At 40.3% G+C, this 60,948-nt stretch overlaps 3 protein-coding genes across 4 annotated transcripts in view; 1 reads left to right on the top strand and 2 right to left on the bottom strand.

Annotated features, from left to right (window-relative positions):
- Positions 1-11,715: 11,715 nt before the first annotated feature.
- CLS (cardiolipin synthase) lies at positions 11,716-21,090 on the bottom strand. The gene is made up of 7 exons (XM_053790948.2): positions 20,697-21,090; positions 18,932-19,057; positions 17,854-17,991; positions 15,427-15,556; positions 14,249-14,334; positions 13,521-13,681; positions 11,716-12,108 (listed from the first exon to the last, which is right to left on the bottom strand). The coding sequence occupies exons 1-7, from the start codon at positions 21,060-21,062 to the stop codon at positions 12,006-12,008; spliced, it is 1,110 nt and encodes a 369-aa protein (XP_053646923.2). The 5' UTR covers positions 21,063-21,090; the 3' UTR covers positions 11,716-12,005.
- A 546-nt stretch (positions 21,091-21,636) lies between these two features.
- Gnpnat (glucosamine 6-phosphate N-acetyltransferase) lies at positions 21,637-51,656 on the top strand. 2 transcript variants are annotated; one of them, XM_053790946.2, is made up of 6 exons: positions 21,637-21,800; positions 24,649-24,811; positions 29,848-29,910; positions 38,989-39,119; positions 46,876-46,937; positions 49,070-51,656. In XM_053790946.2, the coding sequence occupies exons 1-6, from the start codon at positions 21,777-21,779 to the stop codon at positions 49,215-49,217; spliced, it is 591 nt and encodes a 196-aa protein (XP_053646921.1). In that variant the 5' UTR covers positions 21,637-21,776; the 3' UTR covers positions 49,218-51,656. The 2 variants fall into 2 exon arrangements, with proteins under 2 accessions (XP_053646921.1, XP_053646922.1); XM_053790947.2 differs by lacking the exon at positions 21,637-21,800 and adding an exon at positions 23,400-23,528.
- Positions 51,657-53,455: 1,799 nt separating this feature from the next.
- LOC128698610 (zinc finger protein 76) overlaps positions 53,456-60,948 on the bottom strand; it is a 21,732-nt gene continuing 14,239 nt past the window's right edge. Inside the window, exons 9-11 of the mRNA XM_070104019.1 lie at positions 60,830-60,948; positions 60,451-60,669; positions 53,456-58,670 (exon numbers count right to left, since the gene is read on the bottom strand). The exon at positions 60,830-60,948 is cut by the window's right edge and continues 82 nt beyond it. Coding sequence (XP_069960120.1) covers positions 58,476-58,670; positions 60,451-60,669; positions 60,830-60,948 — 533 coding nt within the window. The 3' untranslated portion in view covers positions 53,456-58,475. The remainder of the gene's footprint in view (positions 58,671-60,450; positions 60,670-60,829) is intronic.

The following is a 60,948-nucleotide window of genomic DNA, read 5'->3' as shown; positions in this document are numbered from 1 at the left end:
ACAAGAACTGTGTCCTCAGACAAGAACTGTGTCTTCAGACAAGAACTGTCTTCAGATAAGAACTGCGTCTTCAGACAAGAACTGTGTCTTCAGACAAGAACTGTGTCTTCAGACAAGAATTGTGTCTTCAGACAGGAACTGAGTGGCCCGGTAGCCTGGTGGCTAAAGCTCCCGCTTCACACGCGAAGGGCCCGGGTTCGATTCCCTGCGGGTGGAAACATTAAGACACGTTTCAGTCCTCGATGACGCACTGACTTTCTTGGGTTATCCTGGGTGGCTAACCCTCCGGGGTTAAAAATCCGAACGAAATCTTATCTTATCTTACCTAACTGTGTCTTCAGACAAGAACTGTGTCCTCAGACGAGAACTGTCTTCAGACAAGAACTGCGTCGTCAGACAAGAACTGTGTCTTCAGACAAGAACTGTCTTCAGACGCAGTTCTTGTCAGATTTTCGCCCATTCACTGATTAGGCCTTATGCAAAATACTAAGTCTCCTTATTTAATTATTAAGGGTATAGTTACTATTGTTCATTCCACATCTCCAAAATGCTGCACTAAAATGCTTAATTTTTCAAATGGAGCCCCTTGATTTTTTATCTGGAGTTCTTGGTGTTTCAACTAGCGCTCATTAGTGTTTCAGCTAGTGTTGTTGGTGTGTAAACTGGAGCCCTTGGTGTGCAAACTGGGGCTCTTGGTGTGTAAACTGGAGCCATTGGTGTGTAAACTGGAGCCCTTGATGTGTAAAATGGAGCCCTTAGTGTGTAAACTGGAGCCCTTGGTGTTCCTCTTACCCAGGGAAACTCCGTGACAAGGGACTGCCCTGGGTTACATACTCAGACACGCACGTTCCGTCTCCTACACAGTCGTGTCTGTTAAATCAACAGAGCAATTCAGCTCCAGCGTCTCAATGTATAATTTGGAATTACTTCACCATTTCGAAATGTTATATGTTGGGTGAAGTATAGTGGGTGTGAGGTGATGGTAGGGAGACAGTGTAGTGGTGTAAATTGTTTTACGAGAGGCAATATGGAGATTTGGCCTTGAAATTCTATATTTTGATGATTTACACCATGAAGTATCACTGAAAGAAATAGCGAGGTAATGAAAAAAAATTATTTTCAATCTGTTTATCGTTCCAGTTGACTTTTTCTACCTTACGAGAAATGAGATACTAACCAATAGGCTTTAAAATATATAATGACAAGAACCCCAGCATAATGAAAATTGTTTCGGATACTTGTAAGGCCAAGAAAGGCGTCATTATATTGGAACACCCTACTACTGTATGTAGCGATCCTTTGTGTTTCGAATAGGATGGCCCCTCAGTGGAGGTTCCTTGACGCTGGTGAGGGGCTCTTGATCTAGGGAATTGGACCTGTACTCCAGTTCCCTGAATTAAGCCTGAATACCTTCCATCCCCCCCCCACAGACGCTGTATAATCCTACGGGTTTAGCGCTTCCCATGATTACAATATATATAATAATCAAATGGGGTGAAAAGCCTAGCCTGGGGTAGAATAGTAACTGAGTAATCATTTGTCCAAGACTTTATCAGGAGACAATTTTTAGGTCAGATTTGGTACGATTTGTCAGTAAACAGGACAGGTGTTTCCTAATGCGGGTCTTAGTCATATGATAACCCGCACTGGAGCTATTGGTCATCTGACCGAGGCCTTCTACTGGCTTACCCCTCCATCCCTTTAAAAATTAAGGTTAAAATTTGTTTATGGTGAACACAATACCATCATATGTCAACAGTCGGTGCATGACCCTGGCTGGTCAATATGCTTTAGATTATTATTTTAACCATGGAAGGAGGCGCCAAACACGAAGGGGCCATACAGATCCTGGGAAATGGAAGGAAATCCTGTTTGGTCCAAGAAAGGTGATGGTAGCTTCAATTCCTTGAATTAAGAGCCAGGATCAAGGAACACCGTTTTGGAGGGAATATGGGTTGGTGAGGCTATATGACCCTTATGGGTCATACAGAAGATATCTGAGAGACTTCTACGAATAAGTGGACCTTGATGCCTGCAAAGGGCGCTTGATCCAAGAAACTGGAGCTACCCTCTCCTTCCTCAAATCAAACATGATTACTACCAGTAAATATAAATAGTATTTGACAAGATTGAGGGACCCCAATAGAAATACGACAGACAGTTCTCGATGACGCAGTTACTTTCCTGGGTAGCAAACCCTCCGAGCTTAAAAATCCCAACAAAATTTGATCCAATCTGGGATCGAACCCGAGACACTTCGGTTGCGAACAATCTCACCACTGAGCTACGTCTGACGTCACACCTTAAGAGGAATAATGACAGCTAAAGCTGCACTTTAGCTGGAACATTTTCCTTAGTGTCGCCACATTGTCTGTGTCAGCTTGAGAATGTTTATCAATAATTTAATGTTTACCCGGACGCTTAGCGCAGCGCTGCCACTTGTGCGCCATTATCCAAGTTCCAACAACACTTTTCTCGTATTATTAACCCCGGAGGATTATTAACCCTGAGGATTGTTAACCCTGAGGAATATTAACCCTGATTATTATTAACCCCGGAGGATTATTAACCCTGAGGATTGTTAACCCTGAGGATTATTAACCCTGAGGATTGTTAACCCTGAGGATTGTTAACCCTGAGGAATATTAATCCTGATTATTATTAACCCCAGAGGATTATTAACCCTGAGGATTGTTAACCCTGAGGATTGTTAACCCTGAGGATTGTTAACCCTGAGGATTGTTAACCCTGAGGATTATTAACCCTGAGGATTGTTAACCCTGAGGATTGTTAACCCTGAGGATTGTTAACCCTGAGGATTGTTAACCCTGAGGATTATTAACCCGGAGGATTATTAACCCTGAGGATTGTTAACCCTGAGGAATATTAACCCGGAGGATTATTAACCCCAGAGGATTATTAACCCTGAGGATTATTAACCCCGAAGATTATTAACCCTGAGGATTATTAACCCCGAGGATTATTAACCCTGATTATTATTAACCCCGCAGCGCTGTATAGCCCTTGTGGCTTAGCGCTTCTTTTTGATTATAATAATAATAATATTATTATTAACCCCAGAGGATTATTAACCCGAGGATTATTAACCCTGAAGATTATTAACCCTGAGGATTATTAACCCCAGAGGATTATTAACCCCGAGGATTATTAACCCCGAGGATTATTAACCCTGAGGATTATTATCCCCGAGGATTATTAACCCGAGGATTATTAACCCCGAGGATTATTAACCCTGAGGATTATTAACCCCGAGGATTATTAACCCCCGAGGATTAACCCTGAGGGTTATTAACCCCAGAGGGTTATTAACCCCGAGGATTATTAACCCTGAGAATGATTTACCCTGAGAATTATTAACCTCGAGGATTATTAACCCTGAGGGTTATTAACCCTGAGGGTTATTAACCCCAGAGGGTTATTAACCCCGAGGATTATTAACCCTGAGAATGATTTACCCTGAGAATTATTAACCTCGAGGATTATTAACCCTGAGGGTTATTAACCCTGAGGGTTATTAACCCCAGAGGGTTATTAACCCCGAGGATTATTAACCCTGAGAATTATTAACCCTGAGGATTATTAACCCTGAGGATTAACCCCAGAGGATTATTAACCCCAAGGATTATTAACCCAGATGATTTTCTAGCATTTTTAATAATATTTAATTTACACAAAATTGATCTTTTCATAGGTAATATAACTATCAGAAGAATTTTGAATTTGTAGACCAAGGTATTGGTAACTTTCGTGTGTTGGAATAAACCAGAGGTCTATATTAGTCCCTTCTAGAGTATTTAATGATATTCTTGCTTTATCTAGATAATTGTAGTGATATGTAAGTCGCACGCGCGCACGCACTCAAAATATGTCGCGTCTATCGACAAGTGCCTTTGACACTGATACTGATCAAGGTGGTCTGGGAAGCGGGGTCAAGAGCTAAGTATCAACCCCCTCACGCACGCATGCGTGTGCAGTAATACGAATGTATCTGCAGATGATGCAAAACCCTATCCATAGTAACTAATGTAAATGACGGTAAATCCCTTCCTTAAACCAAGTAAATGGAACGAGAAAGATGGAATCCAGAGGTGATAAGTGACACGCAATGGAAATGAGAGAGATCAGCCAGGGAACAGTTGGGAGTCGAACCTGTATGTCAAGCAGAGCTAGAGATCAGCCAGGGAACAGTTGGGAGTCGAACCTGTATGTCAAGCAGAACTAGAGATCAGCCAGGGAACAGTTGGGAGTCGAACCTGTATGCCAAGCAGAGCTAGAGATCAGCCAGGGAACAGTTGGGAGTCGAACCTGTATGTCAAGTAGAGATAGATATCAGCCAGGGAACAGTTGGGAGTCGAACCTGTATGTCAAGCAGAGATAGAGATCAGCCAGGGAACAGTTGGGAGTCGAACCTGTATGTCAAGCAGAGATAGAGATCAGCCAGGGAACAGTTGGGAGTCGAACCTGTATGCCAAGCAGAGCTAGAGATCAGCCAGGGAACAGTTGGGAGTCGAACCTGTATGTCAAGCAGAGATAGAGATCAGCCAGGGAACAGTTGGGAGTCGAACCTGTATGTCAAGCAGAGCTACCTGGAGGTTACCTGGAGGTTATTCCGGGGATCAACGCCCCCGCGGCCCGGTCCATGACCAGGCCTCCCGATGGATCAGGGCCTGATCAACTAGGCTGTTACTGCTGGCCGCACGCAGTCCGACGTACGAGCAACAGCCCGGCTGATCCGGCACTGACTTTAGGTATCTGTCCAGCTCTCTCTTGAAGGCAGCCAGGGGTTTATTGGCAATTCCCCTAATGCTTGATGGGAGGCTGTTGAACAGTTTTGGGCCCCGGACACTTATGGTGTTTTCTCTTAGTGTACCAATGGCGCCCCTACTTTTTATTGGCGGCATTTTGCATCGCCTGCCCAGTCTTTTACTTTCGTAGGGAGTGATTTCTGTGTGCAGATTTGGGACCATTCCTTCCAAGAATTTCCAAGTGTAGATTATGATATATCTCTCCCTCCTGCGTTCCAACGAGTACAAGTCAAGTGCTTCCAAGCGTTCCCAGTAGTTAAGGTGCTTGACAGAACTTATACGTGCAGTAAAGGATCTCTGTACACTCTCTAGATCTGCGATTTCACCTGCTTTGAATGGAGATAAGCTAGAGATAAGCCAGAGAGTCGAACTTGTATGCCAACCAGAGATAGAGAGATAAGACGTCACATGAAGATTATAGTCTAGAGAATAATCTAGAGATAATTATAGATTAAAGTGTCACCGAATGATTATTATTATTATTATACTATTCCTGGGAAGCACTAAACCTGTACGGATCATACACTTCCTAGGGCAAACGTATTAATGAGTGATTCTCACACTCTCGATCCGAGGAAGGGGAAGATAGCTCAGATTCCTTGGATCAAGAAACCTTCAGACAGCCTAAAAATAAAAATATTCTACTAATAATGGTAGAATTACCCACAAAATGTAAGGTAAATGTACACAGATGCAACTAATGCGACATTTTATTGTGACAACGTTTCGCTCTTCAGGAATTTTGTCAAGCCGTTACCAAGCCGGCTTGAAAAAAAAATTCCGTAATGAATGGTTGGCCAAATTATATTTAGCAGCACAATTCGTGGCTTCTCTCAGTATTACATTGTAGAAACCAAAGCCAACACTCACAATCCATCATGACACAGGGTCCAGGAGCATGGACTCGACCCTTGCAACCTCAACTAGTTGAGTACACAGGATGGTTTGCATAGATGAGGTAATGAAAATAAGCCACTTTGACTCTTTTGGGGCTCTCCTGGGTTCTGTGCACTTATGCTGCTATGTATGATAATCCGTGTAAACCTGTAAACTGTAAACTTGTGTCAATCTGAGCTGGATGACTTTAGTAGAGCAATGAGGATGGTGAACCAGTTAGCTGGTCCAGTGTGATGCTGGAGGGATGGTGAGCCAGTTAGCTGGTCCAGTGTGATGCTGGAGGGATGGTGAACCAGTTAGCTGGTCCAGTGTGATGCTGGAGGGATGGTGAACCAGTTAGCTGGTCCAGTGTGATGCTGGAGGGATGGTGAACCAGTTAGCTGCTCCAGTGTGATGCTGGAGGGATGGTGAACCAGTTAGCTGGTCCAGTGTGTGATGCTGGAGGGATGGTGAACCAGTTAGCTGGTCCAGTGTGATGCTGGAGGGATGGTGAACCAGTTAGCTGGTCCAGTGTGTGATGCTGGAAGGATGTTGAACCAGTTAGCTGGTCCAGTGTGATGCTGGAGGGATGGTGAACCAGTTAGCTGGTCCAGTGTGTGATGCTGGAAGGATGTTGAACCAGTTAGCTGGTCCAGTGTGTGATGCTGGAGGGATGGTGAACCAGTTAGCTGGTCCAGTGTATGATGACTGTGAGCTACCAGGTATGATGCTGGAGGGATGATGAATATGGAGCAGCTGGCTGGTTCATTGTATGATGAGGACTGAGTGGTACCGGGTATGATGCTGGAGGGATGAATGTGAAACAGCTGGCTGGTTCACAGTATAATGAACACTTGAATACCAGGTATGATGCTGGAGGGATGATGAATGTGGAGCAACTGGCTGGTTCACAGTATGATGAAGACTGAGTCAGTGGGAACTTAACTCTTGGTGTTATGTCTACCAATATGCAGTGGCACGCTTACCTGCTCTCTCACTTGCTCTCTTTTCTCTATCTTTCTCGATGCTCTCCACTAGTGCACACCTCAACAAAATACTGATACTCATAATTGGTCTCAGGCCATCTACGAGAAGTCCAAATTTGGCAGCGATAATGTTAAAGATACTTCGCAGATGCCAAGAGATGATACAAAGGTAGAAGACGATATTTTGATTATTTAACCCGAAGAATAGGTAACCTAGCATAATCCAAAGCCACAATGGCTTACTTCCATTGGGTTCCTTTGATTCTCTTCCCCATAATGCTAACTACAAGTCAGTTAATGCCCAGGTACCTACTTAATTCTAGGTGAACAGAGGCAACAGGTGTAATAATTATAATAATAATCTTTATTTCTACAAGTACATGATACAACTTATACAGACCATATCTTACATCAATGACATACTACTCTAGAAAGCCCCTTGTGCACAGCATTTCCGGCAAATTAGTTTAATTTTGTCCTCAGGATGCGACCAACACCAGTCGGCTAACACCCAGGTACCTGTTTTACTGCTAGGTGAACATGGACAACAGATGTCTTAAGGAAACACGGACCTCTGTGTGTGAGCTGAATGCACTACCAACCCAGCTACGGGTCACCTTAAGTAACTAAGTTTACTTAGGTACAGCTAATCATAAATACAGTTACACAAATTATCATTCATAGTACATATGTGTAAATTGCCTATCATAACCAATAAAAAAGTCAGACAGTGACTTATTTCCATTAGCGAACATGTTAGGCATCTCAACCCACCCCAGGATCAAACCCGTGTTGTTCTGTTATGAGCCGATGGAGCTGCCACTAAGCCATGAGACACAGATAACAAGAAATGTTCCTGATATTAATTATTATAATGTTGGTGGGGGAGCACTGATACCGATAATCAAGGGGAAGCGCTAAACCCGTAGGATTATACAGCGCCTGGGGGAGGGATGTGGAAGACATTCAGGCTTAATTCGGGGAAATGGAGCACAGATCCAATCCCCTAAATCAAGAGCCCCTCACCAACATCAAGGAACCTTCCTGAGAGGGGAGCGCTAAACCAGTATGGCAGCAGAAGCTCCAGAAATTCTATATAGGGAGTTTAGGGAGCTTACAGAGTTTAGGGGGCTTCACCCCCCTTTTGTGCTGTCACTGTCCATTGGGTTCATTAAGTGCCTGAGGAATGGAAGGTAATCAGGTTCGATCCAAGGAGAGGTCTAGTTCAGTTCCTTGGATCAAGAGCCCCTCACTGGCATCAAGAAACCTCCCTTGAGAGGTCTTGGCTTGATATTGTATTATTATTTTATTATTATTATTATTGCTATCATCAAAACTAAGTACTAAACCCACAAGGGTCATACATCATATTATTTTGGAGGTTGATGGAGGTGATGGGGTTTGATGAAGATAATGGGGATTGATGGAGATGATGGGGGTTGATGGCAATGATGGAGGTTGGAGATAATGGGGGGTATCAGCCCCCCCTGGCTTACTCTTTCATCATTGCAGTACATGGCATACATCAAAATTTCATGCATGCCTTTTTTCACTCCTGGTAAAACAAACTGGAGGATGTGCTGAAGTGCACTGTCCAGGGCAAGCTACAGCTCCAGGGTCAGGGATAAAAAGAAAAACAAGTCTCTCTTTTTAATTTTAGTAAATTTTTTTTTTCAACAAGTCGGCCATCTCCCACCAAGGCAGGGTGACCCAAAAAGAAAGAAAATCCCCAAGAAGAAAGTACTTTCATCATTCAACACTTTCACCACACTCACACATAATCACTGTTTTTGCAGAGGCGCCCAGAATACAACAGTTTAGAAGCATATATAAAGATATACTAACATATTCCTCCAAACTGCCAATATCCCAAACTCCTCCTTTAAAGTGCAGGCATTGTACTTCCCATTTCCAGTACTCAAGTCCAGCTATGTAAAAATAACTGGTCTCCCTGAATCCCTTCACTAAATATTACCCTGCTCACACTCCAACAGCTCCTCAGGTCCCAAAAACCATTTGTTTCCATTCACCCCTATCTAACACACTCACGCACGCTTGTTGGAAGTACGTATATGTGGTAAATAAAACAAAAATTATTACAGTATGCTTTTATTATAAAATATGTCAAATCCCCTAGGAACAGTATCACAAATTTTCCCCTATTTACAAACTTACAATATACTGTATATACACTATGTATATATTTTTTTCCAACACACTGGCCATCTCCACTGAGGCAGGGTGACCTAAAAAGAAAAACAAAAGTTTTTCCTTTTACATTTAGTAATTTATACAGGAGAAAAGGTTACTAGCCCCTTGCTCCCACAATATTTTTCATTAGAAAAATTCACACATATCAACCAGTAATAGTAATGCCGGAGAGCTTGCCTACAAAACAGCTCATCGTACTCAAGGCACACAAACCCAGCTGGCATTTACTTATAATGAAAACTTTCAGAGCTTATTAAAAAATAACAGGATTGTGTTTCTATTTTTGCACATATTTTAAAATATTTATCAACACAAAACTGATGGACAACTTATGGTATGCACTGTCTATCAGTTTATTTCTAGTATACAGTGGACCCCGGTTATCGCGATTAGTCCGTTCCAGAGTGTGTGACTAAAGCCGAATTTGATGGTATCCAAATTCATTTTCCCCATAAGAAATGCTGTAAATCCAATTAATCAGTTCCAGGCACCCAAAAGTATTAAAAAAAATAATTTTTTTACATGAAATATACATTTACCTACACAGAAAACAATGAGACATGAAGCATAAAACAATAATAACATGACACTCTCCTTTATTGAAGACTTGTTGATGTATGGAAGACGGAAGGAGGGGAGAGGATGGAGGCGTTACTATTGTTTGGAAGGGGAATCCCCTTCCATAAAGACTTCAGGTACCAAGTCCTTTTCTGGGGTTACTTCCCTTCTTTATTTTTTAATGCTACTAGTACCAGCTTGAGGGTCACTGGACCCTTGTCACTCAAAAAATTGTTAGAGAGAGCTCTGTTTCTGGCGTTTCTTTAAAATTTCCCTAAAATGGGACATGACATTGTCATTGTACATGTTGCCAACACGGCCTATAACAGCTCTCTCCACTTTGTACAAATGTCCTTAATCTTTGAAGAAGGCACCTTCTTCCTGTCTTTCATAGGCTTGTGTCCTGGAAGTGCCTTTTCCTCCTGCGTGGTGTAGGTCCTCTTTGGCATTTTCTTCCAAAAGAGGCCTGTTTTGTCACAACTGAATACTTGCTGGGGTTTGAATTGTTCAGCCTCTATGTATCCCTTGAATTCCTGAATGTATTTTTCAGCCAAATATTTGTCAGAACTTGCAGCCTCGCCATGCCTTACCACACTGTGTATGCCACCAGGCTTCTTAAATCTCTCAAACCAGCCTTTGCTGGCCTTAAATTCACTAACATTAGCACTAGTTCCAGGCATTTTCTTTACGAGATCATGCAACTGCCTTGCCTTTTCTCAAATGATCGACTGCATAACACTATCTGCTACTAACTGTGTTTGGTTGAACCACGCCAACAACAAAGTCTCCACATCTTCGAGTATTTGTGATCTCTTTTGTGAGCATATTTGTACCTTTCGCAACAACAGCTTCCTTGATTTCCTTTTTCTTGGCCACACGATGGTTGTATGGGATTTCTTATACAACCTGGCAAGCTCTGCCACACGTACTCCACTTTCATATTTTGCAATGATGTCTTTCTTGAATTCTATAGTGTTTCTCACCTTTTTTACCAAAGGGCTGGCACTAGAAGCTTTCTTTGGGCCCATGGTGGCTTATTTACCAGTTGCAAGGACAAAAAAAGAATGGAATATTACAAAATGTATTGTATGAACAAGTGGGGTGACAGTCACTTGCTGATAAACAAAGGCAGACTGACTGTGAATGGTGTGGGATGGTGTGTGGGGCCACTCGTACGTGTTTGGGATGAAAGACTATTACCGAGGTAAATGATGATCACTGAGCCAATATTTTCACAAAAAAAATTTACGATTGCCAATTACGAAATCTGATGACTACGATATCCAGGGGGGTCCACTGTATATATAAAATTTCCCAGGGCTATTTGGTATACAGTAGAACCCCCGTATCCACGGATTCAGTTTCCAAGGTTTACCATGGCCCAAAAATAACCCTTAATTTTCTTTAATAATGGCCTCAGAGCACAACAGTAGTGATGTGGCAGTTCTTTAAAGCTTAAGAGAAGACAAGAAGTGCTTCCCATCAGTAAAAAGTGCTTATTGTGAAAATTTATCAATTAATCTTTATCATAGGTATGTATGTAAATGAAAAAGGACTTACACGTAGGGTTCGCTACTATCTGCAGTAGGTCTTGGAACATTATCCCTCGCGGATACAGCGGGACTATTGCACATAAGCTGTTGTTTAACTACCAATATACACTACTGCCCTATACAATACGTATTGTATTGACAAAGCATAAGCAAGAGTTAAATGAATTTCAAAAATATAATTGAGCTTAAGCTCATCTTACAATGATACATTGTAACATTATTGCATTCATGGGGAGGAACGCTAAACCCTTAGGGGTCAGACAGCGTTTAGAACAGAAGATAATCAGATGTGATCCAAGAAAAGGGATAACTGGTCTTATTCTTTGGATCAAGATATGTTACAATGTACTCCTTTCCCTTGAGGGGAACACATTGTAACATATCAACTACAGTGGACCCCCGGTTTACGATATTTTTTCACTCCAGAAGTATGTTCAGGTGCCAGTACTGACCGAATTTATTCCCATAAGGAATATTGTGAATTAGATTAATCCATTTCAGACCCCCAAACATACACGTACAAACGCACTTACATAAATACACTTACATAATTGGTCGCATTGGGAGGTGATCGTAAAGCGGGGGTCCACTGTATTTAGAGAATTCTACATTACAGTGTAGTAGTAAACAATAATAATTTGGAATTAATAAATTTACTCATTAATTAAACAGGTAATATACACCAGCAGTCCAGCAGTGTGATGATGACATAACGAGTAGGTTATGGATTTTTACTAGAAGAGGCTTCGTCCGTAAGGACTTTATAAATTGATAACACCTATGGAAATAAGTCACTTTTGACTTTTTTGGGTTATCCTAGGTCATTTACACATATGTTACCATGTATGATAATTTGTGTAACTGTGTTTATGTGTATCTGTACCTAAATAATCTTACTAATATCCCTGATGGACAAAACTTCCCAAAATACCTTAACCTGAAAAATGAACACAGCTTAATAGACAACATCAATATTGATAAATAAGCTTTCAAACTTATTTTTCAGTTGTTTTGCTCATGTTGCTGAGGATTTTGTATGTGTCTTTTGAGAAAATGTAACTGATACCAGAACTCAGTGTAGTTGCAGCTGTCAGCCACCTGTAAAATAGAAAAATAATTACAAGGAAATCCTCAGAAATATTTTTTTTATATTCGGCTATTCCAGGAGTTTGATAAAGCTCCTGGAGAGCGAAACGTTGCCACAATAAAATATCACATCAGTTGCACTTGTGTCCTTTTACCTAACTTACCAAACATATTCGAGGCCTGGTCATGGCCCAGGCTGTGAGGGCGTTGACCCCATAGCACCCTCCAGGTATAAAGATATATAATTCCCCTCAAGAGAGGTGTTCCAAGGAATTTGTGCTACTCTCTCCTTCCTTTGAAAAAACTTAATTACCACCCATTCCCCAGGCAGTGCATGAGCCCTATGGATTTAGTGCTTCCTTAACAATATAATAAGATTACTAATCCATGCTTGTTATAGACCTTTGGTTACTCAGAGACCTCTTTCCCTTGGGAAATATATTTGTTAATATAATTTTCATAAATTTGGAAAAATAAAAACACAATTCCAGTTGTAATAAAGTTGGTAGAATTACCGACAATATGTAAAGTAAAAGGACACAAATGCAACTAATGTGACATTTTATTGTGGTAACGTTTTGCTCTCCAGGAGCTATTGCACCTCACTCTGAGCCTATATATACCCTCTGTGCCCATGTACTGTTTGTAATGGCTTGATAAAGCTCCTGGAGAGCGAAACATTGCCACAATAAAATGTCACATTAGTTGCACTTGTGTCCTTTTACTTTACAATTCCAGTTATTTACATCATTACAAGACTACCAGTGACTAACTTGTAACTTCCCTCAACTATATTATATAGATATACATATTTTAATTGTCATAGGAGGCGACTAAACTGCCCTTTTCCTATGTACATTACTAAATTTAAAAAGAGAAACTTTCATTTTTGTTTTTAAGTCACCCAGCCTCAGTGGGATACTGCCAGTTTGTTGGAAAAAAAAACATAGTTATAATGGCACGATAAAACATTTCAGTGATTTACAGTAAGGCTTTTCCTCTAAATTCATGAAGGGGTCATGATCCGAGAGATTTGGTGAATCTTCAAGCCACAAGCAATACAAACTTATGACTACGTAATAAATTCTCCTTCAGATTAACGTTATCAGTTACCAAAAGTATCAATCAGAGGGCTGAGGAGGGGCTGTTGAGGTGGTTTGGGCATTAAGAAAGGCTGGAGAAAAATAGGATGACTAGGGCATATAAATCTGAGGTGAAGGGAAGCTTTAAAAAATACACAAATCTAGTTTATTCAAGGGTTATCCATCATTAAAAGTCCTAGATAACTAAATTCCATGAACTAGGGACAAAGTGAATTTTAGAAGCTTCCCTCACAAAAGATTGTCAGTGTGGGCAACCACAAATTTTTAATTATAGACCTGCATACTACATATCTATATTTCATTTATATATTATAGACTTACCAGAGGCCTTTAAGCAGATAATGATCAGAGAAGCATAAGACTGGTGCAGCCAGAGAAGCTGTGATGAGGCTCAATTGTACAGCAGTGTTGAATTTACTCAATGTCGTGGGAGCTAACTTGGCTGTAGCGTGTGTGGCATCAAAGTAACGTGTGATAGTTCTCTGCCAAAATAATACAGTGCATTTAGTTGAAGAATGATACACGTGCAATATTTAGGGACCTTTATTAAGGAAATATTTCACCAGCCAGTGGCTTCTTCAGTCCAATACAGAGAAGAATGGTGGAAGATGAGAAGGAGCTTGAGTTAATCAGTCCCTCAGCCTGGACTGAATGTATTGACTCCATCTCAAACTCTTCCTCATCTTCCACCATTCTTCTCTGTATAAGACTGAAAAAATCACTGGCTGGTGAAAAGTTTCCTTAATAAAGATTCCCAAACATTCCCAAGTGTCTCATTCCTTAACTTGTCAGTGTTTTCTCAACCATTTACATCACACAGTACATACAGAATTTCAGTACCAGATGGATACATTTACATTACATTTAATACCTCTATACAGTACTGTACTCCACAAACTTGCTTTAAAATCTAATATAATAAACACTGAACTCTCTTCAACAGCTAAAAATTATTAAATGCAGTACAGTACTGTATAACTATATACTTTATGTCAGTTATACATTATGCATTCATATGCAGTTTACATGAGCATAAAACAGATACTAACTGGAGGGGGAAGGCTCTTGTAGCGTATGTATGAGGCGGCTCCAATAATTAGAACATCACGATAGATGATGAGCCCTGTCAACGGCACTTCAAACACAAAAGATTAAATTGTGATCAAAATGTTACTTCAAAATAGTCATCTATTAATTACAATGTTTGTATTTTCAAATTCAATTTTTTATGAATAGTATACAATGTGTGATTTACATGTTATACTGTTAAGCACAAAGAAAGTCACTAACATGCCTGAGCATTGCAAGCAGACTAATCCTAATGCTTACACACTACTTAAAACTAGACATAGGTGATGGAGTGGTCAATTCTAATTATTCATTTTTTACATTACAAAAGAGAGGTAGCCAAAAAATTTATATTAAAAAGATTTGCAGTAGAGGTAGCAAAAAACTAATAAAAGTATTTTCATTTATTAGAGATTTCTTCAGTGGCATTATTCAAAAACTGTGCATAATGAATGAATTCTTCATTTCATAGTACTATTACCAAAAAAGACCTTTCATATTAAACTTATATATCAATGATGCCTAATTTTCCTCATAACCATTGTAAGGTTTCCAGCCATGATAATCAAGCCACTAACTCACTGTGGTCTTGTGCTCACAAGTACCACACTGACACTACTGGACCGTGCTATGATAAATCTACATAATGTACCATTGTGCAAATTTATACTAATGTTTGTAAAATTATTTGTAGATTTAATGAATAAAGCTTTTATCATGCATATATAGTCCTTCACTTTCATCTTCCAAGATTTTATATCACAACAATATCAATACAGTGGACCCCCGGTTTACGATATTATTTCATTCCAGAAGTATGTTCAGGTGCCAGTACTGAACAAATTTGTTCCCATAAGGAATATTGTGAATTAGATTAGTCCATTTCAGACCCCCAAACATACACATACAAACGCACTTACATAAATACACTTACATAATTGGTCCCATTGGGAGCTGATCGTAAACCGGGAGTCCACTGTATTCTAAAAATGGTTATTAAACACTATGTACAGCTTACAGTTTAAACTTGAAGTGCTATATTATTTTAATATAAATATTTCACATGTGATAATGTTACAAGTGTATGTGTGAAATGTTCTATACACACATACTGCCAATAGCAGTATATAACGAACAGGAATATATTTTACAAACTTACGTGGTATGAGTCCAACATATGTAAGAGAAAGAAACAAGAGAGCTACCAAGACTTTATCTGCCAAAGGGTCAAGGAAGCTTCCAATGTTAGAGGCTTGCCCAGGGAAAGTGCGTGCAATCCATCCATCAAGCTGTGGACAAAAACTGTAGAATCAAATTTGTTGCTTAATCTCATCAGGAAACTCCATATATCAAGCATAGAAAATATTTTAATTTGTTAAAATCTGTGAATAAAGATACACAAGTAACCCACACATAGGAGAATGAAATTATCTGGGGGTTATTTGCATACTGTTCCAGTCATGGTTTTGTGCCTTTCTGACCTAAATATATCTGGAAACAAAGCAGTGATGTGTTACAACCCCAAATTTTAGAATATCAACCAGCAAAAACTTGAGCTAGTAATTTGGGATACACTAAAACTTGACAGAATATAAACCGGTATTTGAAAATGGGGAAGTGGAAAAGAATTCTTCCTCCATAAGCCATGTATGTCTTATGAGGTGATAAAGGGGCTAGTAACCCCTTCTCCTGTATGACTTCATAAATTTAAAAAGAAAAACTTTGGTTTTTCTTTTTAGGTCACCCTGACTCAGTGGGATACAGCTGGTATTGTGAAAAAAAAAATAAATATGTGACCAAATACTAAATTTGGTGCATCCCAATTAGTCTTGGTCACATTCTACTAAGATTTAAAAATCTAGTGAAAATGTATCTTGGTTAACAGTGAAATACATTTAATAGAATGCTAAACTTTACAACTATACACATGCATTTAAGGTGTTAGGGCAATTCTCAAAATAATACACAAAGAGACACACAATACGATAAAATGGACTCTGGTACAGCGGATGTCGCTTTAAAAAAAAAAAAATCTATTCAGACAAAGGCTCAAGCTTATTATCAAAATTTTCACATTTTTAGGGAAATTGTCATAAGAGAGCAGCATCAGCATGACAAACAAATTAAGCTGGATTCATTCTTTAAACCTGTTCCTTGTTCTGTCTCCCAAACCATCTACCAGTATGCCTGAACCATCTATGTCTCCTCAGCCATCTACATCCGCTGAACTGTCTAAATCTGCTGAACCATCTACATCTGCCTAACCATGGAAATACTGTACTGTATTGCACATCTGTTAACTCGTCTATCCACCAGAAAAATGTACCGTACTCTATTCTGTAATCTATTGAATTATACTGTGCTGTACTTTTAACTCGTTTTCTTTTCAGGTTCATTTATAGGTAATACAGTACTGTATTGTACTCTAGTTTATTAGTATGTCTGGTAGTCTATCACAACAGTGGACTAAGTCTGTTTTACTGGGCATGTGTCCATGTCTGGTAGTTGCTCAATTAAATGGACTACATCCACTTAATTGTAACATTCTAATTAGCAGAAAATTCGGTAAATTAGTCACTTCCTCCCTCTATTAGTCTATTTTTTCAGACCGTAACTGTATTCTATGGTACAATAGCTTACTTAAATGACCTTAATATTTATATGTACCCTCAAAATAATAAACAAATAGAATGAATGCAATAATACACAGGCACAACACCAATTTACCAACAATGAATTGTCCAGTACCTCCTTTAGTCCAAGCAAACTACTTTTTCCCTAAAATAATTTGCTTGGTGACCACAGATGACACTGCATGTAGTGTGTGCCCACTTATAGTGTTCACACTGCAGCTGTTGGTGGTGATCCCTTGAGTGTGCCATTCTTAGCATATTTTGCTAACAATTAACCCTAGCTATGGCTGGTCATTACGTCTGTAACTTTTGTAAAATTTTAAAATACCACTTTTGGAATGGTCATACTGCAATGTTCTTTGTAAGTACAGTAATAAAGATGCCTGTTTCATTGTAGGTAATATTTAAGTTTCCAGTAAACCATGATAGGTCAGAGGTGTCTTGTTTGCTCATTATTGTATGACCTCTGTTGGTCCGGCAAAAATCAATATTCCAGCAAAGACTATTAACCAAGGGTGCTGGAAAATAGGTGTTGTACTTGTGTACTAATACAGTGGTACCTCGAGTTTCGTACATAATAAATTCCAGAAGGCTGTTCAAGTGCCGTTACCAAACGAATTTATTCCCATAAGGAATAATGTAAATTAGATTAGTCTGTTTCAGACTCCCAAAAATACACTTACAAAAGTACTTACAATAATACACTTACATAATTGTTCGAGTTGGGAGCTGTTCGAAACTCGGGGTACCACTGTATACAGCAAGTATCTAGCATACTAGTATAAATGGTGTATCTGGTATATACAGATGTCTAGAATACCAGTATACAGAGTGTATAAAGGGTGTGCCTAGTATAGAGGGTATGTCTATAATACAGGGTGTCTAATATGCTAAATAAACTTTACCAACTTCACCCAACTGGTTCCTTGTTATAACAATTGAAAGTTTCTTACCAAGTCGGTGAAGCCAGCAAACATGAAGAGTCCTAGGGCCCAGCTGTAGTTTGAAGAAATGACCAAGTGAACAAGAAGAGGCGAGAACGCAATACGACTCATGCACAGAAAGTTGGGTATCGTCCAGATGTTCTCACGCTGAAATTCACTAATAATTAATATTATTTATACTTTTTTCAATGCACCGGTCATCTCCCACTGAGGCAGGGTGACCTAAAAAGAAAAATGAAAGATTTTCTTTTTACATACTATTGGTATTATTATTATATACAAGGGAAGCACTAAACCCATAGGGGTTATACAGCACCTGGGGGAATGGAGGCATACAGATTTGATTCAAGGAACTGGAGTACAGGTCCAATTCCTTATATCAAGAGCCCCTCACCAGCTTCAAGGTACCTCCCTTCAGGGGAATATATTTATTGGGAAGCACACCTGGGAAATGGGTTGTAATTAGCTTTGATCCAATTCTTTGTATCAAGAGCTCTTCATCAGCATCAAGGCACCACACAAAGGATATACTGTGGCTAAAATATTATCGCAGGAACTAGTCTTGCGGTAAATAATAACATCTTTATTTCTACAGGTACATGTACAAGGTATACAGTCCTAGTTAATATATAAACTATCACAGCACTAAGGAAATGTTGAGTCATACTATTAGGCTCAAAAAGTATATCATTTTAATGTACTGTACTCTGTAACGAGTAACCAAGCTCAATAGTAATTTTACCAAAACACCTTGGGAGTATCCTTTGATCTATGCAAGTCAGGTGAATTAATGGTGAATATACAAAGCTTATATAATAAATGCCAGGTTAAAATTCCTCTACAGACAGGCAGTGCTACCTGCTCATTCATGCAAGACTATGTCTAGCTCTTATGCGTTGACATATAAACTATTCTCTTTCTTCGGAAAACTGAAAAATGGTCTACAATTAATCCAAAAGGAGACGAGATTCATTCATTCATTCTACTGTATATAAAACTCATGAAAATTTTTAAATGATACAAATTTGCTTAATAAATATAGTGATCCTTTAGCAAACTGCAGTAACATAACCTCTCTCTTACAAACCTCAATGATTTCATCCACTTTTTCTCTAACTTTAGCTTTCTTCTCTTTAAAATCCTCAAGAAATTCCTGCCCTGCCTCTCTGATATTCTTCTCCTTTTTTTTCACCACCTCCCATGATGTCACACACTGAAAAAAAAAAAACTTTAACTACTGTTTTATGGATAATTTGATTTACACAAAGTATTGGTAGCAATATATGAAAAGTGAATCAAAATTCTGCAAGAATTGATTGATCAGGCTCTGATCCACCAGGAGGCCTGGTCACAGACCGGGCCGCGGGGGCGTTGACCCCCAGAACTCTCTCCAGGTAAACTCCAGGTCTCCAGAAAACTAAGTTACTGTATATGTATATATTTAAATTTTAGCTCTCAAGGATTGGTTTATTTTAATTCTTATCAGATACACAGCATTGCATGATATTTTTTACCAAACTAATACTTTCTTCCAATATCAGTTTTGCTCAGGATATGTCTCACATCCGCACTGCAAAGAACAAAAAGGCACAATACCGTGACTGGAACAATACACAAATAATCCACACATAGGAGAAACTTCTTACTCTATATGCTCAAATAAATACGAACGATATCAAAGAAGAACAGTATTTGTGTCTAGTATGATTACTCTGTATTCTGTTACACATTTCCAGGAAATGTCCTGGATCAGCATCAACAGTGCAATGCAAAGTCCTGAAGATGTGAAGTGAACAGCATTACAATACACGTATATATTTTATTTTATTTAGATTATTAGCCTCAAAGGGTTAGCGACTTATTTGAAATGGGGTCCTTTTTATGTCCTCTCCAGGATGCAACCCTAAAAAGTCGACTAGCTGCAAAATACCTATTTACTGCTAGGTAACAGAGGCAGCAGGTATCAGGGGGACTTACCCATACATGTATTATCTTACGTCTCATCTCATAGTGAGGATTGACCCTATGTTCTCTCTGGCATGAGAAAAAATGCTAACCGCTAAAGTGTACATGGCATTTATATTTAGTAGGTTTAGCGATTTAAAGGTACAGAGTGATGAATAAAAAGTCTGCAATTATTCTGACTGCTGCCTTTCACAGAGTGACAGTTTGCAGTGGGTCGCCAAGGTGTATACCAAGATAAATCCCACATGTGAGGTATGGGTAAATAAGGGAGAAGTGAAATATCAGCAGCGTAATATTGAATTTTAGAGCGTATTCCTACAGTCTTTTGATACTTATATTGAAATGTGTTGGATCTGAGCATTAAATTTCAACATAGTGTTTACAGTTACACCTTGGAATTTCCCTTCACCTACTAGCAAGCAAGTAGGTACCTGGGTGTTAGTCGACTGGTGTGGGTGGCATCCTGGGGGACAAGACTCCCTCGAGAACACACTGACTTTCTTGGGTTATCCTGGGTGACTAACCCTCCGGGGTTAAAAATCCCAACAAAATCTTATATATCAAGGTCTATTATAATCACAGGGGAGCGCTAAACTCGTAGGATGATAAAACGCATTGGAGGGGGGGAATGGAAGGTATTCAGGCTCAATTCAAGGAACCAGAGCACAGATCCAATTCCCTAGATCAAGAGCCCCTCATCAAGGAACCTCCTTTAAGGGAAATATCAAGGTAAATACAATCCATAACTGTCAATATAGGAATTAGTATTAGTCTGGCATACCTAGGCCTAGTATAAGCCTCCACAATATTTCATAATACACAATAATATTTAATATATAAAACCAAACATTATAATATCAAGAGAGAAATAAATAATAAATTTTAACCTGGGAGTGTGGAGAGTCAGACTTGTGATGGTGTCCTGAGGTACACACATCACCCACAGTAATACCTCGAGCTGTGACACACCTAAATAAACATACATAAGACTTGTCCAGCCATCTGGGAGAACCTGTCAAGCCATTACAAGTATATCTGGCTGTTACACACAAAATGGCTGGTGAAATAAGGCAGCCATGTGAGCTCAGAGGTGACCCCATACGGGTAATATTCCCACAGGAAGATATATGGGGGTTAAAACTGTGGGGAAATATGGTGGTGTGGGGGTGGACACACACTCCTCTATTATATCTCAATAATTGTGCTGTAAACCTGTGGTTTTGTATTATTTTAGTGAGAACAGACGACGCCATTACTCCCACCAACACAAAAACTAATTTATCATATCAATTATTTTTCCACCTATTTTACATAAATATTTACATAAATGATTGTATAAATAAACTACAAACAAATTATATTAACAAGTCTCACTGAAATATATTTCTCATATCAGTACAGGCAAGAGAAGGAGAATTTAATATTTATACGTATATTACATTATTACTAATTTTATTTCATTAATACTTATAAATAAAGTAATTTAGTACATAAATAATTATATTAAAGGCAGTTTGTTATTACTAGTAAATATATGGCAGTAATGGAGTAGTAGTGTAGTTGCCTTTAACCTCATTTTTCAAGCCTTTTAACCCTGCCATTTATATTATAACACATATATTACTTAAAAAAAAGGTAAAATATCCTTTAAATTTGCTTCCTGAGAGTCAGTCTTGGCGGAAATCTTAAACTAACGGAATTTCATGGTCACTTCTGTTAACAGCTGCTTATTGCTACCACATATTTTTTTTTGAGTTAAAATAATATTTATTTTGAGTGTTGTTAATGGCAGCTGTGATGTGAATAATGAAGGAAGATATAGTGTGATAGCTGGCATGATGAGTGATGTATGTAGTGTATGGTAGGGTGAGACCTGAAGCCTACGTGGCACCTATTTAAGGTAGTTAGGTGCCTTCTTGTGCCTGCTGGAACACTGGAGTTTAGTCTACCAGCTGATATAAACCAGTATGGGCGCCCCTGATCTCCTCCTGGTGAGTCCTCTAATATACTCGTAATTTAAGCTATATTCAACACTTGTTTGACTCGTCAAGGGAGGTTCCTTGATGCTGGTGAGGGGCTCTTGATCTTGGGAACTGGAGCTGTGCTCCAGGTTCCTGAATTTAGCCAGAATACCTTCCACATCCCCCACACAGAAGCTGTATAATCCTACGGGTTTAGCGCTCCCCTTTTATTGTAATAACAATGTTTAATAAGATATTACAAGGACCACAATGGAAACAAGTCACTTTTGACTTGTTTTTTGGGTTATCCTGGGTAATTTACACATTTGTTAAACTATATATAATAATTTGTGTAGCTATATATGTGTACTTGTACCTAAATAAACTTATTAAACAGTTTATTTGCCAAATATTGTGGGTTGTTTCCAGGGGGGGGGAAACTACTGTTCCTGTTGTGTAAGGAACTCCAGAGCTGCTCCTCTTCCTTGGATCAAACCTTAATGCTGGTAGCAGTTAAGTGTGGATTACAAGGTATCAGCTCAATGCCATATATAATATATTAATTAAAAAAAAACAATAAATTGGTCATGGAACTTTCACCTGGACCGTCAGGGCTGTTATATAACGTGTGTGTGTATATATATATATATATATATATATATATATATATATATATATATATATATATATATATATATATATATATATATATATATATATATAGTACAATTATTATCATGCATAGATTACCTATGATGACCCAAAAAAAAAAAGTCAGGGACTTATTTCCATTGTGTCCATATAAAATTTTATTTAGGCTTTTGTGGACGACCTTTTACAATAATTTTGGTGGAACAGATGTTATGGAGACATAAAGCATACATTATATTATATATATATAGTAATGTAGGATAGGGTTGTCCTGGTATCTCCTTAGTAGGATTTAAATACCCTACTCGTAGGATTATACACAGCGCATATTATACAGCGCATATGGGGGGGAGGATGGAAGGTATTCAGGGTCAATTCAGGGAACTGGAGCACTGATCCAATTCCCTAGATCAAGAGCCCCTCACCAGCATCAAGGAACCCCTCTTGAGGTTCCCATATAGTTTTTAAGAAGTAAAATTAGATAACCACATGACATTTTAAAAGCTAAGACCAAGGACTGTTTGTCTAACACTCAACATACACCAGAATGTGACGTAATCTTAATGACCTCGACTGTCTGATGAATGGTTTGAAAATCGATAAGTTGAGGACTGAGACATGCAACATATGGGAATCTTTATTGAGGAAACGTTTCGCCACACAGTGGCTTCATCAGTCCAATATAAAGCAGAAAAGTGTAAGGAGAGAAGTTGTGGTAATCAGTCCCGCAGCCTGGAGTTGATATGTTCAGTCCATCAGTCAACTCCAGGCTGAGGGACTGATTACCTCAACTCCTCTCCTTACACCTTTCTACTTTGTATTGGACTGATGAAGACACTGTGTGGCGAAACGTTTCCTCAATAAAGATTCCCATATGTTGCATAAGTGTCTCAATCTTCGACTGTAACAGTATGCCATTTCAGCAGTTTGTGCTCATTTCATCTCTTACCTGGAGTTTACCTGGAGAGAGTTCCGGGGGTCAACGCCCCCGCGGCCCGGTCTGTGACCAGGCCTCCTGGTGGATCAGAGCCTGATCAACCAGGCTGTTACTGCTAGCTGCACGCAAACCAACGTACGAGCCACAGCCCGGCTGGTCATTAATAACAGGTTAATTTTATTATCTCAACGTAATATGTTTTAATAAAATTGTTCAGTCAAACGAGACTGACATAATGGGTCCAGTTCCTGGACCCATTATGTACCTCTGTAATATTTTGACTACCACCCACAGGATGGGTATGGGACGGGGGTCAACGCCCCCGCGGCCATGTCTGTGACCAGGCCTCATGGTGGATCAGGGCCTGATCAGCTAGGCTGTTACTGCTGGCCGCATGGGGTGCATAATAAACATATTAAACTAAACTTAGGAATCTATATCCATTCACATTTATATTTTATTTAAATTATCAATATACGGCAGTGCTTGGCCACTTTTTTTTTTAAGCCATTAGTTAAGTACTGGACTTTTGTTGCACTCTGGCATTTTGCAAGAATGTGACTTTTTTGCAAGTTTTTCTTTGCGTTTGCATTGCAGTTTTTACCTGGCTGTCCCACACCTGTTTGTACACATTTACCTAGTTTTGTTAACTTGATCTTACTGCGTGCGGCGAGCAGTAACAGTCTGGTTGTTCAGTTCCTGATCCACCGCGAGGCCTGGTCATGGACCCGGCCGCAGGGGCGCTGACCCCCCGAAACACCATCCAGATATACTGGGAAGGGAGTGTCATGATTCTGCCGTAGGGCTCTTCATCCAAGGAATTGAGGCTACTTCCTTTCCTTGGATGAAACCTGACTACCCCTCATTCCCCAGCCGCTGTATGGCCCCTGTGGGTTTATCTCTTCCCCTTGAATATAATAAGATTGATAACGTTGGTATACGTTTAATTTACAGGTACATTTTTTTTAATTTATAATTTTTTTTTATATATTCTGTGCATTATTATCTAATATATACATATTTCTACATTCCGTGGTAGTCTTGAGGCTGATAAAGGGCTCTTGATCTGAGGACTTGAAGCTTTACCCTTCATTGAATCAATATTGATTCCCTCCCTCACCTATGTGGTTGCAGGGGTCGAGTCACAGCTCCTGGCCCCGGTATATAAGCCTCGGTAAACCTACTTAAGGTTATCTTAAGACCTTAGCGATGTAATTAGGCTGTTTTATTTTTTTTTTTGCGATTCCTGTGGTTTCTAACGTCGATTTGTGTTGTGCTCTATCTCTGCAGCCTAGTGTGGGTCCCGAGGATGCCGAGAAGCCGCTATATGATCCAGAGATCTTAACCAGACTGGACTGGTCAGAGGTCACTCACATGAAGGGAGACGTGACCTCGGCCAGACCAGGAGATGGACTCTGTGTTCGTCCACTCTGTAAGGCTGATTATGATAAAGGTAAGTTATCCTGCTTATACTGCAGGTTATTTAGGAAGGTGGCTTATTATAGGTGACCTTATATATGCTTTCGTGTTTACCTGGAGAGAGTTCCGGGGGTCAACGCCCCCGCGGCCCGGTCTGTGACCAGGCCTCCTGGTGGATCAGAGCCTGATCAACCAGGCTGTTGCTGCTGGCTGCACGCAAACCAACGTACGAGCCACAGCCCGGCTGATCAGGAACTGACTTTAGGTGCTTGTCCAGTGCCAGCTTGAAGACTGCCAGGGGTCTGTTGGTAATCCCCCTTATGTGTGCTGGGAGGCAGTTGAACAGTCTCGGGCCCCTGACACTTATTGTATGGTCTCTTAACGTGCTAGTGACACCCCTGCTTTTCATTGGGGGGATGGTGCATCGTCTGCCAAGTCTTTTGCTTTCGTAGTGAGTGATTTTCGTGTGCAAGTTCGGTACTAGTCCCTCTAGGATTTTCCAGGTGTATATAATCATGTATCTCTCCCTCCTGCGTTCCAGGGAATACAGGTTTAGGAACCTCAAGCGCTCCCAGTAATTGAGGTGTTTTATCTCTGTTATGCGCGCCGTGAAAGTTCTCTGTACATTTTCTAGGTCGGCAATTTCACCTGCCTTGAAAGGTGCTGTTAGTATGCAGCAATATTCCAGCCTAGATAGAACAAGTGACCTGAAGTGTGTCATCATGGGCTTGGCCTCCCTAGTTTTGAAGGTTCTCATTATCCATCCTGTCATTTTTCTAGCAGATGCGATTGATACAATGTTATGGTCCTTGAAGGTGAGATCCTCCGACATGATCACTCCCAGGTCCTTGACGTTGGTGTTTCGCTCTATTTTGTGGCCAGAATTTGTTTTGTACTCTGATGAAGATTTAATTTCCTCATGTTTACCATATCTGAGTAATTGAAATTTCTCATCGTTGAACTTCATATTGTTTTCTGCAGCCCACTGAAAGATTTGGTTGATGTCCGCCTGGAGCTTTGCAGTGTCTGCAATGGAAGACACTGTCATGCAGATTCGGGTGTCATCTGCAAAGGAAGACACGGTGCTGTGGCTGACATCCTTGTCTATGTCGGATATGAGGATGAGGAACAAGATGGGAGCGAGTACTGTGCCTTGTGGAACAGAGCTTTTCACCGTAGCTGCCTCGGACTTTACTCTGTTGACGACTACTCTCTGTGTTCTGTTAGTGAGGAAATTATAGATCCATCGACCGACTTTTCCTGTTATTCCTTTAGCACGCATTTTGTGCGCTATTACGCCATGGTCACACTTGTCGAAGGCTTTTGCAAAGTCTGTATATATTACATCTGCATTCTTTTTGTCTTCTAGTGCATTTAGGACCTTGTCGTAGTGATCCAGTAGTTGAGACAGACAGGAGCGACCTGTTCTAAACCCATGTTGCCCTGGGTTGTGTAACTGATGGGTTTCTAGATGGGTGGTGATCTTGCTTCTTAGGACCCTTTCAAAGATTTTTATGATATGGGATGTTAGTGCTATTGGTCTGTAGTTCTTTGCTGTTGCTTTACTGCCCCCTTTGTGGAGTGGGGCTATGTCTGTTGTTTTTAGTAACTGAGGGACGACCCCCGTGTCCACGCTCCCTCTCCATAGGATGGAAAAGGCTCGTGATAGGGGCTTCTTGCAGTTCTTGATGAACACAGAGTTCCATGAGTCTGGCCCTGGGGCAGAGTGCATGGGCATGTCATTTATCGCCTGTTCGAAGTCATTTGGCGTCAGGATAACATCGGATAGGCTTGTGTTAATCAAATTTTGTGGCTCTCTCATAAAAAATTCATTTTGATCTTCGACTCTCAGTCTGGTTAGCGGCTTGCTAAAAACTGAGTCATATTGGGACTTGAGTAGCTCACTCATTTCCTTGCTGTCATCTGTGTAGGACCCATCTTGTTTAAGTAGGGGCCCAATACTGGACGTTGTTCTCGATTTTGATTTGGCATAGGAGAAGAAATACTTTGGGTTTCTTTCGATTTCATTTATGGCTTTTAGTTCTTCCCACGATTCCTGACTCCTAAAGGATTCTTTAAGCTTAAGTTCGATGCTTGCTATTTCTCTGACCAGTGTCTCCCTACGCATTTCAGATATATTGACCTCTTTTAGCCGCTCTGTTATTCTTTTTCGTCGCCTGTAAAGGGAGCGCCTGTCTTTCTATTTTACATCTACTCCTCCTTTTTCTTAGAGGAATAAGCCTTGTGCATACATCGAGTGCCACCGAGTTAATCTGTTCTAGGCATAAGTTGGGGTCTGTGTTGCTTAGTGTATCTTCCCAGCTTATATCGGTTAGGACTTGGTTTACTTTGTCCCACTTTATGTTTTTGTTATTGAAGTTGAATTTGGTGAATGCTCCCTCGTGACTAATCTCATCATGTCGGTCTGGGGCTCCGCGCATACATGTCTGAACCTCAATCATGTTGTGATCTGAGTATAATGTTTTTGATATGGTGACATTTCTTATCAGATCAACATTGTTAGTGAAGATGAGGTCTAGTGTATTCTCCAGTCTAGTAGGCTCTATTATTTGCTGGTTTAAATTGAATTTTGTGCAGAGATTTAAAAGCTCGCGTGAGTGTGAGTTTTCATCAGAGCTGCCTCCTGGTGTTATTACTGCAACAATATTATTTGCTATATTCCTCCATTTTAGGTGCCTTAAGTTGAAATCCCCCAGGAGCAAGATGTTGGGTGCAGGAGCTGGAAGATTTTCCAGACAGTGGTCAATTTTTAACAGCTGTTCCTGGAATTGCTGGGATGTTGCATCCGGAGGCTTGTAGACTACCACAATGACTAGGTTTTGGTTCTCGACCTTTACTGCTAAAACTTCCACTACATCATTTGAGGCATTTAGCAGTTCTGTGCAAACAAGTGACTCAGCAATGTACAGGCCAACCCCCCCCCCCCTTTTGCCTGTTCACTCTGTCACATCTGTATAGGTTGTAACCTGGGATCCATATTTCGTTGTCCAAGTGATCCTTTATGTGGGTCTCAGTGAAAACCGCGAACATTGCCTTTGCCTCTGCAAGCAGTCCACGGATGAAAGGTATTTTGTTGTTTGTTGTTGGCTTTAGACCCTGTATATTTGCCAAGAAGAATGTTATCGGACTGGTGGTATTGTGGGTACTGGGGGGGGATTTTTTTTCCGGCATTAGTATCTGTATCTGTTGGTTTGGAGTGGAGGCCATCGACTGTGGTTCCACTCCAGGAATGACTGGATTTGGTGTACGATTTCTGCCATTTCCTGCCAGTTTTTTTTTCCTTCCTGGCACTAAAAAACCTCTCTTGAGTGGCTGTGGCTACCCAGGTTTTCCCATGGCCTGGATGTTTTGTATCTTTTTGTCCCCTTTAGATGGTATGCCTGGCAATTTAAGTTATAGCACAGTCTTTCCTGTACTGAAGAGGTACACAGTTCAGGGTGAAAAAGCTTACAGGAAGGGAGTTTGCATTTTCCTGTTGTCATATGGGCATGGCATTTTCTAGGGTGGTCATAGTTGCACGTCCCATCTGTTTTTCCAGATTTCCCATGCCAGCAGATACCGAGTGCATAGTATGTGCACAGGCTTGGTTTCCGTTTGCCTTGGGTTTCTGTGACTGTATTCCCTGTTGGTGCATGTTTCCCTGTCTTCTATCCTCCCTAGCACCAACAATGGAGCTCCCACCAGTTGTTTTTGGTAATATATCCTCACTATTGCTAGTGGAGTCCTCTTGTTTGCTATTTCCTGCGGTATTTCTAGTTTGCAATATTGGTTTTATCTTATCTTTGACTACACTTGTGTGTGTGTACTCACCTAGTTGTACTCACCTAGTTGAGGTTGCGGGGGTCGAGTCCGAGCTCCTGGCCCCGCCTCTTCACTGATCGCTACTAGGTCACTCTCCCTGAGCCGTGAGCTTTATCATACCTCTGCTTAAAGCTATGTATGGATTCTGCCTCCACTACATCACTTCCCAAACTATTCCACTTACTGACTACTCTGTGGCTGAAGAAATACTTCCTAACATCCCTGTGATTCATCTGTCTTCAGCTTCCAACTGTGTCCCCTTGTTACTGTGTCCAATCTCTGGAACATCCTGTCTTTGTCCACCTTGTCAATTCCTCTCAGTATTTTGTATGTCGTTATCATGTCCCCCCTATCTCTCCTGTCCTCCAGTGTCGTCAGGTTGATTTCCCTTAACCTCTCCTCGTAGGACATACCTCTTAGCTCTGGGACTAGTCTTGTTGCAAACCTTTGCACTTTCTCTAGTTTCTTTAAGTGCTTGGCTAGGTGTGGGTTCCAAACTGGTGCCGCATACTCCAATATGGCCCTAACGTACACGGTGTACAGGGTCCTGAATGATTCCTTATTAAGATGTCGGAATGCTGTGTGTGTGTGTGTGTGTGTGTGTGTGTACTCGTGTATTTGTGGGTGCAGGGGTCGATTCACAGCTCCTGGCCCTGCCTCTTCGCTGGTTGCTGCTAGGTCCACTCTCTATGAGCTTTATCATATCTCTTCTTAAAGCTATGTATGGATCCTGCCTCCACTACATCACTCTCCAGAGTGTTCTACTTCCTTACAACTCTATGGCAGAAGAAATACTCCCGAACATCCCAGTGACTCGTCTAAATCTTCAACTTCCAGTTGTGATTCCTCTGCTGTGTTCCATCTCTTGAAACATCCTGTCCCAATCTACTTTGTCAATTCCTCTCAGTATTTTGTATATCGTTATCATGTCCCTCATATTCCTCCTGTCCTCCAGTGTCAAGTTGATTTCCATTAACTTCTCCTCGTAGGATATACGATGATTATTTTTTTCCCAGGTGCTGTGACTTTTGGGTTTAGTGCCTCGTCCTAAATATAATAATTGTTACTGTATATTACCAACATTTCTGTTATGTTTAATGTAATACAAAATCACTTTTGTTATAATATTTCCTTAAATGATGCCAGTAACTGGAATCTAACTTAATACCTAATAATTCCCAGACATGGTATTTCACCCATGAAAATTATATTCCGCTAATAATAATTAATAATAATTCACTCTTGCAGGCTTCTTGCAGCTTTTGGGACAGCTTACTAAGCTGGGTGACATATCACGGGAAAAATTCAATGGTGAGTAAGACAAAACACTTAAATAAGATCACCTTGCTGTTATTAGCCAGACATGTTCATGTAAGGTCACCAGGACGGTTCCTGACCTGGGTCTCCGCCACGTGGGTAAGACAGACATTGTCAACGTTGTCTTGCCAGTACCTTCATAGGTTACTGTGTGTATAAACGGGTTTAGTGCTTCTCCTTGAGTATAATAATAAAAATTCGTATATCAGTCAAACCTAATTACTTTCCAGTTTCCATAGCTGACATCCTCATGAATGTGTGTGTGTGTAATAAATAAATAAATTATATATATATATATATATATATATATATATATATATATATATATATATATATATATATATATATATATATATATATATATATATATATATATATATATATATATATATATATATTATAATAATAATAATCATGGGTGTGCTTTGTTTATAGATTTGCGTGATGAATTATTTAACTGCATGACTGTTCAGCTATACCCCTCAAGGAAGGTTCCTTGATGTTGGTGAGGGGCTCTTGATTTAGGGAATTGGATCTGTGCTCCAGTTCCCCGAATTAAGCCTGAATGCCTTTCACACCCCCCACCCCAGGCGCTGTATAATCCTCCGGGTTTAGCGCTTCCCCCTTGATTATAATAATGTTCAGCTACACTTAATACTGTCACATTTTTATCGTCAAAATTACTATAAAGTTTTTTCAGATGTTTATCAAAAGATCAGTAGACGCATAAATCATCTGATAACGATAAGATAGTTAGAAAAATGACTTAGATGTATTAAACTGAGACACCTCGATGCTAGCCCCGTCAAGGTTCCTTGATGCCAGTAAGGGGCTCTTGATTCAGGGAATTGAACCTGACCTTTCATTTCTAGGGTCAATCATTGCTGTGTGAGACCCCCTATGGGTTTAGCGTTTAGTTTTGATTGTGATAATAGGACCGAATCTACGTCCCATACAGATTTAGTGCTTCTTGGGTGCAATAATGCCAAACACTAGTTACATTTAGATTAAAGTTGTAAGAATTGCAACACCACTATTGTGCCAAGTGGAATATGTTAAGGTAATCAAGATCCATCTTGCATAGTTCAACCTCCACAAAGACTGATGATTAAGACATGTGCAGCAGTTAAGTATCTTTACTGTTGAAACGTTTCGCCTACTTAGTAGGCTTCTTCAGTCAGATACAGAGGCAGCAGGTGTAGTAGTGAAATAAAGATGATGTAATCAGTCCATCAACCTTGGAGAAAAAGTATTTGAGGTGGTCAGTTCCCTCAGCCTGGAGAAGAGTTCAGCTCCATGATCTGGAACGATATCGTTCCAGACCATGGAAGTCAGGTATTGGATTAAAGGAATAAGTAAGTTTATTTAGGTATACACAAATACAGTTAGTATATAGATTATCATACATAGCAGCATATGTATAGAGAACCTATGAAAACCCAAAAAAGTTCATTCTAATGTCTGCCTATTGATGCTATTAACAACCTTCACATGTTCAACATTACATGTTGGCTTCTCGTGGTGAATAATTGCTAGTAAGAGTCACTCTCACCTTGCAGCTTCATCTGCTGGGTTCTCAACTTTCTCCTCTCAGTGCTACTGAAAGGACTCGTGTCTAGGAATTGAACCTGACCTCATTACCTCCCCTTCCCCAGGTGCTGTGACCCCTGTGGATTTAAAGGTTCTGCATCAGTATTACCTTGAGGTTTACCCAGAGAGGGTTTTGGGGGCCAACGTCCCCACGGCTAGGTATAGTAATAATTATTTATCATGGGGAACGCTAAACCCGTAGGGATTACACAGCACCTGTGGGGGGGGACGGAAGATATTCAGGCTTAATTCAGGGAACTGGAACACAAATCCAATGCCCTGGATCAAGAACCTCTCGCCAGCATCAAGGAACCTCCCTTGAGGGGTATAGTAGTAGTAATAATAATAATAATAAAACTATGTATATTTATTGTTGGCTTGACCTGGGTTGTACCCCAATGGAAATAAGCCACTTTGTCTGACTTCTTTGGGTTATCCTGGCTTCTCTACACATATGCTGCTATGTATGATAATATTTGTAACTGTATTTGTGTATACCTGGAGTTTACCTGGAGTATATATACCTGAAAAAACTTACTTATTGGGTGTAACTTGGCTACTGGTCTGACAGTGACCTTGATGAAAATGTTGTACCTTCCTGGTGTCTACTGACCTTTGTCTCACCTCTCCCACTATCATTCTTGTCAGTCTCCTTCTGTACTGACTATTTTATACTTTGTCCTCTGTTTCCTTATTATTTATTATAGTTAAGATAGTGTTAAGCCAGTAAGGGTCATACAGCAGCCTGGAGGTAATCGGGTCTGTTATATGGAAGGGGAGGTTTGCTCCATTTGCTTGGAATGAGAGCCCTTTACCAGCACCAAGGCACTCCCTTCAAGGGAGCTTATTGATGGTAAAGGGGTCTTCAATAAGGTGTCCCATAGCATGATTGCTAGCACACTCGGCTCACACATTGAGGTTCGGGGTTCAATCCCCGGAATGGGTGGAAACATTAAGATGTGTTTCCTTAAGACACCTGCTATCCATGTTCACCTAGCAGTATAATAGGTACCTAGGTGTTAGTTGACTGGTGTGGTTCACATCCTGGGACAAAACTGACCTAATTTCCCCAAAATGATCTGCATAACAAAGGGATTTCTATATAGTAATGTCATTGTTGTCAGCTATGGTCTGTATACCTTGTACATGTACTTGTAGAAATAAAGATTATTATTATTATTATTATTATTATTATTATTATTATTGTTGTTATTAAGTGAACTGGAGCTACCTGTTTCTTGAATCAAATTTGATGCTCTCTCTTCTTTCCCTATATTTCCAGGCTTGTGTAATGACTCCTACAGGTGTAGTGGTTTGTAATATTTACCAGGCATCTTACATGTTCATGAGACAGAAAAGACGAGCAATCCTGCCAGAGTGCCGAACGTTTAATAAGCTTCGGTTCCCCCACTCGCATGACCCGGCGGGATAGTTGTCTACCAGTCACTGGTGACCCGTTCAGTGGTGGTTGCTGGTAGCTGGTCTTCATGTAGTATTGGTAGTGGTGAGAGGTACACACAGGTACAATTATCATACACGGTAACATGTGTAAATTACCCAAAATACAGTGGACCCCCGCTTAACGACCACCTCCAAATGCGACCAATTATGTAAGTGTATTTATGTAAGTGCGTTTGTACGTGTATGTTTGGGGGTCTGAAATGGACTAATCTACTTCACAATATTCCTTATGGGAAAAAATTCGGTCAGTACTGGCACCTGAACATACTACTGGAATGAAAAAAGTTCGTTAACCGGGGGTCCACTGTATTCCTTCCATTGGGTCTTTGTGATGTATATTATTTAAAGCCTAGGTTTAAATTATTTGGTGTTTGGTGAGGATGGTTGTTTTAGTAGTAGTATTGGTGGTAGGGGTGGTGGTTGGTGTGGTGGGGAAGAAGACAAGGTTATTGAAGTTTCTCAAGGTAGACAAGTATCCAGTTACTTTACCGGCTTCTGTAATAAGCTAATTCTATTTGTGGGGGTTTGAGTCTTGGCTCTGCCCCGATATCAGCCTAATTTACATATTGGCATCTAATTTCTTAGGTTTTTTTTTTTATTATCACACTGGCCGATTCCCACCAAGGCAGGGTGGCCCGAAAAAGAAAAACTTTCTCCATCATTCACTCCATCACTGTCTTGCCAGAAGGGTGCTCTACACTACAGTTTTTAAACTGCAACATTAACACCCCTCCTTCAGAGTGCAGGCACTGTACTTCCCATCTCCAGGACTCAAGTCCGGCCTGCCGGTTTCCCTGAACCCCTTCATAAATGTTACTTTGCTCACACTCCAACAGCACATCAAGTATTAAAAACCATTTGTCTCCATTCACTCCTATCAAACACGCTCACGCATGCCTGCTGGAAGTCCAAGCCCCTCGCACACAAAACCTCCTTTACCCCCTCCCTCCAACCTTTCCTAGGCCGACCCCTACCCCGCCTTCCTTCCACTACAGACTGATACACTCTTGAAGTTATTCTGTTTCGCTCCATTCTCTCCACATGTCCGAACCACCTCGACAACCCTTCCTCAGCCCTCTGGACAACAGTTTTGGTAATCCCGCACCTCCTCCTAACTTCCAAACTACGAATTCTCTGCATTATATTCACACCACACATTGCTCTCAGACATGACATCTCCACTGCCTCCAGCCTTCTCCTCGCTGCAACATTCATCACCCATGCTTCACACCCATATAAGAGCGTTGGTAAAACTATACTCTCATACATTCCCCTCTTTGCCTCCAAGGACAAAGTTCTTTGTCTCCACAGACTCGTAAGTGCACCACTCGCCCTTTTCCCCTCATCAATTCTATAATTCACCTCATCTTTCACAGACCCATCCGCTGACACGTCCACTCCCAAATATCTGAATACATTCACCTCCTCCATACTCTCTCCCTCCAATCTGATATCCAATCTTTCATCACCTAATATTTTTGTTATCCTCATAACCTTACTCTTTCCTGTATTCACTTTTATTTTTCTTCTTTTGCACACCCTACCAAATTCATCCACCAATCTCTGCAACTTCTCTTCAGAATCTCCCAAGAGCACAGTGTCATCAGCAAAGAGCAACTGTGACAACTCCCACTTTATGTGTGATTCTTTATCTTTTAACTCCACGCCTCTTGCCAAGACCCTCGCATTTACTTCTCTTACAACCCCATCTATAAATATATTAAACAACCATGGTGACATCACACATCCTTGTCTAAGGCCTACTTTTACTGGGAAATAATTTCCCTCTTTCGTACATACTCTAACTTGAGCCTCACTATCCTCGTAAAAACTCTTCACTGCTTTCAGTAACCTACCTCCTACACCATACACCTGCAACATCTGCCACATTGCCCCCCTATCCACCCTGTCATACGCCTTTTCCAAATCCATAAATGCCACAAAGACCTCTTCAGCCTTATCTAAATACTGTTCACTTACATGTTTCACTGTAAACACCTGGTCCACACACCCCCTACCTTTCCTGAAGCCTCCTTGTTCATCTGCTATCCTATTCTCCGTCTTACTCTTAATTCTTTCAATAATAACTCTACCACACACTTTGCCAGGTATACTCAACAGACTTATCCCCCTATAATTTTTGCACTCTCTTTTATCCCCTTTGCCTTTATACAAAGGAACTATGCATGCTCTCTGCCAATCCCTAGGTACCTTACCCTCTTCCATACATTTATTAAATAATTGCACCAACCACTCCAAAACTATATCCCCACCTGCTTTTAGCATTTCTATCTTTATCCCATCAATCCCGGCTGCCTTACCCCCTTTCATTTTACCTACTGCCTCACGAACTTCCCCCACACTCACAACTGGCTCTTCCTCACTCCTACAAGATGTTGTTCCTCCTTGCCCTATACACGAAATCACAGCTTCCCTATCTTCATCAACATTTAACAATTCCTCAAAATATTCCCTCCATCTTCCCAATACCTCTAACTCTCCATTTAATAACTCTCCTCTCCTATTTTTAACTGACAAATCCATTTGTTCTCTAGGCTTTCTTAACTTGTTAATCTCACTCCAAAACTTTTTCTTATTTTCAACAAAATTTGTTGATAACATCTCACCCACTCTCTCATTTGCTCTCTTTTTACATTGCTTAGAACATAAGAAAGGAGGAACACTGCAGCAGGCCTGTTGGCCCATACTAGGCAGGTCCTTTACAATTCATCCCACCAACAAACACCCGACCAACCCAATTTTCAATGCCACCCAAGAAAATAGCTCCGATGTGCAAGTCCCTCTCAAATCCAACCCCTCCCACTCATGTACTTATCCAACCTAAATTTGAAACTACCCAAAGTCTCAGCCTCAATAACCCAACTAGGTAGACTGTTCCACTCATCAACTACCCTATTTCCAAACCAATACTTTCCTATGTCCTTTCTAAATCTAAACTTATCTAATTTAAATCCATTACTGCGGGTTCTCTCTTGGAGAGATATCCTCAAGACCTTGTTATTATCCCCTTTATTAATACCTATCTTCCACTTATACACTTCGATCAGGTCTCCCCTCATTCTTCGTCTAACAAGTGAATATAACTTAAGAGTCTTCAATCTTTCTTCATAAGGAAGATTTCTAATGCTATGTATTAACCTCTCTCTTTTTCTCCATATACTCTTCCCTCCTTGCATCACTTCTACTTTGTAAAAACTTCTCATATGCTAACTTTTTCTCCCTTACTACTCTCTTCACATCATCATTCCACCAATCGCTCCTCTTCCCTCCCGCACCCACTTTCCTGTAACCACAAACTTCTGCTGAACACTCTAACACTACATTTTTAAACCTACCCCATACCTCTTCGACCCCATTGCCTATGCTCTCATTAGCCATCTATCCTCCAATAGCTGTTTATATCTTACCCTAACTGCCTCCTCTTTTAGTTTATAAACCTTCACCTCTCTCTTCCCTGATGCTTCTATTCTCCTTGTATCCCATCTACCTTTTACTTTCAGTGTAGCTACAACTAGAAAGTGATCTGATATATCTGTGGCCCCTCTATAAACATGTACATCCTGAAGTCTACTCAACAGTCTTTTATCTACCAATACATAATCCAACAAACTACTGTCATTTCGCCCTACATCATATCTTGTATACTTATTTATCCTCTTTTTCTTAAAATATGTATTACCTATAACTAAACCCCTTTCTATATAAAGTTCAATCAAAGGGCTCCCATTTTCATTTACACCTGGCACCCCAAACTTACCTACCACACCCTCTCTAAAAGTTTCTCCTACTTTAGCATTCAGGTCCCCTACCACAATTACTCTCTCACTTGGTTCAAAGGCTCCTATACATTCACTTAACATCTCCCAAAATCTCTCTCTCTCCTCTGCATTTCTCTCTTCTCCAGGTGCATACACGCTTATTATGACCCACTTCTCGCATCCAACCTTTACTTTAATCCACATAATTCTTGAATTTACACATTCATATTCTCTTTTCTCCTTCCATAACTGATCATTCAACATTACTGCTATCCCTTCCTTTGCTCTAACTCTCTCAGATACTCCAGATTTAATCCCATTTATTCCCCCCACCGAAACTCCCCTACCCCCTTCAGCTTTGTTTCGCTTAGGGCCAGGACATCCAACTTCTTTTCATTCATAACATCAGCAATCATCTGTTTCTTGTCATCCGCACTACATCCACGCACATTTAAGCATCCCAGTTTTATAAAGTTTTTCTTCTTCTCTTTTTTAGTAAATGTCTACAGGAGAAGGGGTTACTAGCCCATTGCTCCCGGCATTTTAGTCGCCTCATACGACACAAATGGCTTACGGAGGAAAGATTCTTTTCCACTTCCCCATGGACAATAGAAGAAATAAAGAGGAACAACAGCTATTTAGAAAAAGGAGAAAAATCTAGATGTATGTATATATATATATGCATGTGCGTGTCTGTGAAGTGTGACCAAAGTGTAAGTAGGAGTAGCAAGATATCCCTGTTATCTAGCGTGTTTATGAGACAGAAAAAGAAACCAGCAATCCTACCATCATGCAAAACAGTTACAGGTTTCTGTTTCACCGTCATCTGGCAGGACGGTAGTACTTCCCTGGGTGGTTGCTGTCTACCAACCTACTACCTTAGGTCTCATCATAATATCAAACTTCAAAAACAGTCAAGTTTACTTCCACTTCTTGATTCATGTGTGTCAAGCTTATGACCCAGTCATACCTTCTCTTGAGACTGTGTATGGTGTCCTTACACCACCTCTTCAGATTCTTTAGTTGTCATCTACGACCCTTTCAGATTTGGTTCTTAGTTTGATTGTTATTATTCTTAGTTGTCATCTACATCCCCTGGCTGCCGCCTCTTCTTTCAGTGCCCGCTGTATAAACCTTATAACCCATTGTGTACGTTGTCATCATTAGCAGAGAGAACCAGGGGAACCTGGTCCTCTATGTCCTTGATAACCTATAGAAAGCCTATTGTTATACATAGCATTTTGGCCAAGCTTAAAACTAAATTACGATTACAGTATTGTTGCAAACCTTTGCATTTTCAGTTTCTTTTATATGTTTGATTAGATGTGGGTGCCACATATTCTAATGTACTTTCTTCTTTCTTTCAACACACCGGCCGTATCCCACCGAGGTGGGGTGGCCCAAAAGGAAAAATGAAAGTTTCTCCTTTTACATTTAGTAATATGTACAGGAGAAGAGGTTACTAGCCCCTTGCTCCTGGCATTTTAGTTGCCTCTTACAACACGCATGGCTTACAGAGGAAGAATTCTATTCCACTTCCCCATGGAGGATTCTAATGTACATGTATGTTATATAGGATGTTGAAAATCAGAGGTTACCTACCTGCAGTGCTGGAGGCCACATGCAGCCCGTTAACTGGTTTTGTGTGGCCTTCAGGACACATTTGTGTCGCCGACCTTCATTATGTACATCATATTCATATGTTTCTTGGCAGTTTTTGAAGCACTTGGGAAATGGGGAACTTTTAGAACCTCTGGCATTGAATTCCATCACAGCAAAGGCTGATATACAGTGATCACGATAATTAGAAGTGTTGCAGCCCCATGGCTGGGTTGGCAACACTCTCGCCTTGCACACTGAGTGTCCATGGTTCAGTCCCCAGCATGGGTGGAAATGTTGGGCATGTTTCCTTACACTTGCTGTCCCTGTTCACCTAGCAGTAAGTAGGCACTTGGGTGTTAGTCAACTGGTGGCATCCTGGGGAATAAGATTGAAGGACTTCCCCAATGGAAATAACAATCCTCGATAATGTACTGACTTTCTTAGGTTGTCCTGGGTGGTTAACCCTCCCACAGGTTAAAAATCCAAACAGATCTCTTCACTGTGCAATCCAAGGAAAGTATCCCACAATACAAACACTTGGTCTTCACATCTCATACCTTTACTAAATCCTCTTTATTCTTCATTATTCCTACTTTATCTTATCTCAGAACCATTAATAAATACTTCCATTGTGTTTCAGAAAGGTTTGATGCTATGAGGAGCTGCCCCGGCCACTACTATGTGACTGTCATAGAGGACACTCTGCTGGGACAGATCGTTGGTTCTGCCACACTCGCCTGTGAGCTTAAGTTCATCCGTGGCTGTGCCAAGGTGCCTCCTACACTCCACTTACTAATATTATATACCCTCAAGGGAGGTTTCTTGATGGAATTAGAGCATAGGTACAGATGTAAGGATCTGGACCTATGCTCTAATTCCGTGACTAGAGCCTAAATGCCTTCCATTCCTCCCAGGTGCTGTATGATCCCTATAAGCATAGAGCTCCCCCATAAATGTAATTATTTTTCTAACACACCAACTGGCTTGTGCCAAGGCAGAGTGACCTGGAGAAGAAAAAAACGAAGGTTTTTGTTTTTCTTTTCACATTTAGTAATATATACAGAGGGGTTACTAGCCCCTTGCTTCCAGTATTTTAGTTTTCTTTTCTGACATGCATGGCGTATGGAAGGATTCTTTTCCACTTCCCCAATTATTATTATTATTATTATTATTATTATTATTATTATTATTATCATGGGGAAGTGCTAAACTCACAAGGGATCATACAGTGTCTGTGCATTGGGAGGCACAAACACTACCTTCACTCGCCAAGATTATGATATTCATGTGAAGCGATAAATCTGTAGAGGTCGTAGTATCTGGGGAATAAGGAGTAATTAAGTTTGATATAAGAAATAATACAGCAGAGCTAAAGTTACTCCAGGTATTATTTGGTAATTAACCTCTTTTATTATGGTCTATCCCATGAAAGAAAAGAAGAAAGCAAAAGGGTGAGAGAAGAGAGGGAGAGAGGGTGGGAGAGGAGAAAAGATGGAGGGAGGGTGGACGACAATGATAAGCAGCTGCATGAACACTTGCCCCATGAACCCTTCCCCTTCCCACACCTGCTCCAATTCTGCACTTTGCCTTTCCACTTGTTCTTCAGTCCTAGCAGTTACATCTGTGCCACGTGTAATCCCCTCAGTGCCATTCTGTCAATTGAGCAGAATGCAATCTTTAGACGTTTAGTGTTGTATACGTTGAAAGAACAGACACAAAATAATGTAAATCTTTATTATAACCATGTTAATTAGTGTGATACCCTTTTTTTATGTATTTCACATCCATATGGTGGATGGTAGTCACTCCATATCCATCCTGTGGGTGGTAGTATACTTCATATTCATCCTGTGGGCAGTAGTCACTCCATATCCATCCTGTGGGTGGTAGTCACTCCATATCCATCCTGTGGGTGGTAGTCACTCCATATCCATCCTGTGGGTGGTAGTCACTCCATATCCATCTGTGGGCATTAGTCACCCCATATCCATACCCATCCTGTAGGTGGACGTCAAAGAATTACTAAGGTACACAGTGGGTAATCACTCTATATCCATCCTGTGGGTGGTAGTCACTCCATATCCATCCTGTGGGTGGTAGTCACTCCATATCCATCCTGTGGGTGGTAGTCACTCCATATCCATCCTGTGGGTGGTAGTCACTCCATATCCATCCTGTGGGTGGTAGTCACTCCATATCCATCCTGTGGGTGGTAGTCACTCCATATCCATCCTGTGGGTGGTAGTCACTCCATATCCGTCCTGTGGGCGGTAGTCGCTCCATATCCGTCCTGTGGGCGGCAGTCGCTCCATATCCGTCCTGTGGGCGGCAGTCGCTCCATATCCGTCCTGTGGGCGGCAGTCGCTCCATATCCGTCCTGTGGGCGGCAGTCGCTCCATATCCGTCCTGTGGGCGGCAGTCGCTCCATATCCGTCCTGTGGGCGGCAGTCGCTCCATATCCGTCCTGTGGGCGGCAGTCGCTCCATATCCGTCCTGTGGGCGGCAGTCGCTCCATATCCGTCCTGTGGGCGGCAGTCGCTCCATATCCGTCCTGTGGGCGGCAGTCGCTCCATATCCGTCCTGTGGGCGGCAGTCGCTCCATATCCGTCCTGTGGGCGGCAGTCGCTCCATATCCGTCCTGCGGGCGGCAGTCGCTCCATATCCGTCCTGTGGGCGGCAGTCGCTCCATATCCGTCCTGTGGGCGGCAGTCGCTCCATATCCGTCCTGTGGGCGGCAGTCGCTCCATATCCGTCCTGTGGGCGGCAGTCGCTCCATATCCGTCCTGTGGGCGGCAGTCGCTCCATATCCGTCCTGTGGGCGGCAGTCGCTCCATATCCGTCCTGTGGGCGGCAGTCGCTCCATATCCGTCCTGTGGGCGGCAGTCGCTCCATATCCGTCCTGTGGGCGGCAGTCGCTCCATATCCGTCCTGTGGGCGGCAGTCGCTCCATATCCGTCCTGTGGGCGGCAGTCGCTCCATATCCGTCCTGTGGGCGGCAGTCGCTCCATATCCGTCCTGTGGGCGGCAGTCGCTCCATATCCGTCCTGTGGGCGGCAGTCGCTCCATATCCGTCCTGAGGGCGGCAGTCGCTCCATATCCGTCCTGTGGGCGGCAGTCGCTCCATATCCGTCCTGTGGGCGGCAGTCGCTCCATATCCGTCCTGTGGGCGGCAGTCGCTCCATATCCGTCCTGTGGGCGGCAGTCGCTCCATATCCGTCCTGTGGGCGGCAGTCGCTCCATATCCGTCCTGTGGGCGGCAGTCGCTCCATATCCGTCCTGTGGGCGGCAGTCGCTCCATATCCGTCCTGTGGGCGGCAGTCGCTCCATATCCGTCCTGTGGGCGGCAGTCGCTCCATATCCGTCCTGTGGGCGGCAGTCGCTCCATATCCGTCCTGTGGGCGGCAGTCGCTCCATATCCGTCCTGTGGGCGGCAGTCGCTCCATATCCGTCCTGTGGGCGGCAGTCGCTCCATATCCGTCCTGTGGGCGGCAGTCGCTCCATATCCGTCCTGTGGGCGGCAGTCGCTCCATATCCGTCCTGTGGGCGGCAGTCGCTCCATATCCGTCCTGTGGGCGGCAGTCGCTCCATATCCGTCCTGTGGGCGGCAGTCGCTCCATATCCGTCCTGTGGGCGGCAGTCGCTCCATATCCGTCCTGTGGGCGGCAGTCGCTCCATATCCGTCCTGTGGGCGGCAGTCGCTCCATATCCGTCCTGTGGGTGGTAGTCGCTCCATATCCGTCCTGTGGGTGGTAGTCGCTCCATATCCGTCCTGTGGGTGGTAGTCGCTCCATACTCATCCTGTGGGTGGTAGTCTCTTTATATCCATCCTGTGGGCAGTAGTCATTCCATATCCATCTGTGGGCATTAGTCACCCCATATCCATACCCATCCTGTAGGTGGACATCAAAGAATTACTAAGGTACACAGTGGGTAGTCACTCCATATCCATCCTGTGGGTGGTAGTCATTCCATATCCATCCTGTGGGTGGTAGTCATTCCATATCCATCCTGTGGGTGGTAGTCATTCCATATCCATCCTGTGGGTGGTAGTCATTCCATATCCATCCTGTGGGTGGTAGTCATTCCATATCCATCCTGTGGGTGGTAGTCATTCCATATCCATCCTGTGGGTAGTAATCTCCCCATACCAATCTATTGGCAGTAGGCTTCCCATACCCATCCTGTAGGTGGTAGTCAAAGAATTACCAAGGTACACAGTGGGTCCAGGGATACAGTGGATACATTTCTTGGATCATGCAGCTATAGAAGCATCTCTTATTATTATTATTATTAATGGCTAACAGTAAATGGCCACAATGCAACAGCAGATGCAGTAAGTTTATTCAGGTATACACAAATACAATTACATAGACTATCATACATAGCAGCGTATGTGTAGAGAACCTAGAATAACTCAATAAAGTATAAAAATTACAGGTGACTTCCAGTAAGAAAGAGGAGAATGAACATAGCAATGTTGTGGTGGTATTATGTAACCTTGTTTGGTATTCTGGTAATAATGTATTGTGCTTCAGTCGTCCTGGTCACCCTGTGGTGGAATAAGGGTAAGTGCTGACCTACTTGAAGATTTAATTATTGAGTATTTTCTTATACTGTGTGTAACTTTTCAAGAGAGGTAATTACCTTGATGCTGGTGAAGTGTACCTTGTACATTTAAGAAATTGGAGTTATCCTCTAATTCCCTGGATTAAACCCGATTGTTTTCAGTTTCCCTAGTTACTTTATGGAGAAGTTTACCATTTTCTCATAACTATTTTATTTATTGCTTGCACTGACAGTGGTATAACTTTAAATACTGATTACACATAGGGTTCTCATTTGTCTGAGTCTTACCGGCAGTGTGTTTTTGGGATGGTGTCCCACCAAATTTAATTCAGTAAAATTTTGTCTGATGTTAGTGATATCTTGATCCAATTAGCTGGGGGTATTTTTTCCTTCCTTGAAACAAATCTGATTTGCTTCCATTTCCTAGGTGTGACATGACCCCTACAAGTTTAGTGCTTCCTGAGGATATACAGTGATACTCGCATAATCACTGGATTTTTACCAAGAACCTTATATAATGTACATATATATATATATATATATATATATATATATATATATATATATATATATATATATATATATATATATATATATATATGTATATATATATATATATATATATATATATAAGCTATGGCAGGAAAAGAGGGACTACAAATGCATAAATTCAAGGATTATGTGGAGTAAAATAAAGATTGGATGTGAAAAGTGGGTTATAGTAAGCGTGTATGCACCTGGAGAAGAGAGAAGTGTAGAGGAGAGAGAGAGATTCTGGGAAATGTTGAGTGAACGCGTGGGGAGTTTTGAATCAAGTGTGAGAGTAATGGTGGTTGGGGATTTCAATGCTAAAGTGGGTAAAAATGTTATGGAGGGAGTAGTAGGTAAATTTGGGGTGCCAGGGGTAAATGTAAATGGGGAGCCTTTAATTGAGCTATGTGTAGAAAGAAATTTGGTAATAAGTAATACATATTTTATGAAAAAGAGGATAAATATATATACAAGGTATGATGTAGCACGTAATGAAAGTAGTTTGTTATATTATGTATTGGTGGATAAAAGGTTGATGGGTAGGCTCCAGGATGTACATGTTTATAGAGGGGCAACTGATATATCAGATCATTATTTAGTTGTAGCTACAGTTAGAGTAAGAGGTAGATGGGAAAAGAGGAAGGTGGCAACAACAAGTAAGAGGGAGGTGAAAGTGTATAAACTAAGGGAGGAGGAAGTTCGGGCGAGATATAAGCGACTATTGGCAGAAAGGTGGGCTAGTGCAAAGATGAGTAGTGGTGGGGTTGAAGAGGGTTGGAATAGTTTTAAAAATGCAGTATTAGAATGTGGGGCAGAAGTTTGTGGTTATAGGAGGGTGGGGGCAGGAGGAAAGAGGAGTGATTGGTGGAATGATGAAGTAAAGGGTGTGATAAAAGAGAAAAAGGTAGCTTACGAGAGGTTTTTACAAAGCAGAAGTGTTATAAGAAGAGCAGAGTATATGGAGAGTAAAAGAAAGGTGAAGAGAGTGGTGAGAGAGTGCAAAAGGAGAGCAGATGAAAGAGTGGGAGAGGCACTGTCAAGAAATTTTAATGAAAATAAGAAAAAATTTTGGAGTGAGTTAAACAAGTTAAGAAAGCCTAGGGAAAGTATGGATTTGTCCGTTAAAAACAGAGTAGGGGAGTTAGTAGATGGGGAGAGGGAGGTATTAGGTAGATGGCGAGAATATTTTGAGGAACTTTTAAATGTTGAGGAAGAAAGGGAGGCGGTAATTTCATGCACTGGCCAGGGAGGTATACCATCTTTTAGGAGTGAAGAAGAGCAGAATGTAAGTGTGGTGGAGATACGTGAGGCATTACGTAGAATGAAAGGGGGTAAAGCAGCTGGAACTGATGGGATCATGACAGAAATGTTAAAAGCAGGGGGGGATATAGTGTTGGAGTGGTTGGTACTTTTGTTTAATAAATGTATGAAAGAGGGGAAGGTACCTAGGGATTGGCGGAGAGCGTGTATAGTTCCTTTATGTAAAGGGAAAGGGGACAAAAGAGATTGTAAAAATTATAGAGGAATAAGTTTACTGAGTATACCAGGAAAAGTATACGGTAGAGTTATAATTGAAAGAATTAGAGGTAAGACAGAATGTAGAATTGCGGATGAGCAAGGAGGCTTCAGAGTGGGTAGGGGATGTGTAGATCAAGTGTTTACATTGAAGCATATATGTGAACAGTATTTAGATAAAGGTAGGGAAGTTTTTATTGCATTTATGGATTTAGAAAAGGCATATGATAGAGTGGATAGAGGAGCAATGTGGCAGATGTTGCAAGTTTATGGAATAGGTGGTAAGTTACTAAATGCTGTAAAGAGCTTTTATGAGGATAGTGAGGCTCAGGTTAGGGTGTGTAGAAGAGAGGGAGACTACTTCCCGGTAAAAGTAGGTCTTAGACAGGGATGTGTAATGTCACCATGGTTGTTTAATATATTTATAGATGGGGTTGTAAAAGAAGTAAATGCTAGGGTGTTCGGGAGAGGGGTGGGATTAAATTATGGGGAATCAAATTCAAAATGGGAATTGACAGTTACTTTTTGCTGATGATACTGTGCTTATGGGAGATTCTAAAGAAAAATTGCAAAGGTTAGTGGATGAGTTTGAGAATGTGTGTAAAGGTAGAAAGTTGAAAGTGAACATAGAAAAGAGTAAAGTGATGAGGGTATCAAATGATTTAGATAAAGAAAAATTGGATATCAAATTGGGGAGGAGGAGTATGGAAGAAGTGAATGTTTTCAGATACTTGGGAGTTGACGTGTCGGCGGATGGATTTATGAAGGATGAGGTTAATCATAGAATTGATGAGGGAAAAAAGGTGAGTGGTGCGTTGAGGTATATGTGGAGTCAAAAAACGTTATCTATGGAGGCAAAGAAGGGAATGTATGAAAGTATAGTAGTACCAACACTCTTATATGGATGTGAAGCTTGGGTGGTAAATGCAGCAGCGAGGAGACGGTTGGAGGCAGTGGAGATGTCCTGTCTAAGGGCAATGTGTGGTGTAAATATTATGCAGAAAATTCGGAGTGTGGAAATTAGGAGAAGGTGTGGAGTTAATAAAAGCATTAGTCAGAGGGCAGAAGAGGGGTTGTTGAGGTGGTTTGGTCATTTAGAGAGAATGGATCAAAGTAGAATGACTTGGAAAGCATATAAATCTATAGGGGAAGGAAAGAGGGGTAGGGGTCGTCCTCGAAAGAGTTGGAAAGAGGGGGTAAAGGAGGTTTTGTGGGCGAGGGGCTTGGACTTCCAGCAAGCGTGCATGAGCGTGTTAGATAGGAGTGAATGGAGACGAATGATACTTGGGACCTGACGATCTGTTGGAGTGTGAGCAGGGTAATATTTAGTGAAGGGATTCAGGGAAACCGGTTATTTTCTTATAGTCGGACTTGAGTCCTGGAAATGGGAAGTACAATGCCTGCACTTTAAAGGAGGGGTTTTGGGATATTGGCAGTTTGGAGGGATATGTTGTGTATCTTTATACGTATATGCTTCTAAACTGTTGTATTCTGAGCACCTCTGCAAAAGCAGTGATAATGTGTGAGTGTGGTGAAAGTGTTGAATGATGATGAAAGTATTTTCTTTTTGGGGATTTTCTTTCTTTTTTGGGTCACCCTGCCTCGGTGGGAGACGACCAACTTGTTGAAAAAAAAAAAAAATATATATATATATATGTGGAAAGTTCAACTGATTGGTCATGGTTTTCTTCAATACTTTCATTATGAATTAGTGGTACACATTTGTATATTTCTAACTTTGAGGAACTCTTCCTGCTTCCAAAGACTTTCTGTACATATCTCATAGGCTATTTTTATTCCCTTCATGAATGATGCCTTGATGCTGGTGAGCAGGGCTTGATTTAATGTATGTATGTATACTGTATATATATAAGGCCTTTATGTAAATACTGTATTAATGTGATTGCTTCCACAGCGTGGACGCCTAGAGGATGTCGTTGTTAATAATGAGTACCGAGGCAAGCAGTTGGGAAAACTGTAAGTATTACACGTCTTGTTCTCACACACTTAATCGTTCTTGACATCCTTTTTTTTCTGTCCCGCTTTTCTCTTCTTTATTTTTTATGCTCCCTCCTTCCCTCTGCCCACTCACCCTCTAGCCCTTTAAAAACCACAAGCTCTTCCGTATCTTGTAAAAGATGCCTACTGTTTTGAAAACTCTCTTGGATGTATGTTGGATGTGGGTCTGAAAGTTAAGATTGTAGTCAATGCAAAGACCTAGAAATTTGCCCTCAATGTGTCTTGTAATGGAGCAACAATTAATTGATATGTTAAGCTGGATCTTACCTTTCATTTCAAAAAAATAGTACAGGTTGGCCATCACTAATCTGGCAGTCAGTTATCCAGTTCCATCAGTAATATGGCACTAATTTCAGCTAGCATAATTTCAAATTTCCAGGGTCGCCACACCAACCTGCTGCTACTGTTTAGTGGCACTACTTGCTGCATAAGTCATTCCAATTTCTTTTTCTCCATTTATTGTTATAACCTGCTTTTAGCCCTAGCCATAGTTCCAACAAATAAAAGAAACACTTCTCGTTGTGTAAAGCACATACACAGTACGTGCTATATTTAATTTACAGGTGTACTGTACTTTATCAGTAATCAACATACGTATAGCTCATGGGAGCTGCTTCTAAGTGCTATATATGAATCACTCAGAATATGCAGCAGTACAGTAAAGCCCCAACTTATGAACAAGATGCAGTCATGGAAATTAGTCATAACTCAGAGTGTTTGGAAACCTGAACTTTTAATCCCACAGACACCCATATTATAATTTGAGATGCATACCCAAGCCATAATATTCCATATTTAATTTCATATACTACTGAATTTTTTAACAATGAAATTAAACATAAATTTGGGTTATTCAGACAAGTCACACTCATTCTCTCTCTCTCTCCCTGCAGTGTCAGTTTTTTTTTTTTTAATAATAATAATAAGTGCTCAATCTACCAGAGTCACACAGCACTTTCCTACTGTGTCAACATAAAAAAAATAATGTTAACCACAAGTGGATAGATATGACCTCTTATGCTCCACTAAGCTGCAACATCCTCACTCATTCTTCAGAGTGAAGGCAGTGCAGTGCACATCCTATATTCATAACTCAGCCTAATTTCTTTTTCACCCTGCTGTCTGATGACAGTTTTGTTTCTTTTTTTATTGAAATATTGTACTATATTAGTGTAAATACAGTGGAACCTCAAAAATCGAACTGCTCCCAACTCGACCAATTATGTAAGTGTATTTTTGTAAGTGCTTTTATAAGTGTATTTTTGAGGGTCTTAATGGACCAATCTAATTTACATTATTCCTGATGGGAATAAATTCGTTAGGTAGTGGCACTCGAACAGCCTTCTGGACCGAAGAAAGTTCGATATTTGAGGTTCCACTGTACATTTTGATATGGAGGATATTGTACCATATTATTACAATCAGAAATGAGTGCTAAGCCCACCAGGGTCATACAGCACTGACCTTGGCTCAAGAGCCCTTTTAGGTGATGTATTTTTGGAACTTTGGTATTGATTGCTGAGGCTCATACTGTATTATGAGTAATATTAATGTGTTATTAATAATAATACTAATATGGTATTTGTATTATATTCAAGGGAACACATGGTGACTAGGATTATTGTTACATTTATGGCGAGTGCTAAACCCTTTTGGGTCATACAGTGCCTGGGGGGAAATGGGAGGCATTCAGATTCAATCCAAAGAAGGGGAGGGCACATCCAATTCCTTGGATCAGGAGCTTCACCTTTATAAAAAAACTCAGTTGAAGAGACTCGGATAAGTATTATTATTATTATTATTATTATTATTGTTGCAATCAAAACTAAGTGCTAAACCCACAAGGGTTATACAGCACTGCAGGGTAGGGTCTACTACAGTTGAAATATACCAGATCAGACCAGCGAGGGGTGAAGAGGACCCCAGAGGCAATCTGTAAGGGTAGTGAGGAGTGCTGAAGGGAAAATATTATTATAATCATAACTTAAGTGCTAAACTCTAAAGGGAAAGTAACTCAAGTGAGTAGGTCTTCATCACTAAGTCTATTATTTTTCCCAAGTAGCTGATATTAACAACTTATTTCTCCACAGCATTGTCACCACGATCACTCTTCTAGCAAAGGAAGTTGGCTGCTACAAGCTGGGATTGGACTGCAAAGACGAAATGAAGCCTTTTTATGGTTCTCTTGGATACACCAGTGAAAAGGGCAATGACAACACCATGATCATCCGCTTCTGACTAGACACTACTCGTAGAGTATCACGTCTTTAGCAGCAGCTTCTTGTAATCTCAACTACAGCAGCTTTGTGACATCTAAAGAGAGTACTTGCTGATAATACAGTAATGTTACAGAATCCTCAGGGTTGATTTAATAGGTTGTTATCTGTTGTAGCTTGTGATAGCGTTTAACAAAAAAAATAAAAAAAATGGTTAAAAGCACTCCCTTTCAAATAAGAATACTTGTATACATTTTGGAATTTGTTGCTCCTGACTTATTAGTGCATCGCATTATGATTTACAGCTATATCTTTTCCATGATGTAGATGATAATTACATTAATCAGTGATTATAATGTATTATTAATAATTTTGTACAGTTTTATTAGTTTGAGAGCTCTATAATTTTCTTTTTAATGGGGAAATGTGCATTATAGGGAGGTAGCAGCAGCTTGCACCATTACATTCAACATCATTAAGATGTAATGTATTTGTGTATAACATTATCACATGTATATATTCTCAGTTAAAATTCAACATTTTTGATTTTCCAAAAATGTTCCCCATATTATACCTCTGATTTATAGATGACACTTTGTTTTTCAACATACCGGCTGCCTCCCACCAAGGCAGGGCGACTTGAAAAAGAAGAAAGTGAAATTGTGCATTAAATAAAGGTGGTGACAGGCCCGCCAAACTGATATTCAGAATTAATGGGCCTTGGTTTGAAAGGTTTTGTACTGTCCTGTAAATTACATTGGTTGGTTGCATGGGCAGCCACTCAGGAAGGAGTAAGAGCCCAGGGAATAGGGTACTTGCTACTCCCTGAATCTGGCTTATGTCAAGCTGTGAGTTTGGTATTCCTTGGCCCTTACCCCATTCCTCTCTCCACTTGGAAAAGTTTATCCATTACAAAAGTTTTAGCAGGCACCAATGATTGGATGGCTTGTCAGATTTAGAGCCTATCTACTACACGAGGGTATTATTTACTTTATGGTAATTAAGACTGCGTTTTACTTGTACACCAATCAAAATTCTGTCATCCCTTACACAGTGGACCCCGCATAACGATATTATTTCAATCCAGAAGTCTGTTTGGGTGCAGTTATAGACTGAATTTGTTCCCATAAGAAATATTGTGAATTAGATTAGTCCATTTCAGACCCCTAAAAATACACCTACAAAAGCACTTACAAAAATAAATTTACATAATTGGTCGAGTTGGGAGCTGATCGTTATCCAGGGGTCCACTGTATAAGGATTAAACTCATGGTGTACATACACACATGTGCATAGTATATATCTTTGACATACATGTAGTGTGACAGATGGTTAAATACCTTCGTATTCTTAAATTTCATTCATATTTAAAATATTCACAGTATTATAGTTTATGAAATGACTAGGTTATCACAGATTTATATTCCATACATATGTCTACACAAGATTGTAGTTCATTTGTTCTGCATCATGTCTTTTCTGTTCTTTCATTTTATGAATCACCATGTCATTCACAGACCCATCTGCTGGCATATTAACTCAAAAATATCTAAATACAATACATTCACTTCCTCCGTATTCCTTGTCTCCGGGCTGGCATAAAATCTCTCATCCTTTAGACTTTTAACTCTTGCTCTTTAGTGTGCTTTCAACATCCTGATTTTAAAACCATCTCAAACTTCCATACCCATCTTGGCCACCTCTCCCAAAATTTTGCCTATCAATAAAGTAACTGTGCTAATTCCCACTACATGGCATTTTAACAACCTACTACATTTTCATGCATTTGCAACACCACCCACATTGCTTCCCTGTCCACACTTTATTTCCTAAAACCATGTATGCAACAAACACGATCTTACCGTTTTCTAAGTATTTCACACTTAAATGTTTTATGCAAATACTTTGTTGATGCATCAGTTCCCCTCCTAAATCATCCTTGTTAATCTCTACTCCTATTGTCTGTTTTTTCCCTAAATCTTTTTTATAATAATGACCCTTGTGGGTTTAGTACTTAGTTCTCATTGTATTATTATTTTTATAATTCTACTTTTCACTTTTACTCGGTATACTTGCAAATTGTTTGTGAACAAGTTTGTAAAGTCGTCTTGTTCCATTTTATTCCCCCCCCCTCACAGTAATTATGCATGTTTATCTTCCACTCCTTGCATACCTTTTCTTCATTCATAGTTCAAACATATTAAACAAATTCACAAACCATTCCAGAACTACATTCCTACCATTGTGAAAAAAAAATTAATCTTGGTAATAAGTATTAATTGGTGAATATTTCCCTAACTACTGTACTTTTTTCTTAAATGAAGTAAAAAGTAATATGGTATTATGGCAAATATAATCTACAGCACACTATGCTCATTAAAGTTGTTTATATATTTACAATTACAATAATGCTGTTTTAATTTACTATATTTGTGCAATAAAAAGTTCATGGTTATGAGAAGTTATTTTTTTTATTAACACATCAGCCATTTCTCACCAAGATAGGGTGACCCAAAAAGGAAGAAACACTTTCATCATTATTCACTCCATCACTGTCTTGCCAGAGGCACACCTACACTACAGTTATAAAACTGCAACATAACACCCCTCCTTCAGAGTGCAGGTGCTGTACTTCCCACCTCCAGGACTTAGGGAAACTGGCAGGCTGAACTTTAGTCCCTTCATAAATTTTACCTTGCTTACACTCCCCAACAGCACGTCAGGTCATAGAAACCATTTGCCTCCACTTGCAAGGCATTTCAATATGCTTACAGAGGTCTATGTAAGAGGGACTCCACAACTCTTTCACTTCAATCCTTTTGTCAATTTCTGCACATGTCTGGCCTCATATAAGCATGTTAATTCAAACCTCAACCTATTTACAAGTAATGAGAATATGGAGTCATAGACAATTAAATTGTTTAATATTATATTGGGAGGGTTATTACCATTATTACGTATTATGTTTAGGAGGAAATGCTAATCCGCAAGAGCTGTACAGCATCTGGGGAAATAAGGCAATTGGGTTTGACCCAAGGAAGGAGAGGATAAATCCAAGTCCTTGCATCATTTGGGAATCTCCGCTGAAGAATCAGATGGATTAAGAATTACTGTATTGGAGGTTGTCTACGTATCTAGGTGTGGCTACAAAAGGCATATATACAGTGGACCCCCGCTTAACGATCACTTCCCAATGCAACCAATTATGTAAGTGTATTTATGTAAGTGCATTTGTACGTGTATGTTTGGGAGTCTGAAATGGACTAATCTACTTCACAATATTCCTTATGGGAACAAATTCGGTCAGTACTGGCACCTGAACATGCTTCTGGAATGAAAAAATATCGTTAACCGGGGGTCCACTGTATTTTGGTTCACCTTCACCTATTCTTAACTTTAGCACCACTGGTGCTATCTAAACAGGCAGTTATGTTAAGCCATCCTCATTTAAAACACGTTGCCTCGCATTCCAACTGATTTCTTAAACTCTTCCTCCATAACCAATTGATGATCATTTACTAAGATCCTTACTTTCTATCCTTCCTCTCCTCATTCATCATCTACACTCATTTACTACAGGAAGCATCTAGGTGCAAGCAAGCATCCTCTTCTGCCAAGGGCTGTGCCAGAGGGTAGCCAGAGCCTCTAGAGATACACCTATCACCTTGACACCTAAAGCTGCCCTCAGGAGTGTTAGTACATCTCTAATCTCTAGATGTACTACTACTGTATAACCCTTGCAGTTTAGTGCTTCCTTTTGATTATAATAATAATTTAGATGTACTAACACCACCAGGTTGGTAGGCAGACCACCAGAATGGGGCAGATTCTTTCCTGAACCTAGGAGCTATAATGTCTAAGGGAAGATCCCCAAAGGCCATACGTAGGAAAAAGAGGCATAGGGAAAGGAACTGGGATGGGAAAGATGGGGTGGGGAAGATAGGAGCAGGGGCACTTAGATTTGGCCTGAAGAAGACTAAAAGATCCAATTCCCTAGATCAAGAGCCTCTTTACCACAGCAAAGATCCTCAACTTGAAAAAGTCAATCCTCTGTAGAACGAGATTCCTTTGAGAAAATACTGTATTATAATCATTAAATGCTAAACCCATAAGGGTCATACAGTGCTACCATCAAGAAAATAGCTCCACTATTGAGGAGAAAAAAAAAAAAGGCACAGGACTTGCTTGGCTCTTAACTGGGCCTCCCAAAAGAGTGCTGCTAAAGCCCAACACAGGTTTGTGGAATAATATAAAGATTACTTTATATAAATCAAGTCAATTACAAGAAGTAACTTTTATTCAATCTTTCATTAAATTTTCAACCCGGTATAAATTTAAGAAATTGACAGGCATTTCAGAAATATAATGCAGAGATAATTTTACAAGCACTGGCTACAGCAATGCAGTAATGTACAGGTGTAGACTTTGGTGCTCACATCACCTACAATTATGTCATCACTAATGAATACATATAAAATATTCAAACATTAGATTTTCAAGTCAAAAAAAAATTCAGAGGTACTGACAAACAGTACAAACACTGGTGGGTGAATCATTTAACCCTTAAACTGTCCAAATGTAGATCTACATTCACTTGCCCCTCAAGGAAGGTTCCTTGATGTTGGTGAGGGGCTCTTGATTTAGGGAATTGGATCTGTGCTCCAGTTCCCCAAATTAAGCCTGAATGCCTTCCACATCCCCCCCCCCAGGCGCTGTATAATCCTCCGGGTTTAGCGCTTCCCCCTTGATTATAATAATAATAATAATAATACATTCACTTGCATAGCACTCTGAATGTAGATGTACGTTTTTTTTACATAAGAAAGCATGTAAAATCGAACATAGATCTACACTCGGAGTGCTACGCAAGTGAACATAGATCTACACTCGGAGTGCTACGCAAGTGAACATAGATCTACACTCGGAGTGCTACGCAAGTGAACATAGATCTACACTCGGAGTGCTACGCAAGTGAACATAGATCTACACTCGGAGTGCTACGCAAGTGAACATAGATCTACACTCGGAGTGCTACGCAAGTGAACATAGATCTACATTTGGACAGTTTAAGGATTAAGAACCTATATAACCCATAACAGTATCTTCATATTGTAGTATTACAATAGTTCTTAAAATTAAATATAATATGCAGGCAGAATTTATAATGATTAGCAGTACAATTATTATTACAATCAACACTAAATGCTAAATCCACAAGGGTCAGTATAAAATAGTGGCGACATCTGTGACTGGATTCGAGAGTTCTCCTCTTGCAGTCCAGCCTGAGGCCAGGCCTCCTTGCTGACTGCCTGGACAACCAAGCTCTTGTTGCTAGTGCTCTGCAGGCTAACATTGCTAGTAATGCCTGGCTGATAATTTTTTCCAGATGCCAGTGGCGATTGCATTTTATATTATTCGTCTTCAACTGAACTGAAACATGGAACGTGCATATACAATACAGTGTACAATAATACTGGCATTTGATGTTTATAAATTCCATCACTCAATCTCATCATTTATAAAAGCTTTGTACCATGCATATTTTATTGCATCTTAAATTATCATAATTATCACTAAAATATTACACAAGATTTTTTTATTTATAAACAAATTAATATACTGTCCAGTTCATTTTATTTATCTAGATGGCAGTAAACACTTAAACCATATAAAAACTTTCAATTACTATAACAATAAGAGTCAAGTAGAATAGTGTCATGCATGCATAAATGAAGACTAGAATTGTTGGATTAAATTACTTAAGCAGTAATGTCAAGAGTTGAAAAAGCAGACCTTCATTCCGTGGAATATTTGTTTCAAGCATATTGGTGTGAAGTATCATTCTGTACCTTAAATATATTCTGAAATAAAGCTAATTAATAGACTACAGCCCATCAGTTAACACACTGGCTGTTGCCCACCGAGGCATGGTGACCCAGCTTTATTTTGTAATTATAAATTACGTATATTTTCTGAGAAATGATAAACCCACGGAAAATGGGAGGTAGTGTAATCAGGTTTGAGCCAAGTAAGTGGAAAGTAGCTTCAAAGCAGTACAGCAGTTCCCCAAGATACAAGAACCCTCGATACAAGATTTCACCAATACAAGCAACTTTCTCTATTACCCAACATCAATATACAAACGCCTTTTTTTTTTTTACCAATACGAGAATTGCATAAGGGTGTTTTTGTGCAAATAGGAGTATTTGAATTAGGCACACTGCACATCAGCTGTTATATTTGTACTGTATTTGTTTTCTTGCTTTCAAATGATACTATGTTGTAATGAAAAACACTGACATTTGGTTGGGAAAGTAATGTCTAATACGTTTCTGTCAGACAAGTTTTCACAATTCGAGCCATCTTGTAGGATATATTGATCTCGTATCTCGGGGAATTGCTGTACTATGGTTAAGCAGTCATTAGATAGGACTGGTGGTGGAAGAATATGGGGATTGGTGGCTGAAGAATGTGGGGAATGGTGGTGGAAAAATGTGAAGAAAGCTTACCCAGGGGTGATGCATAACACAAGTGGTACACTTTTATATCTTAAATTTCACCTGCATGGCAGTTTTTTTTTTTCTCTCCACTTCTTTCACTATCTTTTGAAAAAAGTCTGCTGTATAGGCAAAATGTTTGGGTAATGAAGACATCCAAGTGTTGCACAAGTGTCTCATTCATTAACTTATCAGTTTTGTATACCATTAATGTATGACACTTGCCCAGGGCTGCCATAATGTCTATCATTAATCATAACAATAAAGGCAGTATTTGGTAAACAGCATTTGTTTTTCCCAATTTTCTGCCATTTTTATTATCCTGCCTTCTTACATACTGGCTAGAACTTTGACCCTTATTTTAATCAGTCTGCATGCCTGGTCAGTGGAGTGGCATTAATGGACACTGGAGCACCATCCCTCCTCTCATTCTCAAATCAGAGAAAAATAAAAGCAGGGTTTGAAAAATGAGTTGTAAATGTTTATGTGCCTGAAGGAAAATGTATGCGAGGATAAAGATTTTTGGTGTTAAGGGAATATTTAGGGAATTTTGAGCAAAGTGAGAGAATAATAGTTTTGGGAGATCTTAATATTAAGTGCAAGAAACTGTTGTTGAGAGCATAGTTAGGAAAGCTGGAGTGCCAAGAGTAAATAACAGTGGGGACTTTTAACTAGTCATTACTTTCCATTTGCAAATGGCTTTAATTATATATCCAGGTCAAATTTACATACAGGAGTGTTAACATTTTAGAAAGGTTAGATAAAGAGTAGTATAAAAGTTATGATGAATTACACAGCTATCAATTTGCCAGATAAAGCTTTGAAAAAATCCTTCTTGGATCAAATCCAATTATCCTACCACTGACCATGCTCTGTATAACACGCATGGGTTTAGCACTTACTCATGAATGTAGCAAATGATGAAAAACCTTAATTAAATTCAAGCTATTCATTTATTTACCTCTGAAGTCAATATTTAAATAACAAGTTCAAAAGAAAAAATATACAAATTTTTTTTAGTTCAATACAAAGCATTTACAAACTCAGCCCGAACCAATCAGCAGAGAATACATAAGCTATCATGTATGCAATGAATGCTAATGAAACATTAATAGGTTATCACATCCAATAAAGGGCATACAATTTACAATATTTACTGTAAACCTCACAATTTAGAACACCGTAAACTTCATACGTTTACTACTACAGTGGAACCTCTACTTGTGAGTTTAATCTGTTCTGGGACCTTGCTCACATCTGGATTTGCTCATTTGCTGGGTCAATTTTCCTCATTTAAATTAATTGAAATGGAATTAATCCGTTCCAGTGGAATTCCAGGCACAACAAAATATTTCAATAATTTCCCTAATATCAACTCTACAGTTTATTTATCTATCACAATTCATCTAATATGACATAATAAACAATATTAATAACATAGAAACGTATATACACTAGAATGAATAAAATACATGTCATTACGTATGTGGCTAGTGGTGGTGACAGCGGCCGTTATTGTTGTTGGGGTTTATAGGGCAACCACAGTGGCCATTCTTGCTCCTGACTACATGTGTAGAGAACCTAGGATAACCCAAAAAAGTCAGACATTGCTGTTTCATGTTGTCTGCCACTGCTGCTTCATATTGTCTGCCACTGCTGCTTCATATTGTCTGCCACTGCTGCTTCATATTGTCTGCCACTGCTGCTTCATATTGTCTGCCACTGCTGCTTCATATTGTCTGCCACTGCTGCTTCATATTGTCTGCCACTGCTGCTTCATATTGTCTGCCACTGCTGCTTCATATTGTCTGCCACCGCTGCTTCATATTGTCTGCCACTGCTGCTTCATGTTGTCTGCCACTGCTTCATGTTGTCTGCCACTGCTACCTCAATGTCTTCCACTGCTGCTTCATGTTGTCTGCCACTGCTACCTTGTGATGTCTGCCACTGCTGCTTCATGTTGTCTGCCACTGCTACCTCATGTTGTCTGCCACTGCTACCTCATGATGTCTGCCACTGCTGCTTCATGTTGTCTGCCACTGCTACCTCAATGTCTTCCACTGCTGCTTCATGTTGTCTGTCACTGATGCTTCATGTGGTCTGCCACTGCTACCTCATGATGTCTGATCCCACTTTCGCTAATGTGTTGAAGAGCTTTCCAATATGTGAAGGTTGAGGGGCAGTGCCAATCGGACATGTATTGAACATCACCAAAGAATTGAACATTTCTGCTACTTTGAGGTCAATTTCGAGGTATTTCATCGTGAAACCAATCAAAATCATATCTATTTCTGTAGTATATCTTCCATTCTATCAAACAAGTCCAAAAAGAACGAGAATACAACCACAAAAACCATAAGAAAATGTACCGCTAAGGGGAGGCTAATGGCTGAGAAGTGAACTCCGTTATTTATGGTCCGATTTCTTTCATTTTTGGTGTACGTTAAGAAGCACCTTTCCATCATACATTGCCCAAGTTTCAATAAGATAGTCCAACAAACAACTGAGATTCAATTCCCTAGACCAAGAGCATGAGCCTCTTACCAGCGTCAAGGAACCTCCCTTGAGGCCTGCTCGCATCTGGAAATTTCGCTCGTGTCTGGAAACAAAAAATCGACCAAGCGACTGCTCATATCTGGAAAAACTCACACTTGGATGCACTCATAAGTAGAGGTTCCACTGTATCTCTCTTTTTAACCAATTTACGCTGGTTAACCCTCGACATTTTTCTAGTACAATACAAAACTTTGAAAGACCTTTCAATAGCTACAAATTAATTTTCTTTAAGTGTCTATTTCTTTTATTACAAGAATTTTTCCACTGTTTTCACTGATACCTCGGTCTGTACTCCCACTGTCCGTCAACCCTTCGGTGATAGTGGACTCTGCCACTGAAGTAAAGTCGTCTAGCCTAATAACTTCCACTGTGTCTCCAACACTATCATCCCCATTTCTTCTAGCTCGGCTTGCTACTGCTAGCTGTTGGAAAGAAAACAAATGATAAAGTACAGTATATTACCAGGAGAAATAGAGAGAGGGGTTATGCATTTGTGGTTACCTATCCACAAGAGGTAAGCTCCGCTTTTGGTGTTCAAGCTTTAGTGTGCAATTTGTCATTATTTTTAGTTTCCAGTAATAGTAGCAAGTGTTTTTATTTGTGACCTGGCATGCTGTTAGAGTGCAAGCAAGGAAGGTAACGTTCATGAGAGGATTCAGGGAAACTAGTTAGCCAGATTTGATTTCTGGAGGAGGTGTGAGGGTGTTGCAGATCAGAAGGCCATTTGAAATGCGATGTCAGTGCTCTTCTGGTATATGTGGAGTATACCTGGAGAGGGTTGCGGGGGTCAACGCCCCCACGCTCGGTCTGAGACCAGGCCTCATGATGGAACAGGGTCTGATCAACCAGGCTGTTACTGCTGGCCGCACACAAACTTATGTACGAACCACAACCCGGCTGGTCAGGTACTGACTTTTTGTGCCTGTCCAGTGCCTTCTTGAAGACAGCCAGAGGTCTATCGGTAATTCCCCTTATGTATGCTGGGAGTGAATCCATTTCCTCTTTTTCAAGGTCACCCTACCTAGGTGTGAGATAGCTGGTGTTTTTAAAAAGCACTCAATATATTCTCTGATACCATTTCACCATTCTATCATGATTTGTAAAGACAAATCTTCTAGTATTCTTTTTAGTACTGCTGTTTTTCATTTACGACTGTAGCACTTTTGTTACCCCTGTGGGTGATGTCAAAAATTCATATTCATCTATTTTCTCAAATCCAAGTAGTATAATCTTTTCTGTGCACAGGCTTTGATGAGTTATTAGAAATACAACCTATGTTTTACGTCCTTGACCAACAGTTTTAGGCCCTGCCTACCACCTAGCTCAATTTGTCCCCTTCCACCTTTCTTTTTTTTAACAATTTTATATGTTGTTATATGATGTGACTCCACAAAATCCACTATCACAACCATCACTTGTTGGATAAGTACCTCTCTTATCTGTTACCCATGGATGATTTCTTTTACCGTAAACAACTCTACAGTATGGCTGTTTATAGGGACATCTAAACTGTCATATCTGCACACCTCTGGCAAAACAGTGATAGTATGATTGATGGTGAAAGTATTTCTTTTTCAGGTCACCCTGCCTCAGTGGGAGATGGCCAGTGTGAGGAAAAAAAAAAGTACAGTCAATGACTTTAGAGTGGAGAAAGGGGATACTCCTTCTTTAATACAGACCTTGAAAAAGTAAAAAGCCTTTTAATTTGTGTTCTCCTTTGACAATAAAAAAATCTATGCTTGATGAAGATCCTGATACAGTACACATGATTCCAGTGCTGTGCAAAGAGTTATTAAGTATTTCAGTCTGAATTACTGAATACAGCATCATATAAGCTGCTGCCTTCTACACTTACCAAGTTTTCAGGGATAGAAGGGAATGGACGGAAGGGGTGAGGGAGAAAGATCTTAATGAAGGGTTTTTGATCCACAGAATTAGAGCTACCTCTCTTTCCCTGAATGAAACCTTATTATCTGCCATTCCCCAGGCACTATATGACCCTTACTGGTGTAACACTTCTAAAAGGAATAAATATAACCCATTTACCAACATGTCAGTTCATAAGAGAGCTAGAAGCTCCTTAATACATTTAAGGACCCTTATCTGCCTTTCATATGGATGATACTGATCTTTTTTTTTAATTAAAGTATACAGTATATGGAAGATTTAAAATTGTTAACAAAGAAAAGGTAAATTCATTACCTGAAGTGCTGCTAGTTGTGATGGATCAGTGAATACAAAAAGAGATCCACTCCCACTTCCATCAAGCTCCAAGTTAGTTAAAGTTGACCCTCGATCATTCGGTATCAGAGTGTCACCCTGTGTTTCTTCAGTTATAAGACCGCTGACTTCTACACTTGGCATTCTGATGCACTCCTCTCCTATGGTTAACTGGGCACTTAGTATGTTGCCAGGAACAATCTGCAGGAACACCAGTTAGAATTTAAAAAGAAAAACATTGGCTAAACTTAATTATTAACTTCATAATTTGAATGAAAACAAATGTGTGAAGTAAATATAAACAGTATTGGGAAGTAAGCTGATACCTCTTCTGCATGAATCAAAATATTTTTATCCTAACCTCTTCTTCCTTTTTGATGACCATCCCAGAGGATATATGTACAGTCCTTGTGGCAGAAGATGTACTTGGTGCAGACAATGTGTTCTCCCTGTGAGAACTTGCATCACCATCTTGATCTT

Source organism: Cherax quadricarinatus, chromosome 88, assembly GCF_038502225.1.
Source record: "Cherax quadricarinatus isolate ZL_2023a chromosome 88, ASM3850222v1, whole genome shotgun sequence".
Lineage (NCBI taxonomy): Eukaryota > Metazoa > Arthropoda > Malacostraca > Decapoda > Parastacidae > Cherax > Cherax quadricarinatus.
The sequence above is the reverse complement of the archived record's forward strand: the minus strand, read 5'-3'. Positions and strand labels throughout refer to the sequence as shown.

What these genes read in the sequence shown, in the direction of transcription:
- CLS (XM_053790948.2), bottom strand. Translation starts at nt 21,062, where the DNA reads ATGGCGTCGTCTGTTCTCACTAAAATAATACAAAACCACAGGTTTACA. An exon ending in TTGCTGGCTTCACCGACTTG is followed by an intron (nt 15,557 to 17,853) that starts GTAAGAAACTTT and finishes TTTTGTCCACAG; the next exon opens with CTTGATGGATGGATTGCACG. An exon ending in ATATGTTGGACTCATACCAC is followed by an intron (nt 14,335 to 15,426) that starts GTAAGTTTGTAA and finishes TTGTGTTTGAAG; the next exon opens with TGCCGTTGACAGGGCTCATC.
- Gnpnat (XM_053790946.2), top strand. Translation starts at nt 21,777, where the DNA reads ATGGGCGCCCCTGATCTCCTCCTG. An exon ending in GCGCCCCTGATCTCCTCCTG is followed by an intron (nt 21,801 to 24,648) that starts GTGAGTCCTCTA and finishes CTATCTCTGCAG; the next exon opens with CCTAGTGTGGGTCCCGAGGA. An exon ending in GGCAAGCAGTTGGGAAAACT is followed by an intron (nt 46,938 to 49,069) that starts GTAAGTATTACA and finishes ATTTCTCCACAG; the next exon opens with CATTGTCACCACGATCACTC.